The sequence below is a fragment of the Phoenix dactylifera genome, chromosome 10 (assembly GCF_051530095.1).
Source record: "Phoenix dactylifera cultivar Ajwa chromosome 10, Ajwa_hap1_PhDact_Kaust_v1.1, whole genome shotgun sequence".
NCBI lineage: Eukaryota > Viridiplantae > Streptophyta > Magnoliopsida > Arecales > Arecaceae > Phoenix > Phoenix dactylifera.
This window is the reverse complement of record NC_143199.1, coordinates 17,375,342-17,447,430: the sequence shown is the minus strand read 5'-3', so window position 1 is coordinate 17,447,430 and position 72,089 is coordinate 17,375,342. Positions and strand designations below refer to the sequence as shown.

Here is a 72,089-nt window from a genome sequence, read left to right as displayed (position 1 = left end):
TTCTTGACTCCAACGGCTCTATTTTTGTCTCTAACGGCTAGATTTTTATTCCCAAGCCATCCGAAGCTATAAAATCAAGAGAAGAGCTAGGAAAGAAGTAATGGAAGTGGGAGAGAACACTTAGAAAAGAGATCTCAAAGAAAAATCTCCCAAAAGCACAAAAGGGCAATTCAAAGCAAAATAGAGAGAAGAAGAGCATCCGAGTGAATCCCAAAGCTTCCTCTCCAACTGTGTGCTGCCTCAGTGATCCTCTACCTCGTGCGAAATCAGAAGAGGGTCAAGTAAAGAAGAAGCCGAGTTTTCTCATCACACAACTTGTTTGAGGGCTTCTCTTTACCTATTTGTTTATATTGTTATATTTGCTTGTTTAAGAAGCTTTGATTTGTTTTAAATTTATGTTCTAATATCATGTAACTTGATTCAATCAAGGGATTGAATCAAGGGGTTAAGGTTTGTTGGTGAGCCAAAGGAAAAACCAACATTGTAAGGTTGTGGTTGGTGAGCCTTTGGAAAAACCAACTGGGTTGATTGTGAATCCGGAAAACAATCGTTGTAAGGTTGTGGTTGGTGAGCCTTTGGGAAAACCAACTGGGTTTGATTGTGAACCCGGAAAAACAATTGATTGGTTCTAGTTGGTGAGCCTGTGAAAACCGACCGAGTTCGTTGTGATCTCGTAAAACAACAAGTTGGGTTGTGAGCTTGTAAAACAACCGGCTGTAATCTGAGGGATTATAGTGAAATTCCCAAGAGGTCTTGGGGAGTGGATGTAGGTGCTGGGGTGCACCGAACCACTATACATCTTTGTGTTTGTGATGCCTTATCTCGTGTATTTCATACCTTACATTCGTACTTGATTATGTAATATCTCTAGTTTTGTTTTCTATAGAGTTATAAGTGATTGTTTAGAATTTGCTTAGCTTCCTCTCCATTCTTATCATACACATAGATTAAAATTGATCATACAATTATAAGTTAATTTTAGATCAATTGCACCCTAAAGCCATAGTATAATTGCTCTAGCTTAATTTTTTACTACTTTACTTGTAATTGCCTAGAGCTTAAGTAAATAACATCTTATCATTCCGCTGCATTCAATTCAAAGTAAAAATTAGGGAACATAATTTTTAGAAAACCCAATTCACCCCCCCTCTTGGGTTGTCACCTTGGGCAACAAGCTTAATTTTCCAATACTTTACTTGTAATTGCCTAGAGCTTAAGTAAATAACATCTTATCATTCCGCTGCATTCAATTCAAAGTAAAAATTAGGGAACATAATTTTTAGAAAACCCAATTCACCCCCCCCTCTTTGGTTGTCACCTTGGGCAACAGACTTCCAATTAGATGAACCAGCAGCTTCATGCTTGGATGATGATCTTCCTCCTCTTTTAAGTTGCCTCTCAACTTTCATAGCCATGTGGACCACATCTTCAATTTCCACATAATGTTGTAGTTCCACAACATTCGCAGTCTCACAGTTGAGACCACAAATAAATCTAGCCATTGTTGCCTCTCTATCTTCTTCAACATTGGCACGAATCATGGTTATTTCCATCTCCTTATGGTATTCTTCAATAGATTTTGTTCCCTGTTTAAGACTTTGCAACTTCAAATGTAAGTCTCTATAATAGTGTGAAGGAACAAACTTTCTCCTCATGGCAGCTTTCATGTCATCCCAATTGTCAATTGGAATCTCTCGGTTTCTTTTTCGACTTAGAACCAATTGGTCCCACCAAACAATTGAATAGTCAGTAAAAGAAACAGCCACAAGCTTAACTTTCTTTTCCTCCGAATAGTTATGACAATCGAAAACAAGTTCCACTTTTCTTTCCCATTCAATGTAAGCATCAGGATCATTTTTACCTTGAAAAGGTGGAAGAGAAAGTTTAATCGAACCTGTGTTGCGATCGACAACATCTCTATTTTGATGCATGTGCTGGCGATGTCGTCTTGGTCTATGATCTCTTTGTCTTCGTATGGAAGCTAGGAAGGTTTCATCATCAAATTCTTCATTTTCACCTTCATAAGTATCAACATGATCAGCTGGAGGAATGGAGGGACGTCTGTTTTGCCTTCTCCCTCGTGGCATAGTGCCTTGTTGTATTTGATTCACTTGTTGGTCATTATGATCTAATCATTCTCGGATTTCTTCAAGTGGGCATTCATCCGCTGGAATTATTGTTGCAGAGCTTGAATGTTCAATTTGGTGTCTATTGGTGCTTCCTCGCTTCCGCCTTGAGACATGTTGTAAAAATGAAAAGAACCTCACCACTCCCTCACGTGTTTCACTCAAATATATTTCACTCAATCACTCGTATTTGCACACAATAATTTGGCTTTTTTCCTCTGATGATCTCACACACTCTTGCCTTTTACCACTCGATTTTCTCTTAAAAGTTCTTGAGAAAACTAAGGTAAATTTCAAAACAAAGCAAATGAAAAACCAACACACTTAAAAATACAGATTTTTTTTGAGTGGAGTCAATATGGAAGCAACAAGTGTGAAGAGTTTAGGAACATAAATGATGAGAAGAAAAGGATATGAAAAGAAAAGCAAAGAATATGAAAAGAAAGCAAATGGATATGAAAAGTTGAATGATGGATATATAGAGATGAAATATGAGAAATAGATGATAATAAAAGGCAAACTTCTCCTTCTTCTTTTCTTTCAAAACATTTAACCTTCTAACTCCTTTTGGTCTCCTTCTTCTTTTTTTTTGTCTTTTTTTTTCTTTTTTCTTTTTTTTTTACAACTTCAGTCTCCTCTTTTTATGTTTTCTTTTCAATAATAGAACCAACAGTAATATCAACAAAGATGAAGCACGAAAAGAAATGGTAGAGAATATAAATTAAATGGTTATGGATGAAATGATATCAAACGATGCAAAAGGATGAAAAAAATATAAATGATAGAATATAAAAGTAAATAAAGGATAGGTAACCTGATTGGAAACCAAGCTCTGATACCAAATGATGCAAACCTCAACGAACCTGCCGTGAGACCCAACAACAATAGTTTGGAAAATTAATTTCCAGATCGTCCAAAAAGGTTAAAAGAAAAGGAATATAGACCCCGTTGCTATAAAGAGCAAGAAACCTATATTATCAAAGGATTAGGAATATTGACCTCGTGACTATAGAGAGTCAGAAACCAATATTATCAAGGGTTGGAGGTTCAAGTGGTTGTACTTGAAACTACCATAAGTTCTACACAAGAACAATAGAGAGAAAATTCTCACAAAAAGATTATATTTCGGAATTGCCTGATTACAAGTGAAAACACCAAGTATTTATAGGCAAAACAAGCCTTGGGTGCATTGAACCTACTAGACAAGCATTAAATGAAAGTTGGTAAAGATGAAAGGAATTAATACTACTTAAAGCCTTGGCAGCAATTAATTAACCTTGGGAAGTTGCAGCAAAACTCCCAACTATTTTGACTAGGTTCATCCTTCATTTGCAAGCCTCAAAAATGTCCTTCAGCCTTCCAAAAGGCTATGATAAATGCACCATAAAGAGGAGTCCGAATTTGAAAGGATTAGACTCTTCTTTTCCATGTTTAAATAATTAATTGGGATGGATATTGTTGAAATGGACTTGCCACATATTAACCATCTTCAAGTCCAAAGCTTCATGTGTGCTAGAACCTTCTCCTTGGGCTTGAGTTAATAAAGTTTGGACAGCTTCTTGAAGTTTCTTGGCCCGAGCTCTTGTGATTGGCCCAATTGGAATCTCCACATCATCTTGAGCATCTTCTTTGTCCTTGTCAAAGTCCTTGAGCTGGATCATATCAGAAGGATTTTTTTTTTTTTTTTGGCCTTCCATTTAGGGTCCGTTTGAAAACTTGGAATAGAGGAGAAAGGAATGGGATGGAAGGGAAAGCTAAAAATTTTGATGTTTAGGAGTTTTTTTAGTGGAGGGACGATAACGACCAATGTGACCGTCACATGCGGTTCCAGCGAGCATGTATCAATAATATATTTGTTGCCCAAAAAGACAACCCAAGAGGGGGGGGGGGTGAATTGGGTTTTAAATAATAATTGCAAATTAGAAGCTTAATGAGTAACTAATTAAACTTTACTGCAAGTGGATTAATTAGTTTACTATATGCAGTGGATGAGGGGAATGGGAGATACAATAAAACAATCACAAACACAAGAGATTTTATAGTGGTTCGGAGCTAACCCTTGCTCCTACGTCCACTCCCCAAGCTTCACTTGGGAGTTCACTATAATCCCTCGGATTACAGCCGGTTGTTTTACAAGCTCACAACCCAACTTGTTGTTTTACGAGATCACAACGAACTCGGTCGGTTTTCACAGGCTTACCGACTAGAACCACCCGATTGTTTTTTCGGGATTACAATCGAACCCTTACACCGTTGGTTTTAACCTCGGCTCACCAACAAACCTCTACAACCTTAATTCAATCCCCTGATTGAATCAACTAACAAGAAGACAGTTTATAAAGAGTACAGGAAAAGCTTCTTAACAAGCAAATATGAACAATATAAATAATGTAGAGTTAGAAGCCCTCAAATAGATTTTGAAAGAGGAAGAAGGGGCTTCTCGAACTCTGAGTCTCCTCTTTGAATGCACTGATGATCTGATGTCAGAGGAGAGCCTTGAATATGAGGAAGACGTTTGGAGAATGGACTTCAATGCACTTCTTCCTTCTTTCTCTTGTATTAACTCTTGAGAGGCTTTGGTAGGTGAAAATCCCTTTTGCTTCGAATAGAGTCTCTCTTTCTTACTCTATTACTGTTCACTCTGGCTATTTAAGCAATCTCCAGCGTAAACTAGCCGTTAGACACACTTTTAGAGCCGTTCTGCAAAATCTGCAACTCCTGACAAAGTGTCCATTGGGATCAGAGTCGACTCGCTCGATCTGGAGTCGACTTGACTGTTGCTGGAGTCGACTCATGCTTTACTGGAGATGACTCGCCCACTGTTCAAAATTTGAAATAAAGTGTCGTCCCGTTCTGGAGTCGACTCGCCAATGTCCGGAGATGACTTTCCCTTCTAGAGACGACTCGTTCTTCAGGAATCCAAAGATCTTTCTTTCGGGTTTACTTCCTCGAGTCGATTCGGATTCTCTTGGAGTCGACTCGGCTCTCAGAGCCAGAAAAACTGGTCTTCTGTCTTTGGAGTTGAACTGCCTCGGAGTCGACTCACACTTTGCTAGAGTCAACTCGGCTCTCAGACACCGAAGTTGGCTCTCTGACTTTTAGGCTTGCATTCCTCTGAGAGTCGACTTTTGCTTCTTTAGGAGTCGACTCGTCAGCCGTCGGAGTCGACTCAAGTTCTTCTGGAGTCGACTCAGTTCTCAGAGTCCAAAACAACTTCTCTGTCTTTCTGTCTGTTACCCCTTGGAGTCGACTCGGAACTATCGGAGGTCGACTCGGCAAGCATCGGAGTCGACTCGAATTCTTCAGGAGTCGACTCGGTGACAGGGTCTGAGATTCATCTTTCTGTCCTGCTATCTGTTCTCAGTAGGAGTCGACTCGTAATGTGCTGGAGTCGACTCGAGTCTGTGCCAGAACGTCTGAAACACTTGGAGTCGACTCGAAATCTTCCGGAGTCGACTCGCGTTCCAGACTTTGGTTCAAACTGAGTTCCATACTTAGCCAAAATGTATTGAACCAAGTACAATTAAACATAAATTCACAAATATTTGGCTAAAACACTAGATTGAATTCATTAGTATAACATAAGATATACTCAAATGCTTTGAGCTCATCAAAATCAAATAGGGTTATAATCAATCACTCCACAATCTTCCCCTTTTTGATGATGACAAAACATTGAGTATTTGTAAAGTGAATTGCTCAACCAAAAAAGAGATTTATAATAAAGTTTTGAAATGAATTCAAGTGTCTAGTCATTTAATTTATCCAAAATTGAAAGGTGTGAAACAGTAAATCTTGAAGTTAAAGCTCCCCCTTTCATTTGGAATTATGTAAGCATTTATGTTATGCAATCAATTGTTTGGCTTATATGTGTTTAATGAATTTGTTTTCTTAAAATTTCAGATTCTCCCCCTCAACATATGCAATCAATTTTGTTTAGATTCTCTGAATTTTCTTTTAATGTCTTGAAGCTTTTGAGCTTAACTTTTTGTTTTAGAGGAAAAATCTGACAATTTGTTCTTGAGTATGATTCAACTAATCTCCGAATATCCCTTGAATAGATTCTGGAGATTACTCCTTTAGGAGCCCCAATCAGAGAAATAATGAGCCTCGAGGTATCGAATCCACTTAGAACAAATTAAGTTTTGCTTTAAGAATTTTCTTTTTAGTGATTTCCTTTACATTTCAATTTAATATATTTATTTTCTCCCCCTTTTTGTCATCATAGCAAAAATGAGTGCAGAACATAGAAAAGAATTGCACCGTTTGTAAAAAAAACGTCTACTCATTGTATTGATGCTGAATTGAGTACAATTGTAAAAAAAAAATACAAGTATAGAAAATAAATACATCAAGAGATTGATAACTAAGCTACACTAGGGTTTCTTTGCAGTGGAGGATGAAGCATCTCCTCTAAGCCTAGTCACTTGCAAGACTAAGCTTATTCCTTCCGAAACGTTCCCTAGTTGCTTGATGATCTCCGAGGTGGCCCTAGACTGTGTCGTGGTAAGCTCGGTCACGCTCGCCTGAAGGGTGTCCAACCTGGAGAGCAGTGCCTGGGCTAGTCTCTCGGCACCCTGGCTCTAGCTCCCTAGCTCATGTCTGATGCCGTCTCGCATCTTCTTCGTGTCGTCCTTGACGTCACTCATGTTCCAGTATTGAGCTTGGACCAGGCTGCGCACATTTGATATCTCCTCCCTCAAGTGCGCAGTCATCTCGGCTACTGCTGCCAGGGTGGGAACAATCTCAGTGGAGGGAGCACTCGAAGGACCTCGGAGCTCCCTCAGCAAGTCATCTCTCAGATCCCTCACTATCTCCTGCCGTAACTCTCGGAGCTGCTCAGAAGATATCCAGACCTCCAGAGGCTGCTGCTGAGAAGGTGGGGCAGTGGAGGTGGAAGGCTCAGTATAGGTATGAGCAGAGGTGGAAGGATAGGTGGGAGGATCTGTATAGTGGTCCTGGTCATGGTCAGGACTGGGTGAGTGATGAGTGGTAGGGTCAGAAGTTGTGGATGATTTTCTAACCCAAACCCCCCCTATCTTGTGGAATCCCATCCTATGAAAGGTCCCCTCACCCATGCGATCTATAAACCACAGTGAGCGAGAGGGTTCCCCCTCAGGAATGGGGACCTCTAACTCCCTAAATATAAGGGTGAATAACATGCCATAAGGGAGGCTGAGCCTAGGTTTATCTAGGAGTTCACAAAGGTACTTGTAGATGAGTTTTGGAAAGTTGATGGGAGTGTCTTGGAGGAGGTAGAACATCAAGGCCAGGTCTCTCTCGGAAATGAAGTCAAACCTACCAGTCTTTGGGAAGAGAGTCCTAGAGATGATACTAAGGAGAAGCCGCATTTCAGCCGAGAGCTGATTTGCGAACACCTCCTCTATGGGGGACAAGGGTGGACTCCCTAGGATGGCCGTAAGGGCCTCTGTCCTATCAGAGGGGTGTGTGGAAACAATCTCCTCACTCGAGAGATGGAGGACTCGAGTAATGAAGTCCTCCGAGATGAAAACAGGGACACCCATAACAGTTCCCTGGATACCCCCGCTAACCCGTGCAACTGTACCATAGAACTCCCTAACAAGCCCTGGATAGGTAGGGAGGTCAAGAGTGCAGAAAAACTCTAGACCTTGGGCTCTAAGGTGATGCCCTAGGTTGAACCCTTCCCGGGAGAGGAAGTCAAAGTTGACTTGCCTCCCGGTAGAGACAACCTTCCCGGCGCATGAGCGCGAGGGAACCGGCCTAGGCGGGGAAGGAACCGGAGGTGGTGGCCTCGCCGATTTGTTCCGAGCCTTGGACCGTCGCTCGGCCCCGCTCGCGGAGATGGGTCTCTTTCGGCTCGGTACAACGACCTTCCTAGGCATTTTGACCTAAGGCGGGGAAAAACACGGAAACTATGAGGAAAACTCGCGGAGAAGACCTAGACTGGGTCGGAGACGAGTTCGGAGACGGCTCTAGGGTTTTGGAACAGTGTTGGCTGTGAATAGAAGTGAGGAATAAACGTTTCGATTAGGGTTAAAAGTCGGATTCCCGACCTTGAGTCAACTCCGGTAAGTCGCGAGTCGACTCGACCTCAAGTCGACTCCCAAATATGCGCGAGTCGACTCCCACATGAGCCGACTCTAAGAAACGTCCGAGTCGACTCGAACCCTGGCACACAACTAAAAATATTGTTATTCTCGTGCCAAAAGAGAGAGTTATGAGCTTATCTAGGATTTAAGAACTGATTGATGATCATAGATAAGAAATCTTAAGTCCAACATAAACTAATCCTCAAAATCTATAAACTAGAGGAGAGTATCACTAGAATGGATCAATCACTCCTAACCCTCTTCTAAGTATGCAAAAACGATCTTCACTCAAGGGTTTTGTGAAAATATCAGCAAGTTGATCATCAGTACAAACAAATTAAAGTGTCACATCACCATTCAGTACATGATCTCTTATGAGGTGATGTCTTATCTCAATGTGTTTAGTTCTTGAGTGCTGAATTGGATTTTTAGTTAGATTAATGGCACTTGTATTATCACAGTTAATGAAAATTTTATCTTGTTTAATGCCATAATCTTCAAGTTGTTGTTTAATCCATAAAATTTGAGCACAACAACTTCCTGCAACAATATATTCGGCTTCAGCCGTAGATAGTGCAACTGAGTTTTGTTTCTTGCTAAACTAAGAGATTAAGTTTTCTCCTAAGAATTGACATGACCCGCTGGTGCTTTTTCTATCAAGTTTGCAACCAGCAAAGTCTGAATCAGTGTACCCTATTAGGTTTATGCTCGAATCTTTAGAGTACCATAAGCCTATGGTTTTTGTTCCTATTAGGTATTTAAAGATTCTCTTAACAACAATTAAGTGTGATTCCTTAGGATTAGATTGATATCTAGCACACATGTATACACTAAACATGATATCAGGTCTACTTGCAGTGAGATATAATAAAGATCCTATCATACCTCTATACATCTTTTGATCTACTGATTTACCTAATTCATCTTGGTCTAGTTTGCATAATGAGCTCATGGGTGTGCTGATTGACTTGTTTCCGTCCATATCAAACTTCTTAAGCATCTCCTTGATGTATTTAGCTTGATTGATGAAGATTCCTTCTTCAGATTGTTTGATTTGGAGCCCGAGAAAATAGTTCAGCTCTCCCATCATGCTCATTTCAAATTCACTCTGCATTAAGTCAGCAAATTCTTCGCAGAGACGATTGTTAGTAGCACCGAAAATAATATCATCTACATAAATCTGAACTACTAACAAATCTTTGTTTTTCCTTTTTAAAAATAATGTTGTATCAACGTTCCCTCTAGAGAATTCATGGTCTAACAGAAATTTGTTAAGTCTTTCATACCATGCTCTAGGAGCTTGTTTCAAACCATAAAGTGTTTTGTTTAATTTATACACATGATTGGGGTATTGATGATTTTCAAAACCAGAAGGTTGTTCTACATACACCTCCTCATTAATATACCCATTCAAAAAGGCACTTTTTACATCCATTTGAAATAATTTGAAATCTTTAGAGCATGCAAATGCTAGTAACAATCTAATTGCTTCAAGTCTAGCTACAAGAGCAAAAGTTTCATCAAAGTCTATACCTTCTTCTTGATTATAACCCTTTGCTCCTAGTCTAGCCTTGTTCCTAATCGCGATTCCATTTTCATCAAGTTTATTTTTATATATCCATTTGGTTCCTATTATTGAGTATTCAGAGGGTCGTTCAACTAGGTTCCATACCTTATTTCTAGTGAATTGGTTTAGCTCTTCTTGCATTGCATTTATCCAATTTACATCATTTTCAGCTTCTTCTATGTTTTTAGGTTCAAAGTGTGAGATAAATGCTAGATGATTATTTAAGTTCCTAAGAGATGCTCTAGTTCTAACAGGTTGAGATGGATCATCTAAAATTAATTTCTTAGGATGCCCATGAGCATACCTCCAAGCCTTAGTCAGCCCATGATCCACAATTGCCTCTTAGCTTGTTGATGCATCTCCAATTAGCTTTGGTTCATCTTCTTGTAATGTCATCTCATCAATCTTTTCTTCAAGAATTTCTGCATCATCATCAAGAGCTACTTTCTTGCTAGAAGAGACATCATTAGTATCATCAAAAACAACATGTATAGACTCTTCAATAACAAGGTTTCTTTTGTTAAATACTCTATAAGCTTTACTTGATGTAGAATATCCCAAAAAGATACCTTCATCAGATTTTAGAATCAAATTTACCTAAGTTATCTTTGCCATTATTATGAATGAAACACCTACATCCAAAAACATGAAAATAGTTTACTTTAGGCTTTCTATTTCTCCAAAGTTCATAAGGTGTTTTCTTTATAATGGGTCTCAATAAAACTCTATTTAGTATATGACATGATGTATTAATGGCTTCTCCCCAAAAGTACTTAGGGAGGTTACTTTCACACAACATGGTTCTAGCCATTTTCTCTAGGGTTCTATTCTTTCTTTCTGCAACTCCATTTTGTTGTGGTGTCTTAGGTGCAGAGAAATTATGAGTTATCCCCTTTTTACTACAGAATTCATCAAATAGATGATTCTCAAATTCCGTTCCATGATCACTTCTAATAGCTATGACTGAAGCATTTCTTGCATTAGTTACTTCCTTATGAAATTTCTTAAATACAGAAAATGCTTCATCTTTATGAGCTAAGAACATGACCCAAGTATATCTAGAAAAATCATCTACAATAATAAGACCATATTTGTTTCCACCAAGACTTGTGGTTCTAGTTGGTCCAAATAGATCCATGTGTAGTTTCAAGAGGTCTAGAGGTAGAGACACAATTTATGGATTTAAAAGAGCTCCTCGATTGTTTGCCATATTGACATGCTTCACAAATTTTATTTTTCTCAAATTTTAGTTTTGGCAAACCTATTACAGAATCTCTTTTAACTAACTTAGATATTGTATCCATACTTGCATGTCCTAATTTACAGTGTCATAACCAGCTTGCATCATCAACCTTAGTATCACTAGCTACTAAGCAAGGACTGTTTTTAGCAAGATCTTCAAGATCTACTATATAGATATTTCCACGTCTTATTCCTTTGAATACTAAGCTATTGTCAATTGAGTTGGTTATGATGCATAGAGATGGTTTAAATAGAATATCAAAACCTTTATCACATAATTGACTTATGCTAAGTAAGTTATGTTTAAAACCATCTACCAATCGTACATTATCAACAAAGGTTGAGGAGGTGATTTGTAGTTTACCTATACCAATGATGTGACCTTGATTATTGTCTCCAAATGTCACTGCACCTCCCTTTTTAGGCTCTAGGGTGAAGAATTGCTCCTTGTCACCCGTCATGTGTCTTGAGCAGCCACTATCCAAGTACCAACAGTTTTTGTCGACTTTGGCTGCAAGACACTCCTACAAAAGGAAATCATATAATTTTAGGTACCCAAGTTTTTTGGGTCCTTCAAGATTAGTAAAGTTGATTCCTTTTGGAACCCAAACCTTTTTATTTTTATTTTTAGCTCCTACCTTCCTATAGTCACACACATTAGCTTTATGTCATACCTTTCCACAGCAAAAACAGGTTATATTCTTAATTTTACTTTCCCATGCTTTCACAAAAAAGTTACTAAGGAGCTTTTGCTTATTCTTAGGTTTGTATCCTAAACCAGCTCTATTAAACACAGCTCGTTGATTGTTAAGTATCATTTCCAATTTTTCAGAACTATATGTAAACTTTTCAACAATAGGTTTGTATTTTTCAAGCTCTTGTGTAAGCTTTTGTTTTTCTATTTTTAGTGTGTTTAACTCTTTTGTGAGATTATCTTTTAAAGTTTGTTTACCGTTTTTAAGTTCTGAAATTTTCTTGGTTAGTTTTTCGTTATCTTTAATTAAGGTATTAGTTTTTTGAATTAATTTTTGGTTGCTTGTTTTAAGTTCTAAATTTTCTTTAATGATAAAATCCTTGTCCTTAATTAATTTATCATACTTATGGAAGTGAGATTGATTAGTTAGTTTTAGTTCTTTATTCTTAAGATTTATTGTCTTATATTCATCCATTAGTTCATTAAATGCATCATACAATTCATCAAAGGTAAAATCTAAATGCGATTCAGATGTTACCTCATTTTCATTCGCCATAAAGCAGAAGTTGGCCTTTTCCTCTTGTTCCTCATCCGATGATGATGATGATGAATCGGAGTCCGACAGAGTGGAGACGAGGACTTTCTTTTTCTTATATTTGCTGTCCTTCTTCAGCAAGGGACAGTCAACTCTGAAATGTCCCGTCTTCTTGCATTCATAGCATCCGATTCCTTCATTTTCTCGTTCCTTATCTTTATCCTTGTTGTAGGAACTTGAGGGACCTCTCCTTTGATGAAAGGACTTCTTCCGGTTGATGAACTTTCTGAACTTTCGCACGAGAAGAGCCTCATCATCATCTTCCTCATTATCTTCTTCTTCGCTGCTGCTGCTGCAAGATAAATCCTTGTTAGAAGAAGTAGATTTGAGGGCTATTACCTTTTTCTTATGAGAGGATTCTTCTTCGCTGTGTTGTTTCATTGTGAGCTCGTGCGTCATTAGAGATCCAAGAAGCTCCTCAAGTGGAAGCTTGTTCAAGTCCTTGGCTTTTTGGATTGCCGTTACCTTGGCCTCCCATGACCTTGGCAAACATCGAAGAATTTTCCTAACAAGGTCACTGTTAGTATAATTTTTGCCAAGGCTCTTTAGGCCATTGACAATATCAGTAAATCTAGTAAACATGCAAGTGATAGTTTCATTGGATTCCATCTTAAATAGTTCATATTTATGAACTAGTATATTTATTTTAGATTCTTTTACTTGATTTGTGCCCTCGTGGGTCACTTCAAGTCTATCCCATATCTCTTTTGCAGAATTGCAAGTAGAGACTCTATTGAATTCATTATGGTCTAAAGCACAATAAAGCACATTCATTGCTTTGGCATTTAGTTGTGCCTTCCTAATATCATTGTCATCCCAATCTTTTTCAAGTTTGGGTATAGTAAGACCCTCTACAAAAATTGATGGGATGTATGGTCCATTAAGTATGGTGGTCCAAATCTCATAGTCTTGAGCTTGGATAAATATCCTCATCCTAGCCTTCCAATAGGAGTAGTCGGTTCCATTGAAGAATAGAGGTCTATGGGTGGACTGCCCCTCAATATGAGAAGATCCAAATGGGGTTGTCATTTTGATCTTTTACTCTTTTGGTAGAGGAGTTCCGGCTCTGATACCACTTGTTGCCCAAAAAGACAACCCAAGAGGGGGGTTGAATTGGGTTTTAAATAATAATTGCAAATTAGAAGCTTAATGAGTAACTAATTAAACTTTATTGCAAGTGGATTAATTAGTTTACTGTATGCAGTGGATGAGGGGAATGGGAGATACAATAAAACAATCACAAACACAAGAGATTTTATAGTGGTTCGGAGCTAACCCTTGCTCCTACGTCCACTCCCCAAGCTTCACTTGGGAGTTCACTATAATCCCTCGGATTACAGCCGGTTGTTTTACAAGCTCACAACCCAACTTGTTGTTTTACGAGATCACAACGAACTCGGTCGGTTTTCACAGGCTCACCGACTAGAACCACCCGATTGTTTTTCCGGGATCACAATCGAACCCTTACACCGTTGGTTTTAACCTCGGCTCACCATCAAACCTCTACAACCTTGATTCAATCCCCTGATTGAATCAACTAACAAGAAGACAGTTTGTAAAGAGTACAGGAAAAGCTTCTTAACAAGTAAATATGAACAATATAAATAATGTAGAGTTAGAAGCCCTCAAATAGATTTTGGAAGAGGAAGAAGGGGCTTCTCGAACTCTGAGTCTCCTCTTTGAATGCACTGATGATCTGATGTCAGAAGAGAGCCTTGAATGCGAGGAAGACGTTTGGAGAATGGACTTCAATGCACTTCTTCCTTCTTTCTCTTGTATTAACTCTTGAGAGGCTTTGGTAGGTGAAAATCCCTTTTGCTTTGAATGGAGTCTCTCTTTCTTACTCTATTACTGTTCACTCTGGCTATTTAAGCAATCTCCAGCGTAAACTAGCTGTTTGACACACTTTTAGAGCCGTTCTGCAAAATCTACAACTCCTGACAAAGTGTCCGTTGGGATCGGAGTCGACTCGCTCGATCTGGAGTCGACTCGGCTGTTGCTGGAGTCCACTCATGCTTTACTGGAGACGACTCGCCCACTGTTCAAAATTTGAAATAAAGTGCCATCCCGTTCTGGTGTCGACTCGGCTAAACCTGGAGTCGACTCGCCAATGTCCGGAGATGACTCTCCCTTCTGGAGACGACTCGTTCTTCAGGAATCCAAAGATCTTTCTTTCGGGTTTACTTCCTCGAGTCGACTCGGATTCTCTTGGAGTCGACTCGGCTCTCAGAGCCAGAAAAACTGGTCTTCTGTCTTTGGAGTTGAACTGCCTCGGAGTCGACTCGCACTTTGCTGGAGTCGACTTGGCTCTCAGACACCGAAGTTGGCTCTCTGACTTTTAGGCTTGCATTCCTCTGAGAGTCGACTCTTGCTTCTTTAGGAGTCGACTCGAGTTCTTCTGGAGTCGACTCGGTTCTCAGAGTCCAAAACAACTTCTCTGTCTTTCTGTCTGTTACCCCTTGGAGTCGACTCGGAACTATCGGGGGTCGACTCGGCAAGCATCGGAGTCGACTCGAATTCTTTAGGAGTCGACTGACAGGGTCTGAGATTCATCTTTTTGTCCTGCTGTCTGTTCTCAGTAGAGTCGACTCGTAATGTGCCGGAGTCGACTCGAGTCTGTGCCAGAACGTCTGAAACACTTGGAGTCGACTCGAAATCTTCTGGAGTCGACTCGCGTTCCAGACTTTGGTTCAAACTGAGTTCCATACTTAGCCAAAATGTATTGAACCAAGGCTAGAGACAATTAAACATAAATTCACAAATATTTGGCTGAAACACTAGATTGAATTCATTAGTATAACATAAGATATACTTAAATGCTTTGAGCTCATCAAAATCAAATAGGGTTATAATCAATCACTCCACAATCTCCCCCTTTTTGATGATGACAAAACATTGAGTATTTGTAAAGTGAATTGCTCAACCAAAAAAGAGATTTATAATAAAGTTTTGAAATGAATTCAAGTGTCTAGTCATTTAATTTATCCAAAATTGAAAGGTGTGAAACAGTAAATCCTGATGTTAAAACTCCCCCTTTCATTTGGAATTATGTAAGCCTTTATGTTATGCAATCAATTGTTTGGCTTATATGTGTTTAATGAATTTGTTTTCTTAAAATTTCAGATTCTCTCCCTCAATATATGCAATCAATTTTGTTTAGATTCTCTGAATTTTTTTTTAATGTCTTGAAGCTTTTGAGCTTAACTTTTTGTTTTAGAGAAAAAATCTGACAATTTGTTCTTGAGTATGATTCAACTAATCTCCGAATATTTCTTGAATAGATTCTGGAGTTTACTCCTTTAGGAGCCCCAATCAGAGAGATAATGAGCCTCGAGGTATCGAATCCACTTAGAACAAATTAAGTTTTGCTTTAAGAATTTTCTTTTTACTGATTTTCTTTACATTTCAATTTAATATATTTTCTCCCCCTTTTTGTCATCATAACAAAAAAGAGTGCAGAACATAGAAAAGAATTGCACCGTTTGTAAAAAAAACGTCTACTCATTGTATTGATGCTGAATTGAGTACAATTGTAAAAAAAAAATACAAGTATAGAAAACAAATACATCAAGAGATTGATAACTAAGCTACACTAGGGTTTCTTTGCAGTGGAGGATGAAGCATCTCCTCTAAGCCTAGTCACTTGCATGACTAAGCTTATTCCTTCCGAAACATTCCCTAGTTGCTTGATGATCTCCGAGGTGGCCCTAGACTGTGTCGTGGTAAGCTCGGTCACGCTCGCCTGAAGGGTGTCCAACCTGGAGAGCAGTGCCTGGGCTAGTCTCTCGGCACCCTGGCTCTGGCTCCCAAGCTCATGTCTGATGCCGTCTTGCATCTTCTTCGTGTCGTCCTTGACGTCACTCATGTTCCAGTATTGAGCTTGGACCAGGCTGCGCACATTTGATATCTCCTCCCTCAAGTGCGCAGTCATCTCGGCTACTGCTGCCGAGGTGGAAACAATCTCGGTGGAGGGAGCACTCGAAGGACCTCGGAGCTCCCTCAGCAAGTCATCTCTCAGATCCCTCACTATCTCCTGCCGCAACTCTCGGAGCTGCTCAGAAGATATCCGGACCTCCAGAGGCTGCTGCTGAGAAGGTGGGGCAGTGGAGGTGGAAGGCTCAGTATAGGTATGAGCAGAGGTGGAAGGATAGGTGGGAGGATCTGTATAGTGGTCCTGGTCATGGTCAGGACTGGGTGAGTGATGAGTGGTAGGGTCAGAAGATGTGGATGATTTTCTAACCCAGACCACCCCTATCTTGTGGAATCCCATCCTATGAAAGGTCCCCTCACCCATGCGATCTGTAAACCGTAGTGAGCGAGAGGGTTCCCCCTCAGGAATGGGGACCTCTAACTCCCTAAATATAAGGGTGAATAACATGCCATAAGGGAGGCTGAGCCTAGGTTTATCTAGGGGTTCACAAAGGTACTTGTAGATGAGTTTTGGAAAGTTGATGGGAGTGTCTTGGAGGAGGTAGAACATCAAGGCCAGGTCTCTCTCGGAAATGAAGTCAAACCTACCAGTCTTTGGGAAGAGAGTCCTAGAGATGATACTAAGGAGAAGCCGCATTTCAGCCGAGAGCTGATTTGCGAACACCTCCTCTATAGGGGACAAGGGTGGACTCCCTAGGATGGCCGTAAGGGCCTCTATCCTATCAGAGGGGTGTGTGGGAACAATCTCCTCACTCGAGAGATGGAGGACTCGAGCAATGAAGTCCTCCGAGATGAAAACAGGGACACCCATAACAGTTCCCTGGATACCCCCGCTAACCCGTGCAACTGTACCATAGAACTCCCTAACAAGCCCTGGATAGGTAGGGAGGTCAAGAGTGCAGAAAAACTCTAGACCTTGGGCTCTAAGGTGACGCCCTAGGTTGAACCCTTCCCGGGAGAGGAAGTCAAAGTTGACTTGCCTCCCGGTGGAGACAACCTTCCCGGCGCATGAGCGCAAGAGAACCGGCCTAGGCGGGGAAGGAACCGGAGGTGGTGGCCTCGCCGGTTCGTTTCGAGCCTTGGACCGTCGCTCGGCCCCGCTCGCGGAGATGGGTCTTTTTCGGCTCGGTACAACGACCTTCCTAGGCATTTTGACCTAAGGACGGGGAAGAACACGGAAACTATGAGGAAAACTCGACGGAGAAGACCTAGACGGGGCCGGAGACGAGTTCGGAGACGGCTCTAGGGTTTTGGAACAGTGTTGGCTGTGAATAGAAGTGAGGAATAAATATTTCGATTAGGGTCAAAAGTCGGATTTCCGACCTCGAGTCGACTCCGGTAAGTCGCGAGTCGACTCGACCTCGAGTCAACTCCCAAATATGCGCAAGTCGACTCCCACATGAGCCGACTCTAAGAAACGTCCGAGTCGACTCGAACCCTGGCACACAACTAAAAATATTGTTATTCTTGTGCCAAAAGAGAGAGTTATGAGCTTATCTAGGATTTAAGAACTGATTTGATGATCATAGATAAGAAATCTTAAGTCCAACATAAACTAATCCTCAAAATCTATAAACTAGAGGAGAGTATCACTAGAATGGATCAATCACTCCTAACCCTCTTCTAAATATGCAAAAACGATCTTCACTCAAGGATTTTGTGAAGATATCAGCAAGTTGATCATCAGTACAAACAAATTGAAGTGTCACATCACCATTCAGTACATGATCTCTTATGAAGTGATGTCTTATCTCAATGTGTTTAGTTCTTGAGTGCTGAATTGGATTTTTAGTTAGATTAATGGCACTTGTATTATCACAGTTAATGAGAATTTTATCTTGTTTAATGCCATAATCTTCAAGTTGTTGTTTAATCCACAAAATTTGAGCACAACAACTTCCTGCAGCAATATATTCGGCTTCAGCCGAAGATAGTGCAACTGAGTTTTATTTCTTGCTAAACCAAGAGATTAAGTTTTCTCCTAAGAATTGACATGACCCGCTGGTGCTTTTTCTATCAAGTTTGCAACCAGCGAAGTCTGAATCAGTGTACCCTATTAGGTTTATGCTCGAATCTTTAGAGTACCATAAGCCTATGGTTTTTGTTCCTATTAGGTATTTAAAGATTCTCTTAACAGCAATTAAGTGTGATTCCTTAGGATTAGATTGATATCTAGCACACATGCATACACTAAACATGATATCAGGTCTACTTGCAATGAGATATAATAAAGATTCTATCATACCTCTATACATCTTTTGATCTACTGATTTACCTGATTCATCTTGGTCTAGTTTGCATGATGAGCTCATGGGTGTGCTGATTGACTTGTTTCCTTCCATATCAAACTTCTTAAGCATCTCCTTGATGTATTTAGCTTGATTGATGAAGATTCCTTCTTCAGATTGTTTGATTTGGAGCCCGAGGAAATAGTTCAGCTCTCCCATCATGCTCATTTCAAATTCACTCTGCATTAAGTCAGCAAATTCTTCGTAGAGGCGATTGTTAGTAGCACCGAAATAATATCATCTACATAAATCTGAACTACTAACAAATCTTTGTTTTTCCTTTTTAAAAACAATGTTGTATCAACGTTCCCTCTAGAGAATTCATGGTCTAACAGAAATTTGCTTAAGTCTTTCATACCATGCTCTAGGAGCTTGTTTCAAACCATAAAGTGCTTTGTTTAATTTATACACATGATTGGGGTATTGATGATTTTCAAAACCAGGAGGTTGTTCTACATACACCTCCTCATTAGTATACCCATTCAAAAAGGCACTTTTTACATCCATTTGAAATAATTTGAAATATTTAGAGCATGCAAATGCTAGTAACAATCTAATTGCTTCAAGTCTAGCTACAGGAGCAAAGGTTTCATCAAAGTCTATACCTTCTTCTTGATTATAGCCCTTTGCTACTAGTCTAGCCTTGTTCCTAATCACGATTTCATTTTCATCAAGTTTATTTTTATATATCCATTTGGTTCCTATTATTGAGTATTCAGAGGGTCGTTCAACTAGGTTCCATACCTTGTTTCTAGTGAATTGGTTTAGCTCTTCTTGCATTGCATTTATCCAATTTACATCATTTTTAGCTTCTTCTATGTTTTTAGGTTCAAAGTGTGAGACAAATGCTAGATGATTATTTAAGTTCCTAAGAGATGCTCTAGTTCTAACAGGTTGAGATGGATCATCTAAAATTAATTTCTTAGGATGCCCATGAGCATACCTCCAAGCCTTAGTCAGCCCATGATCCACAATTGCCTCTTGGCTTTTTGATGCATCTCCAATTAGCTTTGGTTCATCTTCTTGTAATGTCATCTCATCAATCTTTTCTTCAAGAATTTCTGCATCATCATCAAGAGCTACTTTCTTGCTAGAAGAGACATCATTAGTATCATCAAAAACAACATGTAATAGACTCTTCAATAACAAGGTTTCTTTTGTTAAATACTCTATAAGCTTTACTTGATGTAGAATATCCCAAAAAGATACCTTCATCAGATTTAGAATCAAATTTACCTAAGTTATCCTTGCCATTATTATGAATAAAACACCTACATCCAAAAACATGAAAATAGTTTACTTTAGGCTTTTTATTTCTCCAAAGTTCATAAGGTGTTTTCTTTATAATGGGTCTCAATAAAACTCTATTTAGTATATGACATGATGTATTAATGGCTTCTTTCCAAAAGTACTTAGGGAGATTACTTTCACACAACATGGTTCTAGCCATTTCTTCTAGGGTTCTATTCTTTCTTTCTACAACTTCATTTTGTTGTAGTGTCCTAGGTGCAGAGAAATTATGAGTTATCCCCTTTTTACTACAGAATTCATCAAATAGATGATTTTCAAATTCCGTTCCATGATCACTTCTAATAGCTATGACTGAAGCATTTCTTGCATTAGTTACTTCCTTATGAAATTTTTTAAATACAGAAAATGCTTCATCTTTATGAGCTAAGAACATGACCCAAGTATATCTAGAAAAATCATCTACAATAACAAGACCATATTTGTTTCCACCAAGACTTGTGGTTCTAGTTGGTCCAAATAGATCCATGTGTAGTTTCAAGAGGTCTAGAGGTAGAGACACAATTTATGGATTTAAAAGAGCTTCTAGATTGTTTGCCATATTGACATGCTTCACAAATTTTATTTTTCTCAAATTTTAGTTTTGGCAAACCTATTACAGAATCTCTTTTAACTAACTTAGATATTGTATTCATACTTGCATGTCCTAATTTACGGTGCCATAACCAGCTTGCATCATCAACCCTAATATCACTAGCTACTAAGCAAGGACTGTTTTTAGCAAGATCTTCAAGATCTACTACATAGTCATTTCCACGTCTTATTCCTTTGAATACTAAGCTATTGTCAATTGAGTTGGTTATGATGCATAGGGATGGTTTAAACAGAATATCAAAACCTTTATCACATAATTGACTTATGCTAAGTAAGTTATGTTTAAGACCATCTACCAATCGTACAATATCAACAAAGGTTGAGGAGGTGATTTGTAGTTTACCTATACCAATGATGTGACCATGATTATTGTCTCCAAATATCACTGCACCTCCCTTTTTAGGCTCTAGGGTGAAGAATTGCTCCTTGTCACCCGTCATGTGTCTTGAGCAGCCACTATCCAAGTACCAACAGTTTTTGTCGACTTTGGCTGCAAGACACTCCTACAAAAGGAAATCATATAATTTTAGGTACCCAAGTTTTTTTGGGTCCTTCAAGATTAGTAAAGTTGATTCCTTTTGGAACCCAAACCTTTTTATTTTTTCTTTTAGCTCCTACCTTCCTATAGTCACACACATTAGCTTTATGTCCTACCTTTCCACAGCAAAAACAGGTTATATTCTTAATTTTACTTTCCCATGCTTTCACAAAAAAGTTACTAAGGAGCTTTTGCTTATTCTTAGGTTTGTATCCTAAACCAGCTCTATTAAACACAGCTCGTTGATTGTTAAGTATCATTTCCAATTTTTCAGAACTATATGTAAACTTTTCAACAATAGGTTTGTATTTTTCAAGCTCTTGTGTAAGCTTTTGTTTTTCTATTTTTAGTGTGTTTAAGTCTTTTGTGAGATTATCTTTTAAAGTTTGTTTACCATTTTTAAGTTCTGAAATTTCCTTGGTTAGTTTTTCGTTATCTTTAATTAAGGTATTAGTTTTTTGAATTAATTTTTGGTTGCTTGTTTTAAGTTCTAAATTTTCTTTAATGATAAAATCCTTGTCCTTAATTAATTTATTATACTTATGGAAGTGAGATTGATTAGTTAGTTTTAGTTCTTTATTCTTAAGATTTATTGTCTTATATTCATCCATTAGTTCATTAAACGCATCATACAATTCATCAAAGGTAAAATCTAAATGCGAGATGTTACCTCATTTTTATTCGCCATGAAGCAGAAGTTGGTCTTTTCCTCTTGTTCCTCATACGATGATGATGATGATGAATCGGAGTCCGACAGAGTGGAGACGAGGACTTTCTTTTTCTTATATTTGCTGCCCTTCTTCAGCAAGGGACAGTCAACTCTGAAATGTCCCGTCTTCTTGCATTCATAGCATCCGATTCCTTCATTTTCTCATTCCTTACCTTTATCCTTGTTGTAGAAACTTGAGGGACCTCTCCTTTGATGAAAGGACTTCTTCCGGTTGATGAACTTTCTGAACTTTCGCACGAGAAGAGCCTCATCATCATCTCTCATTATCTTCTTCTTCACTGCTGCTGCTGCAAGATAAATCCTTGTTAGAAGAATTAGATTTGAGGGCTATTACCTTTTTCTTATGAGAGGATTCTTCTTCACTGTGTTGTTTCATTGTGAGCTCGTGCGTCATTAGAGATCCAAGAAGCTCCTCAAGTGGAAGCTTGTTCAAGTCCTTGGCTTCTTGGATTGTCGTTACCTTGGCCTCCCATGACCTTGGCAAACATCGAAGAATTTTTCTGACAAGGTCACTGTTAGTATAATTTTTGCCAAGGCTCTTTAGGCCATTGACAATATCAGTAAATCTAGTAAACATGCAAGTGATAGTTTCATTGGATTCCATCTTAAATAGTTCATATTTATGAACTAGTATATTTATTTTAGATTCTTTTACTTGATTTGTGCCCTCGTGGGTCACTTCAAGTCTATCCCATATCTCTTTTACAGAATTGCAAGTAGAGACTCTATTGAATTCATTACGGTCTAAAACACAATAAAGCACATTCATTGCTTTGGCATTTAGTTGTGCCTTCCTAATATCATTGTCATCCCAATCTTTTTCAAGTTTGGGTATATAAGACCCTCTACAAAAATTGATGGGATGTATGGTCCATTAAGTATGGAGGTCCAAATCTCATAGTCTTGAGCTCGGATAAATATCCTCATCCTAGCCTTCCAATAGGAGTAGTCGGTTCCATTGAAGATTGGAGGTCTATGAGTGGACTGCCCCTCAATATGAGAAGATCCAAATGGGGTTGTCATTTTGATCTTTTACTCTTTTGGTAGAAGAGTTCCGGCTCTGATACCACTTGTTGCCCAAAAAGACAACCCAAGAGGGGGGGGGGGTGAATTGGGTTTTAAATAATAATTGCAAATTAGAAGCTTAATGAGTAACTAATTAAACTTTATTGCAAGTGGATTAATTAGTTTACTATATGCAGTGGATGAGGGGAATGGAAGATACAATAAAACAATCACAAACACAAGAGATTTTATAGTGGTTCGGAGCTAACCCATGCTCCTACGTCCACTCCCCAAGCTTCACTTGGGAGTTCACTATAATCCCTCGGATTATAGCCGGTTGTTTTACAAGCTCACAACCCAACTTGTTATTTTACGAGATCACAACGAACTCGGTCGGTTTTCACAGGCTCACCGACTAGAACCACCCGATTATTTTTCCGGGATCACAATCGAACCCTTACACCGTTGGTTTTAACCTCTGCTCACCAACAAACCTCTACAACCTTGATTCAATCCCCTGATTGAATCAACTAACAAGAAGATAGTTTATAAAGAGTACAGAAAAAGCTTCTTAACAAGCAAATATGAACAATATAAATAATGTAGAGTTAGAAGCCCTCAAATAGATTTTGGATGAGGAAGCAGGGGCTTCTCGAACTCTGAGTCTCCTCTTTGAATGCACTGATGATCTGATGTCAGAAGAGAGCCTTGAATGCGAGGAAGACGTTTGGAGAATGGACTTCAATGCACTTCTTCCTTCTTTCTCTTGTATTAACTCTTGAGAGGCTTTGGTAGGTGAAAATTCCTTTTGTTTTGAATGGAGTCTCTCTTTCTTACTCTATTACTGTTCACTTTGGCTATTTAAGCAATCTCCAGCATAAACTAGCCGTTTGACACACGTTTAGAGTCGTTCTGCAAAATCTACAACTCCTGACAAAGTGTTCGTTGGGATCGGAGTTGACTCGCTCGATCTGGAGTCGACTCGGCTGTTGCTGGAGTCGACTCATGCTTTACTAGAGACGACTCGCCCACTGTTCAAAATTTGAAATAAAGTGCCATCCCGTTCTGGAGTCGACTCGGCTAAACCTGGAGTCGACTCACCATTGTCCGGAGATGACTCTCCCTTTTGGAGACGACTCGTTCTTCAGGAATCCAAAGATCTTTCTTTCGGGTTTACTTCCTCGAGTCGACTCGAATTCTCTTGGAGTCGACTCGACTCTCAGAGCAAAAAAAACTGGTCTTCTGTCTTTGGAGTTGAACTGCCTCGGAGTCGACTCGCACTTTGCTGGAGTCGACTCGGCTCTCAGACATCGAAGTTGGCTCTCTGACTTTTAGGCTTGCATTCCTCTGAGAGTCGACTCTTGCTTCTTTAGGAGTCGACTCGTCAGCCGTCGGAGTCGACTCGAGTTCTTCTGGAGTCGACTCGGTTCTCAGAGTCCAAAACAACTTCTCTGTCTTTCTGTCTGTTACCCCTTGGAGTCGACTCGGAACTATCGGGGGTCGACTCGGCAAGCATCGGAGTCGACTCGAATTCTTCAGGAGTCGACTCGGTGACAGGGTCTGAGATTCATCTTTCTGTCCTGCTGTCTGTTCTCAGTAGGAGTCGACTCGTAATGTGCCGGAGTCGACTCGAGTCTGTGCCAGAATGTCTGAAATACTTGGAGTCGACTCGAAATCTTTCGGAGTCGACTCGCGTTCCAGACTTTGGTTCAAACTGAGTTCCATACTTAGCCAAAATGTATTGAACCAAGGCTAGAGACAATTAAACATAAATTCACAAATATTTGGCTGAAACACTAGATTGAATTCATTAGTATAACATAAGATATACTCAAATGCTTTGAGCTCATCAAAATCAAATAGGATTATAATCAATCACTCCATAATATTAATAAAATAAAATAATAATCAGAATTTTTTAATTTTTAATAAAGTTTTAGCACTCAATATCTTTTAAAATTTATAAACTTTATGTACCACCGGAAAATAACCCCCATCCATGTACGTAATATGTAATTACTAAACTAAGCGGTAAGTAAAGTAATTAAAAAATATACAATACAAATGATCAAAGCACTACAAACAAAAAAGATTCACTGGGTTCTATACCAAATTAAACATCTACATCCACTTTTCTAGCTTTCTATTTGAAAATTTCAATCCACTAATCGTTTGCAAACGATTATAACGTCTGATACCACCAACTAATAACCCTAGCTTTTCCTAAGCTAGTCCCTCATTTTTCTAGTGGGAGCAACCTTACACACTCCATTTCAAATACGAATCAACTTTTCTCCAATTTTTAATACAACCAAAAATTATTCTCATAAATAAAAGAGATATAATTATAAAATAATGAATATAATAAAAGCTCCTTAATTAGCATAAATAAAATCAATTGAAGCTCTTTAAAATTGCTGGAAGAAGCACTTTTGATGCGCACTTTAGTTGGAAATTTTTAATAAATACTCTTGAAGTAGTTGTTGAAGTAGTATTGAGTACCTCTCACTCAATAAATGCTCTTTTGCTTTAAATATACTATCTATCTTGATCATTCTTGTAATTCCTCACCTTTTGGAAGCTTTTTATAAAGAATATTTGCTGGAGAGTGAATACTAGCCGTTGGAGATCATTAGGGAGTGATTGGAGTTCATTAGATATATCTTCTTCATGCTAAAAATTAGCCGTTATAATCTATTAGAATAGAGGGATCGACATGCAAGTCGATAGCCAGGAGTTGACCCCAAGGTCGACTCTTAAAAAACCAAAAAAATGATATCACTATTTCTCGCCTGTGGCACATTAGAGGTTGACTTGTAGGTTGACTCCTAGCATAAGCCAAATGTGCCACTCAACTCCAGAGTACCGGAGTTGACCTAAAAGTTGACCCCTAGGTCCGTAGGGTCGCTCCTGATGCCTAGAATGCTGAAATTTCATCTTTTTGACCTCTTGTCAGCTCTCATGCTTCAAAAACCTCCAAACACATTCGGTCTTATCTCCTATTTTCAACTTTTCTGGATGTTCAAGCTTCTAAGACTTCTTAGAAAAGCAACTTAAATTGCATAAAAACATATAAGCATTAGCAACCTACTCAATTATTTTGTAATTATCAAAATCAATCTCTGACTTTTGATAATGACAAAATATTGAGTATAAGCAAAATAAACCAAAGTGTATTTGCTAATGCTTAGTCTACTATCTTGCAAAATATCAGAGCAGAATAGTGTCTATGTAATATGTCAATTTTAACATGTCAAAAGAGGGCATATATTGCACTATAACATCATATTAGAAAAACACTAATCATTTCATAGATCCTCGAGTTATAGTATCACAAATCATAAGAGGAGCACTTAAATGTACAATAGACTGTCTATATATCAAAGCAAATAGTATGAGCCTCTTATCGTTTTCATTGTATCAAGGTAGTAGTGTCAATATTAGAGTATGAATCCATATAGTCCTTTTTATGGCAATAACAAGAATAAACACAAGTGAGACTGAAAATGTACTATAGTATCAAAATATTATCATTTCTCTACAATAGTGTCAGAGTATATGACTTCTTACATGACATGCATGCATATATAACACATTAGTCAATAAAATCAGAGTAAATATCTAGGCTAGTCGATAGTATCAATTCATACTATCAGAGAAAAACTATATATCATTCTATAGTATCAGAGCAAAAATATGCACAAAATCATAAATATTATCAAAGTATTATAGCATCAGAGCAATCAATAGTATCATTTCATAGAAAACATGAAGAAACATGATAATCCCCCTTTAATCATTTCATAGTATCATCTCAAGCATTTAATCCATCTCATGAATTTATTTGTAATCCATCTCATCTAGCTTATGCATTTATTCTTGCTTATGCTTATACTGCATTACATGTATACTCCTCCTTTCTTGGCATCATCAATAAAAGACATACATATCATAAAAAGGTGGTTATGAGATAAAATAAGATAAGGTACAATATTGTCTATAAAGATGGTAAATAATACGTAACATAAAGCCAAAAGCATAATACATAAATACGTATCCCAAAATATGATACTAAAACAAAGTCACATAAATAACACACATAGGTTGAGGATATATAAAAACTAAGTCTAGAAATAGAAGAAGCTCTAATCCTCGTCAGGTGAAGAAGATGCCACTTGGTGAATAGACGATCCAGATGAGATACCAGCTCTCTAGTTTCCAGTCCTCGTAGAAGGCCCAAGAAAAGAAGAAGAAAAAGAACTCTGCATAATTTAAATGTTTGTAACTGATAGGGGGAGATTTTTCTTCTTAACTTGTTGAAATTATGCATATATCTCTGAATGTCATATTTGTTCTGAACTTCATTACAAAATTCTTATAATTGCTGTAAAATTTATTGCAAAATTCTTTTAAACTCAATGATTTTGTCATTATTAAAAAGAAGGAGATTGTTAATCCTAAAGAATGAATTTTGATGATTATAAAATACTTGAGATGATGTTGTGTACTAATGATGCTGGCTTAATTGTGAAATTTTATAAGTCAAGAAAAATCAGAAAAAATGAAGCACTGCAAAATCATAAGTTCTTCACAAATACTTCATTGGATATGTTCTCAAAGAAAAATGATCCTAATCTAATCCATGGAGATCAAAGATAAAGTCTAAAGTTTTCTGTTTGAAAAACTTGAGTCGACCCCTAAGCAAAAAGGACAAGTTTGAGTTGATTCCGGCATGTTTTCTTCAAGTGGCATAGTCAATGAGTCGACCCCCGCAAAACATGAGTCGACCCCAGAAATTGAAGAGTCGACCCCAGTTCAGTCTTAGCGTCAGCTAGAAAAATTATTGCATGAGTCGATCCTTGTGTTTAAAGAGGCTAATCCTGAAGAAGATGAGTCGACCCTTAAGGTTTAAGATTCGACCCTTGAAGTTATCACAGCAAGAGTTGTCTCAATATCTTGAAGTGTCGACCCAGGATAAACATGGGTTGACCCCTGAGTTACATGGGTCGACCCCTGAGTTACATGAGTCGACCCCTGTACTGTTGGGACCACAATGGGAAGCTTGCAACAACTTTCGTCTTCTTCTGTAACAGAAAAGATTTCCATCAGAACGGAAAGAAAGGAATTCAAATCCCTCTGAAGAACTCGTCTATAAATTTAAAGAAACCTTAGAAGGAAAACAACAAGGAAAAGTGAGAAAGATTCTATTAAGAAAGAAAAGTTTCCACCAAAGAAAGGAGAAGAAAAAGCTAAAGTTCATCATCCTCACCGACATTCATCTGAAACTTACTCCTGTGAGGAAATCAGTCGAAGCTTCTCATCTCATCGAGAAGAACTACTGTTCAATCATTGGGATAATCTTCCACAGCCAACTTCTTCATCGGCTTTTATTTTTATTGATTCATCTATATACTCTGAAGCTTTAAGTTTTCTGGTTACAACATTCATTTATTTGGATTAACTGTTGCTGTAACAAATTCATTCATTTGAAACTTGTAAAGGCTCTTCCAAGCCTTGATTGGAAGTTGCTGAATCGAGAGTATTCAGCAAGGGAAAAATTTTTTGGTTGGTTTGTCTGAAAACCAACTGGGTTGTTTGTGAGCCCGGAAAAACAAACGGTGTAAAGTTTTTGGTTGGTTTGTCTGAAAACCAACTGGGTTGTTTGTGAGCCCGGAAAACAAACGGTGATAGGTTTTCGGTTATTTGCTTGGAAAAACCAACTGAGTTTTTGATTGTGAGCCTGGAAAATAATCAAGCTGTAATCTGCTGGGTTATAGTGAAATCTCAAGCTAGGCTTGGAGAGTGGATGTAGGTGCTGAGAGTGCACCAAACTACTATAAATTCTGGTGTTTGCGTATGTGATTTATTTCTCCTTCACTGCATATTTCTAACTGCTTTCCTCATCCTATTCACTGCTTTATTTGTGCAACTTTAATTCCGCTGCTAAATCTACAAGTTATTGAAAGATAACAGTAACTTACATTCTTCACACTATTTTTATTAAAAGACCCATTTACCCTTCCTCTTGGGCTGCACCTCTGGGCAACATCCATGGATTGGATTAAGAACATTTTTTTTTATAGAACATATCCAATAAAGTGTTCGTGAAGAAATAATGATTTTGCAGTGCTTCATTTTTTTTGATTTTTTTTTACTTATAAAACTTCACAATTAAGCCAACATCATTAGTACACAACATTATCTCAAGTATTTTGTAATTATCAAAATTCATCCTTTAGGGTTGACAAGTTTCAAAAATTTCAGACTTAACAATAGTTAACTTTCTCCCCCCTCCCTTTTATTAAATTAAAGCTATTTAAGATCCATTTTAGTGGTGCTAAAAATATCAAATATTAGAGTTGCAATTTGGTTTATGATTGAAGCACATGATATATCAACCAAATAGCAAGCTTCAAGCTGTATTAGAATAAATTTCAGATTTAAATTTTAGGAGATGCTTATTGGAGAGAATCAGTTTATTTATTCATATGTTTAGCATTCTTTCTCCCTTTTTTTGTAAAAGTCTTTAATTTATGACATTAAGTTCCATATGATTTTTCTTCCTTAAATTTTCTTTCTTCCCCTTAATTAATTATTCCATTTAAAGTTTCAGAATAGTTTTCAATGAAACTTTCAGATTAATAATTTGAGATAAGTATTTTTTATGCATTGTAGCTCATCTTAAGTCATTAAGATCTTGAGGATTAGGATATAAAAAAAATATTTCAAAATATCGGATCATATTCACTTAAAAATATCTCAGTTTCTTTAATGTATATCTCAGTTTAAATTCAAAAGAATTATGCTTGGAATCTGTCTAGTTTCTGCAACAAGCACTTCACAATGCTTCAAACTTCAATTCTCGTTAATGAATAAAAATTTCATTTTGAATACTTGAGTATTCCTCAATGCTTATCTTGTGCAATGTATTTACTGATCATACAATATCCTGCTTTTTCCATGAACTGGTGCGCTCCTTATTGATAATGACAAAAAGGGGGAGAAAGATAAAGAAAAGAAAAAGGGAGGAAAATTAATGAGAAAGACAAATGGTATCAGATTTAATGGTAAAAGGAAAAGAAAAGGGGGAGAAAGAAAATTGATCAATGATAAAAGTTTAATGATATCCTATGGTAGTCCCAAAGAAATGTTTGAGAAATATAAACAGGAGAAGTAAAAAATGGAGAACGAAAATCAAAAAGCAAAGCCCAAGTAAATGGTTAATCTAAAACCTTTGCAATTAATAGTCCTATCATTACATCAAAAAGGGGGAGACATTAATCCTTTAAACAACTTGTTATAATCTCAATTAAGCATATAGAGTGACTAGTAACAAACAAATATAAAATCAATTTTCACTCTATGATATTTGAAAACATAAATTCAGAAGTTACTCATGCTTATTTCGTGTATCTAAATTTTGTAAAAATACTCTAAAAGATGTTATCATTGTTTACATCATGTTCTTTTAGAACTCAAGAGTTTTGTCATCATCAAAAAAAGAAAGATTGTTGCACCTAAAGAGTTGATTTTGATGATGCAAAACAATTGAGTTAGACGTTGACTTATCTATTTGCTTTGAGTTTAAGTGATAAATTTCAGAAAGCAAAAAAGAAAGTCTTTAGTCACTCTCAAGCGATGATCATCCATTTGAAGCTCCACACCGAAGAAGCTAAACTCCAAAATGGCCATGAATACATTCTTTGGAAGATCATATACAAGCACAAAAGATTTCATCTTGAGCCACCTCAAGAGTCGACCTCAAGCTTGCAATGAATAGACCTCGAAAAACTATCGCTGACTGATGTACCTTCACGAGTCAACTCCAATAAATAGCAAGTCGACCCCAACTTCTAGAACAGTCTTAGAGGACAGATAGAAAGCCAACGAATGCATTGCATTGATGAGTCAACTTATGAAGTACTCGAGCCGACTCTAGCTTAGCACAAGTTGACCCAAGACAAAGATGAGTGGACCCTAGAATGGCCATAAAGAAAAGATAGAGAACCAAGAAATTCACTACATTGGTGATCAACCCATGAAGTTCACAAGCCGAGTCGACCCCAGAAATGATCGAGTCGACCCCATAATGGCTATAGTGAAAAGGCAAAAAGCAGCAAAAGACAGTCCTTAAAATCAATGAGTCAGGTCTTGAAAATCTCGAGTTGGCTTCTAAAAATCTCGAGTCGACCTCTGAATTGAGAGAGCCGACTACAAAAGTGCCAGACAAAAGGTAGAGTGTAGTAGAAGTAGAAGCAAGCTCGAGCCTACTCTTGAAAAATCACGAGTTGATTCTTAGAAATTTGCGAGTCAACCCTAGAAATCTACAAGTCAACCGCGCTGCGCCTAACAACTACAACAGCTAGTTTTTCTGTGAGTCTAAACGACTTTTTCCCCTCTTAATGGCTCTATTAACTTTCTAACAGCTAGAAAAGCATTTCAATCATCTCCAAAGAGTATAAATGCCGGAAAAAACAAAAGGAAGGACAAGAGCTCTAGCACCACAAAGACAAATCCTCTAAGATCAAAGAAAGAAGAGCAAAAAGAGAGAGCTTCAAAAAAGGCATCATTCAAGAGCTTTCATTGTGAGCTGAAAGATCACATCCTCAACTTCAGAAAGTTGATGAAGTGCCTTCAAGAGCAATCAAGTAAACTAACAGAGTCTAGCTCCATTTATTTTTTTGCAATTACTGTTTTAGAGCTGTATTCATTGTAACAATATTTAATTCTTTCTACTTTTGCTGTAACAAGTTTTTGGAGTTGAAATATAGAAAAAAAAGTCCGTCCAAATTTTGAATTAGATTGTGTTGAGCCTAAGATAGGCTCAGGTAGGCTTTGGTTGATTGGCCTGAAAAATCGATTGGGTTGATGGTGCTCTCGAAAAATAATCGGTGAAGGTTTTGATTGATTGACACCCTCGACAATCTCTTCCTCCTTTCCATTCTTCTTCTTCTTATTTCTTCTATTTTCCTTCCCATCTTATTCCTATTTGTAATTAATTTAAAAAAATAAAAGCTGTCTTCTTTTCTCTCTCTACTTGACTCGTGGACCAGATACACTAATGATCGAGGATGGCCTTTGCCATTGACGGACCAAACCAAGACTTGTGGCTGAACGCGAGCTGAGATTCTCTCTCCTCTCCCTCTCTCTCTCTCTCTCTCGACAGGCTTTGGGATCTTTAGTGCAAGCTTTGCTTTTCTTGTTTCTTGGATCCAAGTTGATTCAGTTTCGAGACCCTGAACCCTCCGATATCCGGCCGATAGATCGACCCATTACTTCAGCCCTAGTTAGATCTTTTAAAATTTGGCTATTTTTGATCTTTCCTTAACTAGTTAAATTCTTCTTGCTCGGACCGACCTAGGTAGTTGGGCATTTTCACTTGACTAACCTGTTTTGGAGGCATGAGGTCGTTCTTCATTACTGTTTAATTTTGACTTCGCTTGACTTCTGAAATGATGGTGAAATTTATGATATTTTAATTATATTAAAATAGTTGCATCTGACCTGTCAAAATGTAGGATTTTGAAGTGATAAAAGTTAAGTAACCTAATGCGTCAAAGTGTGTTTTCCAAATTTTTGGCAAAATGATAATTATTTGATTGAATTAATTATGTATTTATTTTATACTTAGTTAAATGGGTTAGGCATGTTATTGTTATGATTATTTTGAAATATATTATGTGCTATGTTATAAAATTTAAAAAATATTACGAAACAAATCATGAAAAATCTATTTTATAAATATGCATTCTCAGCATGGCTATATTCTGATCTAGCCCCACCAATAGGGATTATTCGTTGGCCCTGTCGACTTGTAATCTATGAGAAACTAGTTTCGACACCGCACCACCAGTAATTAGAATAGTAGTATTTGAACACCATACTACTAGTGGTTAATAATAGTGATATTTGGCACTTTGTATATTCTAACCCATGCCACTGGGTTATGTGGCCATAGCAAGACTTCTGACATCTGGTTTCTGGTAGTTCTTGTGAAAACAATATATACTTGAAAAAGAAAAAAGGATTATTCGAAAAATAATTTATTTTTCAGTCAATATTTTATTCTTTTAACTAATTATTTGGCATGCTCTGAATCCACTTTGGGTTATTATGTTGCCTAATGGGTTAGTGTAGCTCGTTATTATGTTTTCTCTATTTTTGTTAAGATCTGGATGTATAATTGCTCGGAACTTGGAGAGTACGCTAGTTCTTTTAAAAATACTTTTAGTTATGAAAGTTTTAGTCAAACTAGTTAGAATATTTTATTTGATTTATGTTAATAGTTAGCATATGTCGACTTATATCACCATGGAACTATCGTAAGACTCATTTGGATAAGTTCTTGATTAAATAAATTTTTAAAAATTATTATTGCTTTCATATGATCTGTTGCCTTGCATGCTTCCATAGGTATGCAGCGTCTATTATGCTCTGAGTTCGGGGTGTGACAGTTATATACGGATATGAACCATTGTGGATAGACTATGGTTACCCTTATTTGAAAAAGGAGGGAAGCAAGTTGGTGAAAAGAATATTTTAAAAGAAAAGGGAGCATTTTCTTTTTTCCTTCAACTTTTTTTTTCCCCCGACTTCCAAAGTAAAATTTTTACCCACTTGGAGGAGAGTGGTTCGAGCTCCGGCGATCGGAGCTGCTTTGGAGAAAAGGAGGGAGCGGCGATCCGTAAAGGAAAAAAAAGAAAACGTCAAAAAAATGAAGTAAGGTATATATCCTGTAGACATTGGTCTGGCCTGTCTTCTATAAACAAGTATCTCTAGACTGAATGTACAGAACCATCCAAGACGGCCTACAGGAATTTACATATAGGATTTAAAAAGCTCGAAACAAAAACCGTAAGAGAAGAAAAATTCGTAGCACCAGCATCATCACCGTGAGATGAATTAGGAAAGGCTGGCGTCAGTGGGATATGGAACTGCAATCCAGCGGTTTGACGACGGTCCCGTTCGGCCAAGAGAAACGGAGCTCGCAGGAGAGGTGGGTCCAGAACCTCACGGACACGAAAATTCCCACCTTCCATCGTGTCCTCGCCTGCCCATCGAGGCCGAATGGCACGATGCCCTGCTTCAGAGCCATGTCTATCGCCTCCATCCCCCCTTTGTCCAGAGGGATTGTTGACGACGGCACGAGGTAGTAGAGTGGGAACGAGCTGTTCTTGGGCACGTCGAACGGGGCAGCCCGCATCTCCGCAATCTTTATCCCATGGAACCTGAGGTTGAACCTGGCGTCAGAGAAGCTCGCGTGGGCCTTGAAGTTGTAGTTCACTGCCACGATGGTGAGCGCCATCTCGGCGTCGAGCAGCCCGGACTGGTCGTAGTCCAGAGTGTTGAGGTGCGCGTCGGCCACCTCGATGTAGGGCATCTTGGGCCGGTAGATCAAGTAGACGGCGAACACAACGATGCCGGTGATGATCACGGCGATGGCCAGGATGGCGCATACGATCGCAACCAGCCAGACTAGCCGACTGGTGCGCTGCTTTGCCGGGCTGGTACGTGCTGGGTTTGGCATGGGGGGATTGCCAGAAACAGCATCCGGGAGGATGTTGTTTGTGTCTTATGTTGCGACGGTGGCTCGTAGGTGCCTCGATGGCTTGGGGGTAGGGGAGGGGCCTGTCTGTCTATGTCAAGGTTCTTGCTGCGGGTTAATGGGCGAGGTTTCGTATCTTCTTTGCCCTGATGGAGGGCTACTGGTTTTCTACCTGGAAAGCGATTGCCTTGGAATCTCGGTAGCTTTACTATTTGCTAAAAGGAATACCATACTTGCATTGTTGTGCCCCAATCCTGCCTTTTACTTTCGAGGTACCACCAACCACAATTCTTCCTCCAACCTAACAAGGTTCGCAGCCTTTTGGCTGTAGGCCTTCCTTTCTCCTACCTCCATGCCGCCGCTTTACGGAAACTACTGCCACTAAGTCGGTCCTCGGATGACCCATCATCAGAATTATTACACGGACCTGGTCCGGTGGGCCAGTCCAATAACCAGTCATCACATTACCCTCCTAGTATTTAAACGATTCAACATCCAAATAGGGATAAGGATTCATCCTGTTATATATCTACTGCACGCATGCTCTGAAATTTGGACAAATCCACTGGATTTGGTCCATCTAATAAATTTTTCAGCCATCATACTTGTTGCCATTGAGAATTGATGTGACCAAGGTGCCGAGCTAGTGAAGCCGCTAGAGGGCTCAACGATCGATTGTTCACGCTGTGAAGATTGGTGGAAAGTCAAAGCATGCCCGAGATAGTGCTAGCACTACAAAAGAAAGGATATATGTTGGCGCTTTTTTTAGTCTTTACTGATGCTTTTAAGCGTCGGTACATTTCCTGCCAACGCCCCTCAAAGCGTGGGTAAGACATCAGGCAGGTGGGGGTGGGCATAGTTTACGCCGGCGCTTTCAGAAAGCGCCGGTCAAAACAGGATGTATGCCGACGGTTTTAAGCATCGTTCTTCTAGGAGTTATCCGATGTAGGCCAATCTGGATCGACGTTTAAAACCATGGGTTTGCGTCTGACTAGGCCGATGCTTAAACGCGTCGGCTTATCTTCGTTCTTGCCCGACGCTATAAAGCGTCGGTAAAGGCGTACTAGATTCTGTGCCACTTATTATTGCCAACGCTTAAAAACATCGGCAATAGGGATTTTTTTTTTTTTTGTAAAAGCAATTTTTAATACCGTATACATTAGATTTCAACAAAACAAATACACTAAATCACATAGATAACAAAATGCACGCTACAAACAAGAACTTTTCATTCAAAATGTTCATATTATCATATTTGATTACATTGTAATTCAAAAACACACTAAAAACATACATCTCAAATTCCTAAGTAAACAATCTACGATGTATCAAGGGTCGACGGCATCATCATCTCTACGAGTAGATGAAGTATCAGCAACCTACAAGAAAAAAACACTTTAGAAACTAAGAATACGAAAATCATAACGCTCATACAAAAATGCATTATAATTACGTAAAATATTCATATAGATTTCGTTATTTACCGAAGAAGCAAATCTCTGTAAAAAAGATGAAATACGGTCAAGCTGATCCTGCAAAGATTGTATCTTCAACTCTTAGCTTTGCTTCAACTCCTCCATATCGGTCCTATGACTCTGCCTCATCTTCTTTATCCTTGTCTCATATGACTGCTTTATCTGTGCTTTCTCTGTCTTCAAACTACAAACCTCTGCAGTGCTATTATCTTGTCAGACATTTTGGGTATATCGGCTCACTGCAGACAACTAAGTGGAGGTAACTCCAACACTATAACCCCTCACTCGACCTTAACATTCTGGGCCCATCAATTCGGCATAGACCTGAGCCTTGATAAGACTGGCCGCATCGAATGATGATGACTCCTTGACGCGCTCTGAAATAAGAGTTGTAGCTCTTTCCTATATCTCTCTATAAAAAAAACACAAACAAATATCATTACCTGGGCCCCTGTTATCTGGAATAACCATTGATAGAATTAGTAAAGACTGCTTCATATAAATCCATGGCGGCAAATTATATAAAATCAAAACAACTGGCCAAGTGCTGTATGTAGTGAAGGGTTCTAGCATGCTATAATGGGCAGCGGAAGCTAGAAATTTTAAAAATTTCTTGATAAAGTTCCTTAACATAAAACCCTTATAAGCCAAGATCACCTTAATGGAAGCAATCAAATAATATAATATAAATGCAGAAATAGAAGAATACCTCTAACGCTAATCCAATGTGCAGAATTTTCACTAGGTGCCCAAGTGTTTACCCTCCAACGTTGATCCACACGAAAACTTGATTTAAGTCTTAAGCTCCAAAGACTTTGATCCTTAATGCAGAATTCTTCTAAAGAACTCTAATGGCTTGCTTTCCTTTCTTTCTATTTTTCTTTAACCTTCTAAAATCACTTCTAATCCTTTTGTCCTAAAGAAGACCACCTTGTCTTGGCTTAGGACACACTAGAAGCAATGCTAGAAAGAAAGAAACTAATGTAAGAAAGAAAGAAGAGAGGAGTGGGGTGGAGTTGGAATGATGAAACCCATGGAGTGCTAGCCTATTTATAATAGGTGTAGGGATGCATCTCCAAGGGATGCATTGGAGATGCATCCCATCCACACATTCTCTCATGAAAGGGCATCATCTAAAGGGCCATATAAAATAAGAGGAGGTGCAAATCAAGTGAGGAGGTGTATCAAATGATATGTCCTTTCATGTGGTGCCATATTTTGACCAAGTCAACATCACATGCTAATCACATGTCCATCATGCCTCACCTCTTGATCTTTCATGATGATGATCCAAGGGCTCCAATGCAAGGCGCCATTCACTTGACCCATTATGTCTTCATCCAATGGTGGGATTAAGATCCAATGGTCAATTATGATAGCCATCCTCTAACCCAATCCAATTGGGTTAAACCAACTCTCCATTATATCTTCATCCAACGGTAGATCAAGATCTAATGGTCTAGATTGAATGATTTATTAAATCTAATCCAATTAGACTCAAACCAAGCCAATTAGGTGCCAACTCTTGGCTAACCCATATTAGAACATGATCTAATCAAATTAGATCAAGTAAGAATCGGATTCGAGTCCAATTCGAATCAAGAGCTAAGGGTTTGCAACACCTGCTAGGATGTCTATCTTGCAAACATGATCTAATCCAATTAGACCCTTAATAAGTTTTCTTGTGTGTGACCCATTAGGTTCCATACTTAGCCAGCAATAGGTGTGAGTGCGAGTTGACCCAACTTGATTAGAACTCTTCTAATTGATTTAAGTCCAAACTGCGCGAACCCGAACTTAACAATTAGAATCCTTTCTAATTGGTGATCGAATTAAACTCTTTAATTCGATCAAACCTATAAGACAAGATTGACGTCTAGCAACGTGTCATATCTACCCGAAAAATATGGAATTTGGTAGAAATACCAAAAATATCCTTCAGTGGCAAGTTACCATGCAATTCAATCCTTTAAACAAACTACATTCCGAATATGTATATGAGTATGAATATATATCAAACTCAATTTCATATTCATATATTTCTCAATCTTCTATTGATAATTCGAATAATGAAACATTAGAAATTCTTTCTAATTTTCATTGTGCTTTGATCAAAGGCTTCCTGAATTATCATATGATTAGAATAAATAGGATGCGATCTTCTCTTACTAGAAGTGATTAATTCCTTGTTGACCTACTCATAACCTTCGTACACAATCCACCATATCCAGAAGACCTCGTATATAACTTATTATCATGAATGAGTGGAAACCAAAATATGGATTTATGTGCACAAGATACTATGGCGATCTCAGGTCAAAGGATCAGTTGCACAACTCCCACTAAGAGAATCATCTTTTGACATGTAAGTAAGACTTCATAAGATTTCTCTTTGTAGGTCAATTCAGTGAACTCATTTCTCTAATGAGCACCCACATCTTTGTATTAGTGTCTCCACACAAGTGATTGTGAGATCAATCACCCTCTGCATCGAGCATACATAAGATGTGCCAGTCTTTCTAGTAAACATTGATCCCCGACTCAATATACCAATGACTGGAAATATTTAAGATTAGAGTTTTAGGATTTTAGGTCTCACTAGTATGATCTCATCATAGCCTCAAAATCATTGCCTTAATCTAAGGGGTTCATCACAAATATAATCAACAGCATATGATGAAACACAATGTCTTTATTTATATTAAATGTCATGTACATGATTTGGAAAATCAAAAGAAAATCCTTCACAATACATATTGTGATTGGCTTGTAGGGCATCTACTCTTTCAATCTCCCACTTGCACTAAAGCCAATCGCCCTTATATTTCATCCCCATATAATCGAGGTGGCGATCGAACTGTTGTTGTGATAGAGCTTAGTGAACGGATCTGCTAAGTTGTTCTTTGTGTCTACTCGTTCAATGACTATGTTTTGTCTCTCGACGATCTCTCGAACGAGGTGGAAGCGTCTTAGAATATGCTTGGATTTGTGATGAGACCTTGGTTCCTTTGCTTGAGCAACAGCTTCAGTGTTGTCACAATAAACTGGAACTGGTCCAGCAATCTCAAGAACTACTCCCAACTCAGAGATGAACTTCTTCATCCAGACAGCTTTCTTAGCGGCTTCACTTACAGCGATGTATTCTACCTCAGTAGTTGAGTCAGCTACAGTTTGCTGCTTGGAACTCTTCCAGCTCACTGCACCACCATTTAGGATAAAGACATACCCTGAAGTGGACTTGCTATCATCTGGGTCTGACTGAAAACTAGAATCAGAAAATTCTTCTAGTTTCAACTCAGATCCTCCATAAACTAGAAAAATATCTTTAGTCCTTCTTAAGTACTTAAGAATATTTTTCACAGCTATCCAATGATTCTCTCCTGGATCAGCCTGGAATCTGCTTGTTATGCCTAAGGCATAAGCAACATCAGGCCTAGTACATAGCATAGCATACATAATTGATCCTACTGTCGAAGCATAGGGAATAGAATTCATTCTATTTCTCTCTTCAGATGTCTTAGGAGACATCTTCTTAGAGAGATGTATGCCATGACTCATAGGTAAGTAACCTCTTTTACTTCCTTCCATGCTGAATCTTTTCAGCACATGATCTATGTACTTAGACTGGGACAAGCCTAGCATCCTATTAGATCTATCCCTATAGATCTTTATACCAAGTATATAGGATGCTTCTCCCAAGTCTTTCATGGAAAAGCTTTTTGATAGCCAAGTCTTGACTGATTGTAACATTGGAATATCATTTCCAATGATTAGTATGTCATCTACATACAATATTAAGAAGACAACGGCACTCCCACTAGTCTTCTTGTACACACATGGTTCATCCACATTTTTGATAAAACCAAACTCTTTGACTGTTGTATCAAAATGGATGTTCCAACTCCTCGATGCTTGCTTTAATCCATAAATGGATCTCTTAAGCTTGCATACTTGATTTGCTCTCCCACTTGAGACAAATCCTTCTGGCTGTGTCATGTAAACCTCTTCCTCAAGATAACCATTAAGGAAGGCGGTTTTGACATCCATCTGCCAAATTTCATAATCATAGTATGCAGCTATTGCAAGCAAAATCCGAATAGATTTAAGCATGGCAACTGGTGAAAAAGTTTCATCATAGTCAATTCCTTGCTTTTGCCTGAAACCTTTTGCCACCAATCTAGCCTTGTAGGTTTCTACTTGGCCATCTGCTCCAATCTTCTTCTTATAGATCCATTTGCAACCTATAGGGTTTACACCTTCTGGTGCATCAACCAAAGTCCATACTTGGTTGGTATACATAGAGTCTATTTCGAATTTCATAGCTTCTAATGAGTCATTACTCATGATAGCTTCCGAATAGGTCAGAGGATCATCATTTTCAACGATGTGGGCTTCATCATTCTCAATGATAAACCCATACCTCTTAGGTGCATTTCGCACTCTATCTGACCTTTGGAGAGGAGATGTGTGTTGTGGTTGTACTTCATCAATGGGTACATCTGGTTGAGGAATATCTTGTGTTTCCATTTATAGGTCTTGAACTTCTTCAAGTTCAATTCTCCTATCCTTGCCTTTTTCTAAGATAAACTCTTGCTCTAAGAAAGTGGCATGTCTACCTACAAAGACCTTTTGTTCGGTAGGATGATAGAAGATGTATCCTATACTATCTTTAGGATAACCTACAAAAATACATTTATCTGATCTAGCACTTAGCTTATGTCCAAAATTTCTTTTGACATAAGCTTTACAGCCCCATATCTTAAGATACTTAAGATTAGGCTTCTTTCCTCTCCATATCTCATATGGAGTACTAGATACAGATTTTGATGGTACCCTATTTAATATAAGTGCAGCAGTTTCTAGGGCAAAACCCCAGAAGAAAATAGAAAGATCTGTAAAGCACATCATGGACCGTACCATATCTAATAGAGTACGATTCCTCCGTTTAGCTACACCATTTAATTGTGGCGTATATGGAGGTGTCCATTCAGAGAGAATGCCCTTTTCTTTAAGATGATTTAAAAACTCACTAGAAAGGTATTCACCTCCTCGATCAGATCGAAGGATTTTAACACATTTTCCAGTTTGTTTTTCAACCATACTTTGATACTCTTTAAATTTATCAAAGGCTTCGGATTTATGTTTCATAAGATACACATATCTGAACCTTGATAAATCATCAGTAAATGTGATGAAATAAAAGTATCCACCTCTAGCAGGAGTTGTCATAGGACCACATACATCTGTATGCACAAGTCCTAATAACTCTCTTGCCCTTTCTCCATGTCCAATGAATGGAGACTTAGTCATTTTACCCATAAGACAAGATTCACAAGTTTCTAATGATTCATAATCATAAGGATCAAAGAACTCTTCTTTGTACAACTTGTTGATTCTTGATTCGCTTATGTGACCAAGTCGGCAATGCCAAAGAAGGATGTTATTTACTTCTTCTCTCTTTCTTTTATTGCTTTTATCAATATGAAAGACATTGTCATTAAGTAATAGAACAAGAAGACCATTTTCCATAATGCCATTGCAATAGACTTTATTAGAAAAAGAAATTGAGCAACCATTACTCTTTATATTAATTTCATATCCTTTCTTTAACAACAAAGAAACGGAAATTACATTTCTAATAATTTTAGGCATATAATAACAATCTTCTAATTCCAGGAGCTCTCCCGAAGGCAACTCCAAATGGTAGGTTCCAACAGTTTCAGCTTGGATGGACTCTCCTCCAGCGCCATACAGCTTGAAGTCACCTTTCTTCAAAATTCTAATTTTCTGTAGTCCATTCAAAGATTTTTAAATATGAGAACCACAGCCGGTATCCAATACCCATGAATTTGAATTTGAAGAACTTAATGATAAGTTGGCATGTAACATAAACATACCTTTCGATGCAACTCTTGCATCGATCTTCATACTTGTAAGAAAACTCTTGCAATTTCTCTTCCAGTGGCCTTCCTTGCCGTAGTGGAAACAGGTACTGGGTTTGGAGTTTTTCTTTCCTTTCTTCTTCTTGATCTTGCTACTATTAGGGTTCAACCTTTTCTTAAAACTCTTATTGCCTGATTTCTTCTTTGAGCCCCTATCAACAAGAAGGATCGGACCCTTTTCCTTTTTGATATGGGTTTCAGCTGTCTTTAATATATTTAACAGCTTAGGTAGTGAGACATTCAGCTTGTTCATGTGAAAATTCACAACAAACTGAGAGAATGATTCGGTAGTGATTGCAGGATCAAATCCTGACTGAGCTCACTATCCATAGCAAAACCTAATTGACTTAATCTGGTGATCAAATCTATAACCATAAGACAATGATTTTGCACGGACGTTCCTTTATTCATTCTAGCACGGAACAATTACTTAGATATCTCATATCTAGCAGTTCTACTCTGCTCTCCATACAACTCCTTAAAAATAAGAAGTATGGATTTAGTGTCCATGTTCTCATGTTGTCTCTGTAGCTCATTGCTCATGGAGGCAAAAATGATACATTTGATAGTTAAACTGTCATTCTTCCACATCTTATGTGTGGCTACCTCCTCTTCTGTAGCATCATTTCCTAGATCTCCAAGATCAGGGGTTTCAAGAATATAGGAAATTTTCTCCTAAGTGAGTACAATCTTAAAATTTCTCAACCAGTCTACATAGTTTGGACCGGTCAACTTGTTGGCATCCAAGATGCCTCTTAGTGATAGTGAAGATGCCATTTAATTCAGAATTAATTCTACATAAACAAAGAACAAAACTATCATAAACAAACCAATCATGATGACATATATACAATTAGACAAGGACTTTATCTAATTGTTACTCCCACTATTTTATCGAATATCATAGCCCTCTCCTATGATAAATGAGAAAATCTAATTTTTCATAGTAGGGTTGAGATCCTAATTCATCATAAAAGCCTTGTGGTTGCACAACAAACCTTTATGAGTTCAAAGGTAGGAAACTCTTTCCAATTGCATCTCATGCAATTCTCAACTTTATCCTATCCTCTTAAAACACTTATAGCCTTGTGGTTACACAACAAACTATATTATTTTAGTTAAGTCAAACCCTTCATTTCCATATAGTCATATTCAAATAATATTGCCCTTGTGGTTGCACAACAAAGCAACATATCAAAATATGCCATAAGCATCTCTATGCACCAAGACAGTATAACATCAGTCCTCATTGCAAGTCTTGTGGTTGCACAACAAACTAGCATGGATCTTAACATAATAATGTCGAGGCATGAAGGAAGGATATCAGTAGTGTTTTATCAACATTAAGCTTATCCATAATAGGCAATCAAACAATTAGCCAGGTAAGCAGGTGGGAGGCTTCCCTTACTCAGAAAGTAAGGTCCTAATTAAGTAACCACCTTTAGTGCTTTCCTTAGACACCAATTAGATTAATTATTCTATAATGGGTCAACTCAAAGTTTTTCAACACTATGACTTAATATAATGTTATTGAGGGCTTACTGGTCTCATGCACATTCTATAATTATAACATATTGAACATATGTCTTTGTATATGCTATAACAAATTATATATCTATCTCATAGCATATATAAATCATAACCAACTATCATGCATCATAGCTATCTCATAGCATGTATAAATTATTACCAATTAACTAAATCAATTAACATATCTTCATATGACAATTCATATCATGAAATTTATAACATAATACTATCTCATAGCATATATACATCATGGCTATCTCATAGCATGTACAAATTATTACCAATTGATTGGATCAATTAATATGCTTCAACATATCTTCTTATACAAAAATTCATATCATGACATTTTAATATATATCATATCATATATGAATCATATAATTCAGCATTCCTCTAAACATATGATATTACTATCTCATAGTAATTTAACAATCATACATCATGCATAATCACCTGAGTGAACCAATTAAGGGTGGCTCTGATACCATTGAAGGGTTCTAGTATGCTATAATGGGCAGCGGAAGCTAGAAATTTTAAAAATTTTTTGATAAAGTTCATTAACATAAAACCCTTATAAGCCAAGATCACCTTAATGGAGGCAATCAAATAATATAATATAAATGCAGAAATAGAAGAATACCTCTAACGCTAATCCAATGTGCAGAATTTTCACTAGGTGCCCAAGTGTTCACCCTCCAACGTTGATCCACACGAAAACTTGATTTAAGTCTTAAGCTCCAAAGACTTTGATCCTTAATGCAGAATTCTTCTAAAGAACTCTAATAGCTTGCTTTCCTTTTTTTCTATTTTTCTTTAACCTTCTAAAATCACTTCTAATCCTTTTGTCCTAAAGAAGACCACCTTGTCTTAACTTAGGACACACTAGAAGCAATGCTAGAAAGAAAAAAACTAATGTAAGAAAGAAAGAAGAGAGGAGTGGGGTGGAGTTGGAATGATGAAACCCATGGAGTGCTAGCCTATTTATAAAAGGTGTAGGGATGCATCTCCAAGGGATGCATCCCATCCACACATCCTCTCATGAAAGGGCATCATCTAAAGGGCCATATCAAATAAGAGGAGGTGCAGATCAAGTGAGGAGGTGTATCAAATGATATGTCCTTTCATGTGGTGCCATATTTTGACCAAGTCAACATCACATGCTAATCACATGTCCATCATGCCTCACCTCTTGATCTTTCATGATGATGATCCAAGGGCTCCAATGCAAGGCGCCATTCACTTGACCCATTATATCTTCATCCAATGGTGGAATTAAGATCCAATGGTCAATTATGATAGCCATCCTCTAACCCAATCCAATTGGGTTAAACCAACTCTTCATTATATCTTCATCCAACGGTAGATCAAGATCTAACGGTCTAGATTGAATGATTTATTAAATCTAATCCAATTAGACTCAAACCAAGCCAATTAGGTGCCAACTCTTGGCTAACCCATATTAGAACATGATCTAATCAAATTAGATCAATTAAGAATCGGATTCGAGTCCAATTCGAATCAAGAGCTAAGGGTTTGCAACACCTGCTAGGATGTCTATCTTGCAAACATGATCTAATCCAATTAGACCCTTAATAAGTTTTCTTGTGTGTGACCCATTGGGTTCCATACTTAGCCAGCAATAGGTGTGAGTGCGAGTTGACCCAACTTGATTAGAACTCTTCTAATCGATTTAAGTCCAAACTGCGCGAACCCGAACTTAACAATTAGAATCCTTTCTAATTGGTAATCGAATTAAACTCTTTAATTCGATCAAACCTATAAGATAAGATTGACGTCTAGCAACGTGTCATATCTACTCGAAAAATATGAAATTTGGTGGAAATACCAAAAATATCCTTCAGTGGCAAGTTACCGTGCAATTCAATCCTTTAAACAAATTGCATCCCGAATATGTATATAAGTATGAATATATGTCAAACTCAATTTCATATTCCTATATTTCTCAATCTTCTAATGATAATTCGAATAATGAAACATTAGAAACTCTTTCTAATTTTCATTGTGCTTTGATCAAAGGCTTCCTGAATCATCATATGATAAGAATAAATAGGATGCGATCTTCTCTTACTAGAAGTGATTAATTTCTTGTTGACCTACTCATAACCTTCGTACACAATCCACCATAACCAGAAGACCTCGTACATAACTTATTGTCATGAATGAGTGGAAACCAAAATATGGATTTATGTGCACAAGATACTATGGTGATCTCAGGTCAAAGGATCAGTTGCACAACTCCCACTAAGAAAATCATCTTTTGACATGTAAGTAAGACTTCATAAGATTTCTCTTTGCAGGTCAATTCAGTGAACTCATTTCTCTAATGAGCACCCATATCTTTGTAATAGTGTCTCCACACAAGTGATTGTGAGATCAATCACCCTCTGCATCGAGCATACATAAGATGTGCCAGTCTTTCTGGTAAATATTGATCCCCGACTCAATGTACCAATGACTGAGAATATTTAAGATTAGGGTTTTAGGATTTTAGATCTCACAGTATGATCTCATCATAGCCTCAAAATCATTGCCTTAATCTAAGGGGTTCATCACAAATATAATCAACAGCATATGATGAAACACAATGCCTTTATTTATATTAAATGTCATGTACATGATTTGGAAAATCAAAAGAAAATCCTTCACAATACATATTGCGATTGGCTTGTAGGGCATCTACTCTTTCATGTAGAACTCATCGTTCGAAATCTGTTAAATTTCTTGTCCTCAACTGAAATCTGTTAAATTTCTAATACTATGTCCAAGAGCATCTCTGAGTAAGCCCCTTATATCATCTTCTCCTACAAAAATTCGTTCTGTGTCACTGGATCCAAAATTAAAGGTGTGTTCTAGATAGGAGGGTTGGTTACATGAAGACGGCAATATGGACTCTCCATGAAGTACCCATTCAGTATAACCCTTTAGAAAACCATTCCATACCAAATGTTCTTCAACAATTTTTGGATTAAGAGAAAAACCGTTTACACATTTTTGACATGGATATAAAATCTTTCCGCTTATATTAGATTTCTCAAAAGCAAACTTAATAAAATTCTGAACTCCATTCAAATATTCGGCACTGGATCTCAACTTATTTATCCAACTTTTGTCCATTTTATTAGAATACTGATTGAACTGCAATTTATATAAAAAAGATAAACAAAATTAGAATATGAAGAAGGATGGCATAAAAAGAAAAGCTCTTTCTTTTTCTTACTCACAGTAGGATTGTGATGATATGTGATCTTGTGTTTCGAAGACATAGGAAGCCTCATTTATTCTATTCTATCTTCCATCCACATCCAAAAACACATCAATTTCGTAAACGAAGAGAAATGATTGGACTTGCTCCAGTAATGAGATTTTGAATTTAGGTATCTAAATTCATCATTACTGTACCGTGATGTCTGTGACATTTTAGCATTGCAAAACATGCTTATGCTTTGCATCATAGTTTGGCAAATTTTGAATCACTGCATTCATACTTGTTGTCTACCCAGCTTCAAGTTATATCAAGTATGAATAAGAGGCCTAAAACTATTGACAGTAGCTGTAAATTTGCACTTCTTTCCATTCCGAGGGAAAGAGGAAATAGAGTTGTACTTCCACCCGAATAATGGCTGCACTCTATGTTACTGTAGGGATTGGGGCTCCGTGTGGTGCTTATATTTCGAGGCGATCAAGGGGTGTGGATTATTCTAATTCTGAAGGTGACTCTGTGGAAGAAGTCATCGATGTTAATTCTGAACTTCTATCCCAGGAAAGCCATATGTTCCGCAAGGTAGAACATGAGCTAAATTTCAGCTTAGTTCCTATGTTATGTTGCTTAATTCACTCAACCACCTATTGCTCTGTTTTGAAAGTTATTCAATGAAATGAAGACAATATTACTAAAGGAACCTCTAACTATTCAAATAGAAGCATCAGGTATGTGCTAAATTATTGTTCTTTAAGGTGACAAAGGTCACTGATGAGAGCACAAAAGTGCAATCATCAGACTATTTTAATTAGTATTTTAGCTAATTATTAATAATAAAATTAACTAATTAATGTTTTATTTATGCAAGTAAGCCTAATCAGCTCGTTCCCCACACTTCAAACAATGCGGGCCCAATCCTGCCATGATCTGATCGAGCACAATTGCTCCCAAACATCCGAGCCCGCGTGCGATCCTCTAGTGATCCTCGCATTCCCTCCTTTCCGGATTAGCACGTGCACTCTTCCGGAATAAAGATTCCCACTCTCACTTCATCACAAAGAAAAAGAACTTTTTAACCTCCAATCCCATAAACAATAGCTGAAATTACTATTTATTCCCGAAATTACTATTCATTCCTGAAATCACTGTTCATATGAACAGTGTTACGTAAAAACACTGTTCATATGAACAGTGCTACGGAAATTTGTTTTGATGATTCACTATTCTTCTTCCTTCCAGCGGCTCTCTCGCCCGTTTCAGCCACGCTCCAGCAAGCCTTCCGCGTATCAGACGTGTCACCAGCCCGCGTCCCCACCTTCCGCATGCGTCTCCTTCCTTACGCGATCAAAATCCCAGCTCTTCCGTGATCTTCTTCTTCAGCGTGCCAGTCCATGCCGCGTCCCAACCGGATCAACCAGCAGCTCTTTCCCAAGGATCTCGCGATTAGATCCCCAGTGTATCACGCGGTGAACCTTCCATCCGTGCCTTCCGCATGCGTCCCAATCCTCCACACCATCAGCAGCAGCAACGCCCGCGTATCAGATGCATCTCATAGCCGGCACGTCCCAGCAACCGCGTTCTTCACGCGGTGAAAATGCCCAAATTTTCTTCCATTTCAGCGCGTCTCCACCTTCCGCATCCAATCCCAGTCGCTCTTGATCCACCTCCCGGAGCCCCGTGATGCAAGCCGTGATCCCAGCAGCGCCCGAAGAAGGAAGTCCGCACCTCCCCTCTGCGATCCGAATCCCAGCCGTCCCCACCTTCCGCATCAGGCGTCCGGCGATCTCGCGTCCGTGGCCAAAGAGGGAAGTCGTCCGGAGCAATCCGCCCGCCATCTCCTCCTCCTTCCCAGCATCTCGGATGACCGGTGATTCCTCCCCAAATTCCAAGTGACCCCGCGGCTATAAAAGGAGAAGGGGAAGGCCAAGGGGAGGGTGTGCTCGGTTGGGGTGGGAACCAAAGAAGGAGTCGGCTGGGTGTTGAGAAGAAAAACAGAGGAAGCTCTGTTTTGGGAAGAAGAGAAAATTAGAATTTCCACCGTGGGAGAGAGAGAGAAGAGATTTGTTTTTGTTTTATTTTATTTATTTTATTTGCAAGGTAGAAGGAGTATTAGGCCTCTAATCTCCATTTTTTTGTAATCAGTTTTTCTTTTCATGAAATCCATTAATTTTCTTTCATGCAATCCCTGTTCTAGATTCAAGTTAATTTCTTTTTTTTAATGCAATCTTTTAATTTTTCTTTTATGCAATACATGTTTAAGTTTTAATTTAATATTCTACAATTTATTATATGCATTCTAGAATTCTTAATTTTAAGATAACCTTGGAATGAATTTTTGCAGTTCGATTGACGATTTTAATTTATATTCTGTTTTTAGAAATCGACTCCTACTCTGCATCAAATTTCAATTGCAAGTTTTCTTTCTTTTCTTTGTTTATTTTCAAATAGAAAACATTCTCTAATAGACTGGAGAATCATTTAACATCCTCAAAATAATGTTTTTCTCCCATCACTCCAAAATCAATTTCGAATCCAAGTGAACGTTTTAATTTTTATGCAACTCCAATCGCCTCCCTGTGGATCGACCTCTTACAACCGCTATTCTTCAAGTAGGAAAGGTAAGAGTAGAAATTTAATTTAACTTTTGTTCGTCGGTTCTAACAACGATCGGTCTAGCATATTTTTAGTTAGACAGAAAAAGGACGAACAAAATTTTGGCGCCGTTGCCGGGGAGGCAAATCGAGAAGCAAGAACGATCACGAAGATCAAATTGGATTTTGGATGCCCGGAGTGAACACACTCCGGTAGTAAGTTTTTATTTTTATTATTTTGATTATTTTCAGTTAATAATTTCGTAGTTATTAAATTCTGAAATTTGGAATTCGAAAAAAAATTTCAAAATAAATAAATAAATAAATAAATAAATAAATAAATAAAATATAAAAAATATTTCAAAATTCAAAAATTCAAAAATTTAAATTCAAAATTTGAATTCTGAAATTCGAAATTTGAAATTTAAATTTAAATTCAAAAAAAAATTCAAAAAAAAAATTCTATATTATTTTTTGCTAGTAATTGATAAGGCGCAATTTTCCGAGGTTATCATACCTCTATTGGGACTCCTCACGGAGTAATCTCCAGAGCTTATTCAACGGGTATTTGGAGATTGAGTGACGCATAAGGATTAGTTTTAGTTTACATTCAAGTTATTGCTAAAAAAAATTAAAAAAAAAATTAAAAAATAATAAAAATAATAAAAATAAAAAAAAAGTAAAAAAAAAAATATTTTGCTTGCTCATTTAATCAATACAACCTAATGACATTGCATAAACTTTAAAAAAAATTATTGATTATTTGTTGCATCAAGCATTGCATAAAATAATTTAAGGGCAAAACCCACTAAAAGGATAAGGTCAGGAAGTCATTACCTGTCCTTAGCCCAAAAATCACCACATTGCATACTTATCCTAAGCCAAATTAAATTAAAATCAAATTAGACGTTGGCCTTAGGGTTTTCGAGCTCAATTAGGCTCTTGGAAAGAAGCGGCTGAAAGCCACTCCAGTGAGAATTTAGTAATTGGTGATGTCTAGGAAAGTTTTACAATAGTGAGAACTGTTACGGGTATTGTGGTATCGGTGTATCCCTTCTGGCACCACCACACACCCCGGGACTTTCCTGGTCACTGATTACTGGATCGCTTAACTGGTAAGCTCAAGCTTAATCTGAAAGGGAGATTAGGAGCTGTCTAATCTAGGAGAGAATTTCAGAAACTTTTTAACCTGATAAATCTCTGTGCAACTAGATTAAAAGCTACTAAACCTTCTTTAACCTCAAGATTAAAGAGCCAATCTATTGTGTGGTGTTGATTGTGGTCATCTTGGTCTAGCCCTTCTTCTTATCTTTTAGGATTTCGTTTAAAAATTGAGTCTAATTAAGTTGTGGAAAATGTATGCATGGTAGAAGGTCATTAAGGGATAAGTTAACCCCATTTGATCCTGAGATTGACAGAACTTTTCATCACAACTTGCGAAGTGTAAACCAACTGTCAATCTCTACAATGGGTGAACACATTAGAACTTTGAATGAATTATTCGCACCCGCATCCGCTAGTCCCCCTACTTGCATAGTATTACCAATTAATAATGCAGCCCAATTCGAGATTCGGGCTGCAACAATAAATATGTTACCCAAGTTTCATGGGTTCGAGAGTGAACAACCCTACATTCATCTAAACAAATTTTTGACAATCTGTCAAACGTTTAGAAATCAAAACTTAGATGAAGAGGGTATTAAATTAAGGTTATTTCCAATGACTTTAGAGGATCGTGCTGCTGCATGGCTGTATTCCCTAGCTTCAAATTCCATCACATCATGGGAACAACTATCTAGGAAGTTCATGGCAAAATTTTACCCCATGATTAAAACAGAAAAAATTAAGGATGCTATAAGAACTTTTAGAGGAAAATCTGAGGAGGAATTTTCCCAAACTTGGGAAAGATTCCATGACTTGTTGGTCAAATGCCCACACCATGGGCTTGATAAGGCTGATCTAGTACATTTCTTTTACAAAGGACTACCTCCGACACATAGAAACATGATTGAGTCCATGCACAAGGGTAGGTTCATGGACCAAACTCCGGATCAAGCCTATGAATTTCTTGTTGACTTAGCCGAGAACGCCCAAAATTGGAGTAGCTATGGTGAGGAAGTAAATAGAGATGAGTTCGGGTCTAGAAAACCAGGTATTTATGAAACAGACCCAGAACTCAAAAATGTTATGTCCAACCTAGTGAATGGGATGAACAACTTAAGCAAAAAGTTTGATGCTTTCACTGTTTCCACTAGCTCAAGTTCATATAAAGAGTTAAATCCCATCATGAAAGTGGATCATGAGTTACAAAGTTTATGTATCTTGTGTAACAGTTCTGAGCATCTAGTGGAGTGTTGTCCTAGTTTACCCACCATAAAGGCCGAGCAAGCAAATGCTCTAAATTCATATAGTGCCTTTAAGAAGCCCACTCCCAACTCGTTCAGCCCAGTTTACCACCCTGATAATAGGTTCCACCCAAATTTCTCATATAAGCAAAATGAACCTATTCAGCATCAAGGTGGTCCACCAGGTTTTCAGAACAACTTCCCCAGGATAGGTCCACCACAAATGAACCAACCTTTGGTTCCATCTGTACCGCCTTATAATGCCCCTATCCCACAGCAACCTTCACAATTAGAAACCATGATGGCTAATATGATGAAACAACAACAAGATTTTATCAAGCAACAACAACAGACCAATACAGCCCAAGCCCAAACTAACCAATTTCATGCGCAAGCGATTGCAAAACTTGAGGTTAGTCTGAGCCAAATAGCTAACTCTCTAGGGGATAGGAAGAGAGGTGAACTGCCAAGTCAGCCAGTACCTAACCCTAGTAGGCAACAGAATCAAGGGCTGAGAGGCCAGTTTCAGATTGATTCTAATGGAAACCAGAACCATGAAGTCCAAGCAATTACTACTTTACGGTCTGGCAAGCAAGTGGACAATAAGGTTCAACTTTCTATACAAGAAAAAGAAGAAAAGCATGAACCGAATCCCACTCAGAAAAAGGCACAAGAACAGAAAACACAAGGAATAGAGGAGAAACCAATAGAGACATACACACCCAAGGCTCCCTTTCCCAGTAGACTTCAAGACTCAAAGAAACAATCTAACTTTGATGAAATAATGGAAGTCTTTAAAACTGTTCAAATAAATATACCTTTTCTCGATGCCATAAGACAAATTCCCTCCTATACAAAATTCTTGAAAGATCTTACCACGGTTAAAAGAAAAACCAGCATTCCTAGGCAAGCTGTTATGGCTGCACAAGCCTCATCTCTCATTCAACAACAGATTGCCCCGAAATTCAAAGATCCTGGTTGCCCCACCATTGAAATAAAAATAGGAGAGACGATCATCCAGAGAGCCCTATTAGATTTAGGAGCCAGTGTGAACCTACTTCCCTACTATGTGTACCAAAAGTTAGGTTTGGGAAAATTAAAGCCCACAAATATTACCCTTTCCTTAGCAGATAGGACGGTGAAGTACCCCAAAGGGATTGTAGAGGATGTAATAGTGAAGGTAAACGAGTTTTACTATCCTGTGGACTTCGTTATCCTTGAGACCGAACCTGTAATACATCCAGACAATCATACACCTATAATTTTAGGTAGACCCTTCTTAGCCACAGCAAATGCTGTGATCAATTGTCGGAATGGGATGCTGAAGTTATCTTTTGGCAATATGAAAGTCGAACTTAATGTCTTTAATATAAGTAAACAACCACCAGACGACAAAGAAATTAATGAAGTTGACATGATTGAAAGTCTGGTTCAGGAGACTTTCTTACAAACTTATAATAAGGACCCTTTAGAAGCTTACCTTGCCCATTCTAAGGAAGTGGTCGAGCATGCACCCCCTAGTTCTGTTCCTCTTATAAGCATAGATTGTCACCAGCCAACTGTTCTTCCTTGGACTCTTTCAAAACCATTCTTAGATAATGGTTGAAAAAAAAAATGGGGATTTACATTTTGTCTGGCTGAAGACATAAAACTTAGCGCTTTTGGGAGGCAACCCAACATGTAAGTTTCTTTTATTAAAAAAAAAAAATAAATTATTACCCACCTATATCGGTAACCTCTCCTCTGTCCTCTCACTGCTTTAAATTTTCTTTAACATTGAGGACAATGTTAGATTTAGGTTTGGGGGTATTTTTACGCATTTTATAAAAAAAAAAGTTTTTAGTTAAAATTTTTGAAAAAAAAAATCAAAAAAAAATATACAACACACAAGGTATATAAAATCTAAGAGCTCAATGACTAGTTGGAAGTAGTGCAAAGTGAGTTCTTTTTATTAAGTTCCTTTTAGTGAGTTGTAAGCTAATTAGTGCTTTGAATTTCACAACACATCTGGCCTGCATTTTCTAAGGTATAGGTTCGACATTGTGTTGAGAATATGGTAGCAACCTCGAATCCTGATGAACCATCTTTTTCTGATCCAAAAAAAAAAAAATGGTGGATTTAGTCAGGTACATCGAAAAGGGCTACCTATTGTCAAAGGTCAGCGGGCTTGTGATGAGGAACCCGAGCATAGGTCCGTAGGGGAGTCTTGATGCCCGACACCTCATGCCAACTGGTATGAGAATTGTCGACTAATTGCTCGCTACATGGAGGAATCATCACAGGAGTAAAAGTGCACAATATATACACTATCATTTCTCTTTAATGAAAAAAAAACAAAAAAAAAATGATGAAAAAAAAAATGTATATTGACCTTAAGAAAGACAATAGTGTGAAAGCCGTCGTTGTAAAAATTCGAGTAAACTGGAATATTACAGATAAAACCCATGAGGTATTAAAGTAAACATCCACAGCTCTCGAAATCCTGCAGATAAGATGATTTTGAATCAGCAAATAGGTCTTGTCCGACCAATTCTTGGAAACTACTAATATTAGCGATATTTTGGAGATCCAAAACCTTAGCTTGTGTATGGTCCAAACTTCACTGAGCACTCAAGTATAAATAAGTCTTACAACTTTCTAACGGAAAACTTAATAACTTCAACTTAAATTGCATACTAACCTAGAAATTGGGCTACTTAGTAATTAAAACCTTGTGTGCTTTTGAAATTCTTATCAGTTATGTACTTGAAATAAGACTTTCATTTCATAAACCAAATTTTATTTTGGGATTGAAGTTTGTGGGTAACTTCACTGCAAACCCTCACGAGACAACACTCGTCCACTAGGGTAACCTAGGGGTTTAACGGCTTGTTGCACGTGCTAAGTGCAATCGTAATGCTCTACGAAAGTGAGTATTTATCTTAGTTCATGTATATTCATATATATATAATAAATAAAACTTTTATACTCTCATTTTATCATTGACGCACTAAATTGCTAGAGACTAGCAATAAGCTGGTTGGGGGGTGTGATGAGAGCACAAAAGTGCAATCATCAGACTATTTTAATTAGTATTTTAGCTAATTATTAATAATAAAATTAACTAATTAATGTTTTATTTATGCAAGTAAGCCTAATCAGCTCGTTCCCCACACTTCAAACAATGCGGGCCCAATCCTGCCATGATCTGATCGAGCACAATTGCTCCCAAACATCCGAGCCCGCGTGCGATCCTCTAGTGATCCTCGCATTCCCTCCTTTCCGGATTAGCACGTGCACTCTTCCGGAATAAAGATTCCCACTCTCACTTCATCACAAAGAAAAAGAACTTTTTAACCTCCAATCCCATAAACAATAGCTGAAATTACTATTTATTCCCGAAATTACTATTCATTCCTGAAATCACTGTTCATATGAACAGTGTTACGTAAAAACACTGTTCATATGAACAGTGTTACGTAAAAACACTGTTCATATGAACAGTGCTACGGAAATTTGTTTTGATGATTCACTATTCTTCTTCCTTCCAGCGGCTCTCTCGCCCGTTTCAGCCACGCTCCAGCAAGCCTTCCGCGTATCAGACGTGTCACCAGCCCGCGTCCCCACCTTCCGCATGCGTCTCCTTCCTTACGCGATCAAAATCCCAGCTCTTCCGTGATCTTCTTCTTCAGCGTGCCAGTCCATGCCGCGTCCCAACCGGATCAACCAGCAGCTCTTTCCCAAGGATCTCGCGATTAGATCCCCAGTGTATCACGCGGTGAACCTTCCATCCGTGCCTTCCGCATGCGTCCCAATCCTCCACACCATCAGCAGCAGCAACGCCCGCGTATCAGATGCATCTCATAGCCGGCACGTCCCAGCAACCGCGTTCTTCACGCGGTGAAAATGCCCAAATTTTCTTCCATTTCAGCGCGTCTCCACCTTCCGCATCCAATCCCAGTCGCTCTTGATCCACCTCCCGGAGCCCCGTGATGCAAGCCGTGATCCCAGCAGCGCCCGAAGAAGGAAGTCCGCACCTCCCCTCTGCGATCCGAATCCCAGCCGTCCCCACCTTCCGCATCAGGCGTCCGGCGATCTCGCGTCCGTGGCCAAAGAGGGAAGTCGTCCGGAGCAATCCGCCCGCCATCTCCTCCTCCTTCCCAGCATCTCGGATGACCGGTGATTCCTCCCCAAATTCCAAGTGACCCCGCGGCTATAAAAGGAGAAGGGGAAGGCCAAGGGGAGGGTGTGCTCGGTTGGGGTGGGAACCAAAGAAGGAGTCGGCTGGGTGTTGAGAAGAAAAACAGAGGAAGCTCTGTTTTGGGAAGAAGAGAAAATTAGAATTTCCACCGTGGGAGAGAGAGAGAAGAGATTTGTTTTTGTTTTATTTTATTTATTTTATTTGCAAGGTAGAAGGAGTATTAGGCCTCTAATCTCCATTTTTTTGTAATCAGTTTTTCTTTTCATGAAATCCATTAATTTTCTTTCATGCAATCCCTGTTCTAGATTCAAGTTAATTTCTTTTTTTTAATGCAATCTTTTAATTTTTCTTTTATGCAATACATGTTTAAGTTTTAATTTAATATTCTACAATTTATTATATGCATTCTAGAATTCTTAATTTTAAGATAACCTTGGAATGAATTTTTGCAGTTCGATTGACGATTTTAATTTATATTCTGTTTTTAGAAATCGACTCCTACTCTGCATCAAATTTCAATTGCAAGTTTTCTTTCTTTTCTTTGTTTATTTTCAAATAGAAAACATTCTCTAATAGACTGGAGAATCATTTAACATCCTCAAAATAATGTTTTTCTCCCATCACTCCAAAATCAATTTCGAATCCAAGTGAACGTTTTAATTTTTATGCAACTCCAATCGCCTCCCTGTGGATCGACCTCTTACAACCGCTATTCTTCAAGTAGGAAAGGTAAGAGTAGAAATTTAATTTAACTTTTGTTCGTCGGTTCTAACAACGATCGGTCTAGCATATTTTTAGTTAGACAGAAAAAGGACGAACAGTCACCCTGTAATCCAAGCCATAATTTGAACATGACTTGATCGAACAGAGGAACACGCCTTCGTTGCGCTTCTGGAGTTCATTTTTTATTACAGCATGCCACCACCCTCTTATGAAGAATGTGTAGATTTGCTGATGATCGCAGACGAGTTCCAGGTTCTTTCATGTGCTCACCAATGCATATACCAGTTAGTGTACAAGCTAAACTCAGCACTCTCCTGCTTCGAGCTTTGTTTTAAAGTGCTGTGGGTCGAGGTGAAAGAGTTACTAGCGACCAAAGCAATGGATTATGTCACTCAAACAGACCGTACTGACATTAGGAATCCAAAACTAAAGGAAGACCATGATATAATGAGGTAACTGTCACGCCCCAAACCCGAGATGCGGTAGGCGCCGCACGCCCGCACGGCGGGCCGCACAGGCGTGCAAGGCAGCTGATCATATCGAAGTAATCATGGATACTTAAAACTTATTTAAGGGTTAATCACAGATGCTTAAAATTAACATAAATAATTAAAGTCATTCAAAAGCAGTCTTACAAAATTTCAAAATAACATTTGCTAACATAATTCAAATATCCAAGCTAATCTAACTAAAGGATCAATAACTGAAGAAATCGTCGGAAAATCTAACGCACTTCTCAATCCCGTGAGATCAAATCTCTGGATCTGAAAAATGGAGAAAACAGAATAATGAGCTACACTAGCCTAATAAGCAACAAAATACCTCAGAGTGGGGTCAAAGCATATCATATCAAAATACAAAATAATGACTGGGAATAAATCACAAATAATATCATTTTTCTCTTTTCAAAACTTATTACCATTTTTACAAAACTCTGATATCATAATCTCAACATAATAGGCTACGACCACCTACCCCAGTGGCATGGGTTGCACAAAGTGCCAAATCCACTATTTTTATCCACCGATGGCAGCCGGTGGTGCACAAAAGTGCCAAATCTACTATATTTACCCACTGATGGCAGCCGGTGTCCAGAAACCACTATTTTAATCACCGGTGGCGTGGTGTCGAAATCGGTTCCTCACAGATTACAAGTCGACAGGTCCAACGTATAATCCCCATTAGCGGGGCCAGAACAGATCATAGCCATGCTAAGAATGCATATGTATATAAACAGATTTCATAAATTGCCCAGTCATAATTTATGGATTTCAGAGCATAATTTTCAAATAAAATTTAACATGTCATACCCATTTTACCAAATACAAAACATATTTCGAAAACTAATCCACTAATAATTATTTTACCAAATAATTTAGAAAAATGCACTTTGAAGCATTAAGTTACTTACCTCTTCTCGCTTAATCCCTACTTCAGATAGGCAGATCAAGTTCACCTGTTTAAATTTAATTAATTCCTTGTTAATTTCAGATCTAAGCAAAAATTCAGAAATACTACTACTGGGCACGGCCCAATAGGGTCCAGAGTTGGTCCATAATGAACACTGCCCGATAGGGCCCACATCAGACACGGCCCAATGGGCCCACATAGACTCGGCCCAATAGGGCCCACCCAAGGTTGGCCTCTAATTTATGCAACAAAAATTCGTTTTAGGGACCAATGTCTAATTACATAGCACCGTTCCATAATAAAACTTGGGTAAAAGGACTAAACAAATATAGTTGAGGGCCTTCATGTAATAAATCTTTCATATAGGGATCAAATACAAATTACAGAATACCTTTTTGTAAAATAATATACTGCCAAGGGCTGAACTGAAAAATTTCATTTATTGGCCAAATGGGTTTGGATTTTGGGTTCCGGGTTTCGGGTTCCGGGTTCGGGTTCGGGTTCGAGTTTGGGTTCGGGTTCGGGTTCCGGATTCGGATCTGAACTGGGCCCAAGTTGGGCCCACAAAGGTACTGCCCTACTGGGCCCAATCAGACTAGACTAGGCCCAAGTTGGGCCTGCGATGGATAGGGTCCAACGGGCCCAGTTTGGCCCGTGATGGGCCTCCTACTTCCCCAAACCCCCCACGGACAGGGGAAGTAGGAGAGACAGAAGAGAGAGAGAGGGCCGACGGGGTGGCCGGCCTGGGTAGCCGGCCTGGGTGGCCGGAGGCCACCCCTCGGTCAACTGCCAGCCAGTAGCCGTTGTAGTGGCCGACGGGGAGGAAAAGCAACCGAGATGATCTCGGTTGCTGGGGCTGAAACAGAGGAGAAAAATCAATGCTTTTGGCAATAGAACGAAGGAAAGGAGGAGGGAAGCTTACCGGCGGTCGACGGAGGTGGTAGGTCTCGGCCAAGGGAGGCTCGATCCAGTGTCAAGCGGCGGCGGCAACCGCACCTTCCGAAGGGGAGGTAGATCCAGAAACAGGTTAAGGCCGTGAGGGGATTCGGACGGTGCTCGGCTGGGAGAGCTCGCCGGTCACTCGGGAGGCAGGAACAGAGGGAGGAGAGGAAGAGGAGAGGAGGAGAGGGGCTCGGTGGAGGATCCAAGGGAGGAGGAAAGGGGGGTTTTATAACTCTATTTCACCAGCTTTCCGCCGCGAAAATTGCGGCGGTGGGGCGAAATCAACGGCCGATCGTGCGGCCACGGGGTGGCCGCGGAACGACTGCGGGGCTGCCACGTTATGCCTGTGGCGCCCCACCCTCGCTGCGCCCGAAGAAAGCCGAAGGGGATCGCATCTACGATCCCCTACTCTTGGCCCTTTCAAAAAGGGGAATGGGGCTGAAGTCGGTAGTCGGTTGGGGCTACCGACTTCAGCCCCGTAACGTTGGGGCTACCGACTTCAGCCCCGTATCTCACATTCTCTCCCTCTTAAAAAATTTCGTCCTCGAAATTTGAGAGATCTATGCCTTTCAAATTTAAAGATGCTCAGCTCATTGAGTAATATAAATTCAAGATCTCATTCTTCTCGATCAAAAGCAGTGTGATGGATAACTTTGGATCAATTATCAAAAATTTCATATAAACTTGTAAGATTAACACTAAATAAGGGACTGACTAAAATCTCATATTGAAATTATCATCTTGATGCACGTTCACTCGAGATTGAATCAGGATCAATTCTCAACCGGATTGATTAAAATTAATTATATTTGGGATAGAACTTGAAATGAAATAGATCTCATACACTTATCATGGTAGTGTGCTGATTGCTCAAAGGATAATGACCAACCTTAGAGTTAAATTATTATATGGCTAGGAATGTAATTCACAAAATGAATATGTACTGATGATCATTAGATAGCAACGGTCTATCTCAAAAATGATTTGCATCAAATCACAAGAACAAGTCTGAGAAGGCAAAGTATCGATACCATGATTCAATATGCCACAAAGCTTTTAACTTAAACTTATAAATCATAAGATGGGAGCAAATAATGCATGGTTTATTTAGATACTTAACAAATTAGACAATATTTGGTCAACAATTAACTAAACCAAGTCATGATACGCTCAAATTATTATTATTATTATTATTTTCTTAGCATACGCAAAAATAGCAAAGTCTATTCAAGAGATAACATAATCATATCATGATTGACCTGAGAATTAATAGTATTCACCTTTCCTTATTAACAAAATCTTTCATTATTGAACAACATGGTCTTTCATCATAACATGTTACCCAAAACACAGTCAATATTTTTGACCAGTTTAAATTTACTCAGTCCATCAAACTTTCGCCGTGCAACTCAAATCAATATTCTCCAAAATTTCTTAATGATCCCCGATCATCAACATTTTTTTTTAATATCCAAGCAAAATTTTATCCTTGCTTTCCAAGTACACTAGGTCATGATTAACCCTTAAGATAGTTGTCGTATTTGTACCATCATATGATCAAGTAATTATATTCTAGATCCAATATAAACTAAACCAACTCTAGATTTTCTTGACAATAAACAATTTGCTATTGTCTTCTCTTTTAAGAATATCAATTCTATGCCCCGATGAATTAAAAGATTCCAAATTAACTTACTCATGAGCATATTCAACCATCTCAAATCTTTTCTTTTTGAACAACGCAAAAACATTTTAATCCACTAATATTCTCAGAATTTATTAATTGACTTTCTATCAAAATACCAATTTTGATTGTAAACTGAAAAGATATAAAATTTTAAGTCTCAAGTAGAGCCAAAAAAAGAACTCTTAAATCTCATCCCCAAATATATTTTCCTTCTATATAAGACTTTCATGCATGATCCACATACAGATTTCAATCCTCGAAGAATATTTCAATGAATATTATAAAATATTTTCTAGTCCAAACTTCAAACAACTTTTTATAAATGAACCTTAACTTGCCACCAAAATAATTAACTTGAACTAGATGCAATATCCACAGTGATAACAAGTTAAACTTCTAAAATAATTGCGTTACACAATAATATCCCATGACTAATATTCCTTCACTTAATTTAGTCAAAATCTAATTAATCATAATTTGAAATACAAATTGCTCTACCAAGAAAACTCTCAGAATCGCTTATTCACACTTCGGTTACGACCATAATTAGGTTGCATTCTAATTTTAGCATTTCAAAATTACTGATAAAATAACATAAACTTATTAATAGCAAAAGCAAATAAATTCCTTTGTCTAATGGCTTAATGTCCACCCATCTCTCAAATTTTCCGATGAATCTTAAAGATCCTAAAACTTAAGATCCATCCGACTATTTCAAATACAATCCCTATGAATCTGAAACCTGAGCTCTGATACCACCAAATCTGCCACGCCCCGAGCCCGAGGTACGGCAGACACCGCACGCCCGCATGGCGGGCCGCACAAGCGTGCAAGGCAGCTGATCATATCGAAGCAATCACGGATACTTAAAACTTATTTAAGGGTTAATCACAGATGCTTAAAATTAACATAAATAATTAAAGTCATTCAAAAGCAGTCTTACAAAATTCCAAAATAACATTTGCTAACATTATTCAAATGTCTAAGCTAATCTAACTAAAGGACCAATAACTGAAGGAATCGTCGGAAAATCTAACGCACTCCTCAATCCCGTGAGATCAAGCCTCTGGATCTGAAAAATGAAGAAAACAGAATCATGAGCTACACTAGCCTAGTAAGCAACAAAATACCCCAGAGTGGGGTCAAAGCAAATCAGATCAAAATACAAAATATGACTGGGAATAAATCACAAATAATATCATTTTTTTTCTTTTCAAAACTTATTACCATTTTCACAAAACTCTGATATCATAATCTCAACATAATAGGCTACGGCCACCTACCCTAGTGGCATGGGTTGCACAAAGTGCCAAATTCACTATTTTTATCTATCGATGGCAGCCGGTGTTGCACAAAAGTGCCAAATCCACTATATTTACCCACCGATGGCAGCCGGTGTCCAGAAACCACTATTCTAATCACCGATGGCGCAGTGTCGAAATCGGTTCCTCACAGTTACAAGTTGACAAGTCCAACATATAATCCCCATTGGCAGGGCCAGAATAGAACAGAATAGATCATAGCCATGCTGAGAATGCATATATATATAAACAGATTTCATAAATTGCCCAGTCATAATTTATGGATTCAAAGCATAATTTTCAAATAAAATTTAACATATCATACCCATTTTACCAAATACAAAACATATTTAGAAAATTAATCCACTAATAATTATTTTACCAAATAATTTAGAAAAATGCACTTTGAAGCATTAAGCTACTTACCTCTTCTCGCTTAATCCCTACTTCAGATAGGCGGATCAGGTTCACCTGTTTAAATTTAATTAATTCCTTGTTAATTTCAGATCTAAGCAAAAATCTAGAAATAATACTACTGAGTACGGCCCAACAAGGCCCAGAGTTGGTCCATAATGAACATGGCCCGATAGGGCCCACATCAGACATGGCCCAATGGGCCCACATAGACTCGGCCCAATAGGGCCCTCCCAAGGTTGGCCTCTAATTTATGCAACAAAAATTTGTTTCAGGGACCAATGTCTAATTACATAGCACCGTTCCGTAATAAAACTTGGGTAAAAGGACCAAACAAATATAATTGAGGGCCTTTATGTAATAAATATTTCCTATAGGGATCAAATACAAATTACAGAATACCTTTTTGTGAAATAATATACTGCCAAGGGCTGAACTAAAAATTCCATTTATTGGCCAAATGGGTTCGAATTTTGGGTTCCGGATTTTGGGTTCCGGGTTCGGGTTCGGGTTCGAGTTTGGATTCGGGTTCGGGTTCCGGGTTCGGATCTGAACTGGGCCCAAGTTGGGCCCACAAAGGTACTGCCCAACTGGGCCCAAGTTGGGCCTGCAATGGATAGGGCCCAACGGGCCCAGTTTGGCCCGTGATGGGCCTCCTCCTTCCCCAAACCCCCCACGGATAGGGGAAGTAGGAGAGACGGAAGAGAGAGAGAGGGCCGGCGGGGTGGCCGGCCTGGGTGGCCGGAGGCCACCCCTCGGTCGACTGCCAACCGGCCGCCATGGCGGCCGGCAGCCGTTGCAGTGGCCGACGGGGAGGAAAAGCAACCGAGATGATCTCGGTTGCTGGTGCTGAAACAAAGGAGAAAAATCGATGCTTTTGGCAATAGAACGAAGGCAAGGAGGAGGGAAGCTCACCAGCGGTCGACGGAGGTGGTGGGTCTCGGCCAAGGGAGGGAGGCTCGATCCGGTGTCAAGTGGCGGCGGCGACGGCACCTTCCGAAGGAGAGGTAGATCCAGAAACAGGTTAAGGCCGTGAGGGGATTCGGACGGTGCTCGGCCGGAAGAGCTCGCCGGTCACTCGGGAGGCAAGAACAGAGGGAGGAGAGGAAGATGAGAGGGAGGAGAGGGGCTCGGTGGAGGATCTAAGGGAGGAGGAAAGGGGGGTTTTATAACTCTATTTCACCCGCTTTCCGCCGCGAAAATTGCGGCGATGGGACGAAATCAACGGCCGATCGTGCGGCCACGGGGTGGCCGCGGAACGACCGCGGGGCTGCCACATAATGCCCGTGGCGCCCCACCCTCGCTGCGCCTGAAGAAAGCCGGAGGGGATCGCGTCTGCGATCCCCTGCTCTGGCCCCTTTCAAAAAGGGGAATGGGGCTGAAGTCAGTTGGGGCTGCCGACTTCAGCCCCGTATCTCATAGTAACTACCTATCAGTTTGCCTTTTTCTTTTTTTTTTCTCTTTTCTTTACAGATTGTTATGCATGATCATTCTGGATAGATCATTTAATAAAACTTCAGATTCTACTGAGCAGCATCAAGAATGAACTTCTTTAGCAACTATTTTCTCGAATTAAGGCACTCTTCCTCATGGACTGTCTCAAGGTTGAATCAGAAGATGCTGTGTTTGCAGATAATAGTAATACGGATAGACTATCTCTATTACATATGCACCTACAGAATGGAGTGTTAAGATGATGATTTCAAGAAAAGACAGGTCAGACCAGCCATTGACAACCCTAACTCATGTACCATCTCGTGTACCGGAGATGGATCCTAGATTCTAATTTATCCCCTTAACATGCAAAAATCCTAGTGCAAAGATTAATCAATTAATTAGAATACAAGTTAGGAAGATGGCTATAAAGCAAAATCGAGCAGAAAAGATCAAAAAATAGCAGAAACCAGTACAAGTACATAGAGATCGTGCTGGCGGGACAAGAGAGACAGAGAGGGAGGGGGCATACCTCGAATCGGCGCTTCCAAAGAATAAGGAATCCAGGAACTCAAGTAGCTTGAGATCCCGAGAGAGGCGGTAGGGATTAGGATCACCTCGATCGATCGGGGTTTGGGGCCGGTCGGTCGATGCCGGAGAGGAGGGAGGAGGAGAAGATCCTCGGACGGAGGCGAAGCTTGATCAACGCTTGAGGGCCAATCGGCCGGAGCCGGAGAGGAGGGACAAGGAGAAGATCCTCGAGAAGATCTTCGGGCGAAGGTGAAGCTCGCTTGAGGCTTGAGGGCCGGTCGGCCGACGCCGGAGAGGAGGCTAGGGCTCGATTGGGTGGGTATTCGGAGAGGTGGAGAGGCAGAAAAGGAGGCCAGGCTAGGGCTCGATCTCGATCGGGTGGTTCTGAAAGGAACCCTTGCATGCATTTATTTTTCAGAAAATTACAGCGGGAGCATTTAAAAAAATTAAACTATTTAATTTTTATGCATGTTAGAGATCGGATCTCTACAACAAAAAATAAGAACCATGATTTAAATGTTTATGTAAAGCATGAAATAATGATTGTATGTCTAACATACAATTCTGAAATTTCAGCAACCCTAAAATTTCAGCAACCATGTTTAAGATCTAATCTTAACTTTAATGAGATCAAATCTCATACCTGATTTCTTGGAGGTCTTGGATGACTCTTTGATCATGATTTGCAACCGCATACATGTCCGGCCTCTATAGATTGTCCACGCGAAGCCCTAGGTAGATCGTCTTTCGCGGGAGTGCTAGCTCGCACATGAACACTACAATAGTTGAAGCTTTCTCTTTTGAAACAATTAACCTTTGATTGTTCTTCAAGAAGATGGAGGATGGATATGAGAAAGAAGGAGAAGAAGGGATGGCAGCCCTCAGAGAATTTTTTCAGAATTTTTTGAAACCTCTAAATATTGTATATTTTGAATCCTAGGCGTGGGGGTCTTTTATAGCCAAAAGACTCCCCCACACCTCACACCAAATTTAGCTAATTAATTTGGATTATAAAATCCCCAAAAAATTCTGGTGATTCGATAGATAAGAGAAGATAAACATATCTAAATTTTGTGCATTTTGGATCCCTAAAAGATGGGAATTCATGCGTCCAAATTTCAGCCACAGACCATCCTATTTCATGCGCCATGCAATTCCTACAAATTAGGAATTTCATCATAATCTTTTTAGGAAGATTTGAGGTGCCATTTTTATAGAAATTATAGCCCCACACATCCTCTCTTATCACGTCAATTTTTGGCCAAAAATAAAGAGGATAGGCAAGGAAAATGTTGGGATAAATCAAGGTGTCATTCTTCTCCAAGAAAGATAAGGATGGGTTCCAAAAATTTAGGGATTCTTCTCCTTATCCAATTCTGATTATTTGGACTCATAATCCTCATCAAATAAGGTCTTCTAATTAATTTGGGTCAAGCCTAATCCAATTGGGTCAAGTTCCATCAATTGGGTTAAGCTCAAACTACTTGAGTTGAATCCCATCCAATTAGGTCAAACCCTAATGTAGCCCAAATTGAATCCTATTCAATTTGTTTCAACCTAAGCCCAATTACTCAATCAAATTGAGTTCATTAGCAATCTAATTGCTAATTAATCCTCCAAAAATTCAATAATTATTTTAATGCAACTTTTGCTTAGGATAATTTGTCAATCGAATTGACCAAATTATCCCTGAATGATTCTTAATCATCAAGCAGCCATTTGATCAACCTAGAAACTTCTATGCGTGTGACCCCATAGGTTCGAACCTAAGCCAGTAGCACAAGAACAACTTCTTGTACTAACCGAAATGATCATCTAGCAATGGTATCCGACATTCGGATAGGCCGAATGATAGCAAAGCAACATTCAAGAACCTTTGGACTATGGTTACTGTATAATTCATCCCTATGACTCCAAATGCTCAGGACGACTTCAGAGTTCACTGTCAACTTTTTAATCAGTTCATCCATAATATGTTTCAATTTTACAAATTCTATGACTCCTCACAAGGATTACCTTGGCCAAGGTTTTGCTAAATTAAACACAAGGGCATTATCTCCTGTCACCAGGAGGGGTCAATTCCATCTTGACTCACACACTGACTTCGCAAGTACTTGACTGCACCCAGTAACCTTCCGTCACTGAATTAGAAATTTAGATAGTCCGGTACCAAAGTACAGTGAGTTGCTTGCTGGTCACTGTGGTGATCTCAGGTCAGAGGGACACATATACACATATCCACTCGGAACATCTTTTGACAGCAGAGCGTTCCGGAACTGGTCACGTTCAGTGAAGTGTACTCTTATACTTCACCTGTGTGACATATCAGTGTCTCCACACTCCTTGGTTAAGAGGATAACCAACGTATATGGCACACAACGACCTAATCTTGATAATGTTGTTGTCCTAGTAACAGCACATCATTTGGTCGCGAACTATTTTAAGGACTCATAGATAAATCCTCCTTTATTATGAAAGAGTCCTAAGGACTTCATCTCATAAAAAGAGTTCATTTGAACATGTATGATGAATAATATCAAATAATATTTTATTAATTAATCAATTTATATACAAATTCACTCATCAACAAGCTAATGATTGAATTTTAGGATACAATTTCCAACAACTCCCACTTAGACTAAAGCCAATCGGTACAGTATCGTATACCCATCTTCGATTTGTAGTCGTTGAACTTTTTGATGCCGACGACTTTAGTAAATGGGTCAGCTAGATTTTCTTTTGTATCAATCTTCTGAAGATCAATGTCACCTCGTTCTACAATCTCACAAACCAGGTGATAGCATCGTAGAATATGCTTGGTCCGCTGATATGCTTTAGGTTCCTTCGCTTGATCTATGGCATCAGTGCTATCATAGAATATAGGAATTGGACCATCAATGGAGGGTGCTACTCCAAGCTCGGTGATGAACTTCCGCATCCATACAGCTTCCTTGGCGGCATCCAATGATGCAATGTATTCTGCTTCGCATGTTGAATCTGCCACTGTATGCTACTTGGAACTTTTCCAGCAGACAACACCACCTTTCAGGGTAAATATATAATCCGACACGCTTTTGCTATCTTCTCGATCTGACTGAAAATTAGAATCAGTGTATCCTACTAGTTTCATGTTAGTATTACCATAGACAAGCCACTGGTCCTTAGTATTTCTCAAATACCTAAGGAAGGTTTTTACAACCTTCCAGTGGTTGCTACCTAGATCAGACTGGTATCTACTCACTACCCCTAGTGAATATGCCACGTCAAGTCTAGTACATGTCATGGCGTACATTATAGATCCCATTGCTGAAGCATATGGAATCTATCCATACTCTCTCTTTCTTGAGGACTTGTCGGACAATCCTTCTTAGAGAGGTTAATTCCATGGCCCATCGGAAGATAGCCTTTCTTAGAATTAATCATGCTGAACCTTTTCAGCATAGTATCAATGTACGTGGATTGGGACAATCCAAGTAATCTTTTAAATATATCTCTATAGATCTTCATCCCTAGGATGTAAGATGCTTCTCCCAAATTCTTCATGGAAAATTGAGATGAAAGCTAAATTTTATTTCCCATAATGCAGGAATGTCATTCCCGATTAAGAGAATATCATCCACATACAAAATAAGAAATACAATCACTGAACCATTTGCCCATTTATAAATGCAAGATTCTTCTTCATTCTTAATGAAGCCATACGTTCTGATTACCTTATCGAAACATATGTTCCAACTCCGAGAAGCTTGCTTTAATCCATAAATGGATCTTTGAAGCTTACACACTTTGGATTCATCTGTAGATGTAAAATCTTCAGGTTGTATCATATACACCTCTTCTTCTAAATCTCAATTTAGAAATGCAGTTTTTACATCCATCTGTCAGATGTCATAATCTAAATGTGCTGCTATCGCAAGCATAATCCAAATGGACTTGAGCATTGCCATGGAAGAAAACGTCTCGTCATAGTCAATACCATAACGCTGACGATATTCCTTTGCAACCAGACGAACTTTATAGGTCTCCACATTTTCGTCTGTGCCCCTTTTTCTTTTGAAAATCCATTTACACCTTATTGGTTTTATTCCTTCGGGTGGGTCAACTAATGTCCATACATCATTGTCCTTCATGGACTCCATTTCAGATTGCATGGCTCCAAGCCATTTATTAGAGTCATACCTCTACATTGCATCCATATAGGTGACCGGATCCTCATCGTTTTCATCATGCTTGATAGGATCCCCATTCCGAACTAAGTGTTGGGAATTGTATCCTAAATGTCAATCGTCAGCATATTGATGATTAATTTTTGTAAATGATTTGACAAATTAATAAAGTATTATTTGGCATTATTCATCATTTCATCTTCAAATAAACTCTTATATGATGAAGTCCTTAGGACTTATGTTATGATAAAAGAGGATTTATCTTTGAGTCCTTAAACTTGTTCGCGACCAAATGATATATTGTTATTAGGACGACAACATTATCGAGATTAGGTCGTTGTGTGACATATACATTGGTTGTCCTCTTAACCAAGGAGTGTGGAGACACTGGTATACCATACAGGTGAAGTATAGGAGTACATTTCACTGAACGTGATCAATTTCGAAATGCTCTACTGTCAAGAGATGTTCCGAGTAGATATGGGTATAAGTTTGGCCCTCTGATCTGAGACCACAACCTATAACTAGCAAGCAACTCATTGTACTTTGGTACCGGACTATCTGGATTTCTAATTCAGTGACAGAAGGTCACTGGGTGCAGTCAAGTACTTGCGTAGTCAGTTGTGAGTCGAGATGGAATTGACCTCTCCTGAAAATACGAGATAATGTCTTGTAATTAATTTAGCAAAACCTTGGCCAGGGTAATCCCAACGAGGAGTCACGGGATATCTAAAGTTAATCACATAATGGATGTACTAATTATAGGGTTGACAGTGAGCTCTAAGTCATCCTGGCATTAGGAGTCAAAGGAATTGAATTATACAGTAACCATAGTTCAGAGTTCCAGAATATTTGCTTCGCATATATTCGGCCTATCCGAACGTTGGATACCATTGCTAGATGGTCACATCGATTAGTGTGGAAAGTCGTTCCTATACTACCGGCTTAGGTTCGAACCTATGAGGTCACACGCATAGAAGATTTCTGATTGATCAAAAAGGCTGATAAATGATTAAGAATCATTCAGGGATAATTTGGGCAATTCGATTGGTAAATTATCTTATAAAATAATTAAAGTAATTATCGAAGGATTAATTAGTAATTAGATTGTTAATGAACTCAATTAGATTGAGTAATTAGACTAAGGATGAGCCAAATTGAATTAGATTCAATTCTGGGCTCAATCAGGATTTTTGACCTGATTGGATTAGGTCTGAATCAAGAGGACTTAGGTTGACCAAATTAAATTAGATTAAATTTGTGCTTAATTAGGAATTGACCTAATTAGATTAGGTTCAACCCATGGTAATTGGATCATTCTAATTGTTAGTATTTAATTAAATTAAATGGGTTTGATCTGAAACTATTCGGATCTTGAAATCCGCTTGTCACATATCCATGCATGGCGCCATAAATTGATTTTTAATATGATTAAAAATTAATTTAATTTATTTAATGGTGCCATGGGACACTTGGAAACATCAGGGACCTCTTTCATCATTAGATGGGTCGAAATGGAGAGATAAATTCATGAAAAGAATTGTATAAGATCAAATTCTCTCTCTTCATGACATATATCATCCTTATCTTTATCTCACTTCTAATTAAGGTTGAATTTCGAATTTAATCACCACAAAATCACCACGTGACCCTCTAATCTGATTGGGGGCATGGGAATTTCGAAATTGAAAGAGAGAAGTGGCAACATGATGAATGGTTTAGATTAGACCAAGCTTTATCATTTAATGGCGCATGAACTTGAATTTTGAATTCAAAATTCAAAACCCCACAAAATCCTCCACAAATATGGGATGGTTGGCATGAAGTTAGAGGGGATAGCAACATTAAAAGGACCTCCATCCGCTGGTGGTCGAATTCAAGGAAAAAAGAGAGAAAAAGAAGAAAAAAAGGGGAAAAGAAAAGAGAGGAACCCTAGTTCATGCATGGAAAAATTCTGCATTCAATCAAGCCGACTTCTTCCTCCTCTAAGTCCATCATGCCATTAGTGTTAGGGGTCCCTAATAAGAGTCTTTAGATCAGATCTAAGTCCTCTTCAATCCCTTTAAACCTTTCTTCCAAGTTCTTCCAAGAAGGCGGATCAAAAGTTGATAGCGTTGGGAAGATCAAATTTCAGCCTCAAGAAATTCTGCGCAAGCTAGCACTTCTGCAGGATTGGATCTCTTCAGGAACTTCGCGTGGACTTCTCGTAGAGGCCATTCATGTGCGTGGCTGTGAAGTCGAGGATCAGATCCACAAGTTTTATCCATCATAAAAGGTATTAATCCTACATTAATCTTTTATTTGGTGTCAGGGTCTAAGTCCGATTTTCCGAGGTTTTACCCTCCTTTGGGGCTCCTTACGGAGATATCTCCAGAATCCATTCGATGGATATTCGGAGATTAATCAGAATAGAATATTTAACTTTCAGATCTGATGCATGAAAGTTTTAGCATAATTGTGTAAACGATTCCAGCATAATCTTATGTGTTCTTAAGGTGCTGATTTCTAGATTTGATCTTATAAGCATGCATGAATTAAATTGTTTGATTCAGTTTTTTTGCTGTATTTTTGAAACTTAAAAAGAACTACGTATGGCTTGATCCCCCTTATGAAGGGGTACGTAGGCAACCCGATCAGGTTCAACCATGGTTTTCAAAAAAAAAAATTCAGCATGCTAAACACCGAAGAACCTAGGATTCACTTTCAGTGGTATCAAAGCCAGGTTCATGTTTAAGCTTTTATATTTTAATTTTTGCAATTAAATCTGAAATCATGAGCATGCTTAGATTATATCTAAAGTGTTTTTTATGATTGATTTAATTGCTGATTATACATGATTAATTAGATCTGAAATTTTAAATGCATATGATGCATGTTTGTGTTAAGATTTGTAACATAAATAAATTTGAAATCATAATATTGTTTAGATTAGATCTAAATAAAATTTATGATTCATATGATCTCTAATTTTAATAAATAAATCAGATCTGAAAATAAAAGTGAAGAAATAAATACATAAGATGTATGTTGTTTGTATTAATTCATGTTGTTATGTATATGTGATGCATGAACATAAAACATAATGACTTAAACATGAATTAAATCTGATTATATGTGATTAATTACAAAAACTCAGATCTGAAAATATGTTTTAAGAACTGGAAGATTGTAATTAATATGTAATTAAAAAGAAATATGCAATGATCAAAACTTTCATAAGTCTAAACTTAATTGGGAATTAAGTGTTATGAAATAGAATTGTAACTCAATTAATTGACATTGCATAATTCTTTGGGCATATGGGTTAGCTTGAATCAAGTTCCTAGGATTGGGTTAGACCTAAGGTTAGAATCATACATGGACAAATAGAATTAATTGATCAAATCTAATTAAGTAGTAACTAGATTAGGTCAAGAAAATTCTAGGTCAATTTACAATAGTTGTAGATGGATCAAGTCCATATCTTTGATTAGACCAAGATGAAACTTGATTTAGGCTCAGAGGTGTAGCCCGAGTCATTTGAGTAATCAAATCGAAATTGATTAACCAATCGGTGTCTAAGGTAAGTTTGGCAGTTTTGACTGGTGGTTTTTAATTGGGAGCTACTCGCACTAATTCGTCTTTGTCGAGTTAATGACATATCCCTTCCACCGATCTCACTTACCTGGCCGACATGGTCAATCATATTTTGATTGGATCACTTAATGATTTGAGTTAGCCCATGCCTATAAGAAAAATTAGTTTGACTGATTTAGGTGCCTCCTTAACCGGTTTGAGTCTAATCTGATTTGATGAAGTCAGTGGGAGAAATTAGACTAACCGGATCTTCTCATCTATCATAATTATGAAATTCTCTAAAATTATTAGGTTCTTAAAATGAAATGGTTATGGGGATAACTAGGTCATAGCCTCCCATTAAGTTGGATGATAATGGGTCCAATGTTTTGATAATTATTGGAGGCGCG

The 72,089-nt window shown here is 38.4% G+C and overlaps 1 protein-coding gene across 1 annotated transcript; it reads right to left on the bottom strand.

Annotated features, from left to right (window-relative positions):
* Window positions 1-33,394: 33,394 nt before the first annotated feature.
* LOC148702270 (NDR1/HIN1-like protein 12) lies at window positions 33,395-34,695 on the bottom strand. Its single transcript, XM_088705440.1, has one exon. The coding sequence runs from the start codon at window positions 34,213-34,215 to the stop codon at window positions 33,607-33,609; it is 609 nt and encodes a 202-aa protein (XP_088561566.1). The 5' UTR covers window positions 34,216-34,695; the 3' UTR covers window positions 33,395-33,606.
* Window positions 34,696-72,089: the final 37,394 nt, after the last annotated feature.

What these genes read in the sequence shown, in the direction of transcription:
- LOC148702270 (XM_088705440.1), bottom strand. Translation starts at nt 34,215, where the DNA reads ATGCCAAACCCAGCACGTACCAGCCCGGCAAAGCAGCGCACCAGTCGG.